General features: G+C 45.2%; 4 protein-coding genes across 6 annotated transcripts in view; 2 read left to right on the top strand and 2 right to left on the bottom strand.

Moving 5' to 3' along the window:
- Nucleotides 1-32638: 32638 nt before the first annotated feature.
- LOC1281410 (golgin subfamily A member 1) lies at nucleotides 32639-38248 on the top strand. Its single transcript, XM_061644323.1, has 7 exons — nucleotides 32639-34652; nucleotides 34749-34847; nucleotides 35609-35772; nucleotides 36003-36152; nucleotides 36248-36338; nucleotides 36414-36746; nucleotides 36830-38248. Exons 1-7 carry the CDS (start codon nucleotides 33717-33719, stop codon nucleotides 36974-36976), a joined length of 1920 nt encoding a protein of 639 aa, XP_061500307.1. The 5' UTR covers nucleotides 32639-33716; the 3' UTR covers nucleotides 36977-38248.
- LOC1281411 (pancreatic triacylglycerol lipase) lies at nucleotides 38239-39514 on the bottom strand. Its single transcript, XM_321319.6, has 2 exons — nucleotides 39396-39514; nucleotides 38239-39324 (listed from the first exon to the last, which is right to left on the bottom strand). Exons 1-2 carry the CDS (start codon nucleotides 39445-39447, stop codon nucleotides 38354-38356), a joined length of 1023 nt encoding a protein of 340 aa, XP_321319.6. The 5' UTR covers nucleotides 39448-39514; the 3' UTR covers nucleotides 38239-38353.
- A 562-nt stretch (nucleotides 39515-40076) lies between these two features.
- LOC1281412 (long-chain fatty acid transport protein 4) lies at nucleotides 40077-53376 on the bottom strand. Of its 3 annotated transcripts, none has more exons than XM_061644338.1 (8): nucleotides 53000-53376; nucleotides 52483-52908; nucleotides 45129-45502; nucleotides 43328-43478; nucleotides 42579-43051; nucleotides 42304-42505; nucleotides 41295-41487; nucleotides 40077-41228 (listed from the first exon to the last, which is right to left on the bottom strand). In XM_061644338.1, the coding sequence occupies exons 2-8, from the start codon at nucleotides 52504-52506 to the stop codon at nucleotides 40474-40476; spliced, it is 2172 nt and encodes a 723-aa protein (XP_061500322.1). In that variant the 5' UTR covers nucleotides 52507-52908; nucleotides 53000-53376; the 3' UTR covers nucleotides 40077-40473. The 3 variants fall into 3 exon arrangements, with proteins under 3 accessions (XP_061500322.1, XP_061500324.1, XP_321320.6); XM_061644340.1 differs by having other exon boundaries at nucleotides 45129-45499; nucleotides 53011-53376; XM_321320.6 differs by lacking the exons at nucleotides 52483-52908; nucleotides 53000-53376 and adding an exon at nucleotides 46915-47591 and having other exon boundaries at nucleotides 45129-45499.
- Nucleotides 53377-58469: 5093 nt separating this feature from the next.
- LOC1281413 (ceramide synthase 6) overlaps nucleotides 58470-71630 on the top strand; it is a 16209-nt gene continuing 3048 nt past the window's right edge. The window contains exons 1-4 of the mRNA XM_321321.6: nucleotides 58470-59312; nucleotides 64444-64564; nucleotides 70994-71437; nucleotides 71532-71630. The exon at nucleotides 71532-71630 is cut by the window's right edge and continues 162 nt beyond it. Coding sequence (XP_321321.6) covers nucleotides 59128-59312; nucleotides 64444-64564; nucleotides 70994-71437; nucleotides 71532-71630 — 849 coding nt within the window. The 5' untranslated portion in view covers nucleotides 58470-59127. The remainder of the gene's footprint in view (nucleotides 59313-64443; nucleotides 64565-70993; nucleotides 71438-71531) is intronic.

Here is a 71630-nt window from a genome sequence, read left to right as displayed (position 1 = left end):
TGCTCCGCTTTATACTAAAGATTTAGTACAATGCATTATCATTCCTTCTAGAATTAAAAAAAAACGGGGTTAGCTTGTTTATCATCCCTTCGCAGCTGAAACAATATTCACCCCGAAATTTGAAACTTGAAACACGATATTGAATTCGATATCAATTACTTGTTCGTTTGTCTGAAGCCTTATATGTGAGCTTCCTTGTAGCTGAGCCGTAAATCCTACGTAATGTGTGAATAAACAAACGGTGTAATCGACGATCAAGGGGGATTTGTGGAATTTATGTTGAATGAAGTTCCTCTATTTGGCAGAGCGCTACTGTAAAGCCTTAAGGGTGAGGGCTTAAGGAAGCTTAAACGATCAAGGCAAAATGGTACTCGCTTGATTCGTAGCATAAGTTTAGAAAAATAGCTTAACATTTCAAAATCATTCAATGGTTAAACGCAGAGGACGTATCATTTATCCAAGCAGGTTGCATTTTAACAACCCTTTCTGTATTATTTAGAAGATTGTTTACCATAAAGAAAAGTATAAATCAGTACCTTTGGAGTAATTTATTTGAAGTATTGACACCTACACCACGTTTGAGAAACAGTTTAGAAATAAAATAAAATCCTTTCACCCAATGGTTCATTACACTTTCCGATACGATTGACTGCGTTTCATATCACAACCCTCGCCACAATTTGTTTCATCCCAGTATCGACACAATCACGAACAAAGGTTCGCATCGGTTCAACACCGAGGATACGCATCTATTGTCGAATGATTCAAACACGTGATGAACAAAGAAGAGATCTGTTACTTTGAAGTATCTTGATGACAAGGCACGCAATCTTTCACCGTTGCGATATAGAGTACGTGCCTATCGCGAAACTACAAGGCACGTAAACGATAGCAGCAGAGAAAGTCAATAAAACGCAATCATGTGCTAAATCGATGATATACTACAACACCTACCTTTAGCACACTTTCCATTTGGGTTATGCTGGGGTGTGTGAAAGCCACCGAAATGCAACCCCCTACGACCATCTACATATGCGAAGCGTTCGACAATTCGCAATCGAGTAAGTAGATTGTTGGTGTGTTTTTTGAAAAAATGAATGGGAAAAATGCTGGAGGATAAACTGTGCTAGCGCTACTGTATACAATGTCTCTTAAATCAATGTATGCCAATGTATTATTATACATGTAGCATCACGTATTAACAAACACACTCTATACATGTTTTCCGTGCATTTTTCATATTTGCACTCATCCCTGCAAACCAACTTTGACAATGCAACGATCATCTATTACCAAAAACACACACACAAATGGCATCTATTCATGGCTATATCCATAACCCCGTAGGCAAAACACATTCACCACTTCCATTTCAATGGCCACCTCACATTGGGCGTAAACAAACTTTACACGATCTGTTGTGGTCACCCTAGATCGGAATCTAGCTTTGGCACTGCTCGCAAACCGATGCCACTAATGCCCCTCGGTATTGCGCTAGCTGCAACTGCAACTGCACGGACGCGTAAACATCATTAGGTGTTCAGCTCTCGGGAGCCACTTTGCTGATGGCATAATCTCTGCGGTTGACCACCGCATTGACTTGCTGTCATTTGACGTGATGTGTCCGTGTTGGATGTGCTCGGAATATTACCTGCCGGTTTAACGGCCAACCAAATACCGGTCGGCAATTTTCCAATGCGATAAATAAAACGGATTTCCAACCCACTTCGGTCGCACATTTGTGGGTGTGGGTGCGATAAACAGGTTATTTTGAAACGTATTGTAATGCTAGGTTACGTTTAATCTACGTGAATTGAAGCAAATTTAAGAAAGTTGCCAGTTATATGTAGCTCTTGGAAAATAATTTACAACAAAACGGTTTATCTTTAGAACAGTTACATTGCATCATTTTACTCTTCTTTCTCGACTTCGTAAGCGCACGAGTAGATCAGATCAGAACGAAAAAGATCAATGGTATTTTACGACTCCACCGTACGTATGTTTCCAGATGCTAATGGACTACTCATTTTATACTTGCCTCTAGTAAGCCTCCTGGCAAGCATATCTAATGGTACCGACATATCGCAGAAGCTTTGTTATTTCTCTGGTAATTGGCTGCTGGTACCGGCTAAATAAAAGTCAACAAAAAACGTTTGAAAATTGTATCATTAACATGTATTACATTCAAATGTTAAATGTATGAACTTTTTAAAAACCGATACACTTTTATCAATTTAGAGCATTATTTGACAATGCGTAGTGTACATAGATTCATCTCTAGCTGTACAACATATTTAAAAATAGTTTCGTTAAACTTACAATCGTCTAAACAAGCTACACAAATTTACATCACTCACCTCACAACATAAAAATTCAAAAACCCTATCCCATGATAAATCCTCAGAACTTTATCCCTCACTCAACTAGAACCAGTATCTTACGTAAGCCAAGTGTAACATCGGATTATCCTCGGATTCCTCGTAGCACAGCTCAAGCGCCCAGCCATACTCATCCACCCTCATACCCTTAAATATTCGCTTCGTTTAGCAAAGCAATGCGTAACTAAGCAACTGGTCGACAAAGAAAGTGGGAAAGCGAATGGGAGGGCTGAGAAAGAAAAAAAAGCTTTACAAATCGACCAAGGGATCAAATGCTACGCGCTATGAAGCGGAACTTCTTGTCTTAACAGTCTATGAAATAAAGCTCCAAAAGGTTAAGCAGGGAAGTCTAGCTGCACAAACACTGTACTGTGTAGTCGCGTAAAGTAATCTCTCCTTGAAGGATCCCGCTTCGTTAGCAGAACAACGTAATCTACCTCCTGCATTGTAATGGGATAAAACGACAATAACAATCTTAATCAAATCAATGTTTGCTTGAAGGAAAAATGTGGCTTTTCCAATGCAATGCTCGTATTTGAGCAAAACATTAATCCAAAATAATCAGCCATAAAAGTAAAAATAAACTAATAAAACTAGCATATGCTTCCTATTTGAAATGTAAAGTTAGTTGAATTCATTTTATGAACAAACTACTTTACTATTTCGCTCGTACGTGTGCTGCACCTTCAAAGGCAGCTTCTGTTAAATATTACCCTTAAAATGGTGAACAACGAAATGGTAAGAATACTACATCTACCACAGCACAGCACAAACACACTCTTTGTGTGCACTAGCGTACCGTCCACAGGTAAGGAAGTTCAACCTGTACGCCAAAATTGTTACTTTTCTTTTTTTTTGCCTTTGCAGATTTTGCTTATTCTAGTGGCTTCCTATTTAATTTCTCTAATTAGTGCCTGCCGGCACTGTTACTGCACCGGCCGTGTGTATGCAGTTATCGGCTCCGTACACGTTTGCTTCTTATTGTTTGCTTCACGTTTGCTTCTACAACGAGGGGTTGATCGCAACCCCTGCCATGTGTTGGCCAATTGTTTCGAGCTGCAGACATGGTTCTTTCGCGTGGGCTGATAAAATGTTCTAGTAGCTGCTTTAAAATGAAACGAAAATGTCGTAAATGCAGAGCGGTCCTACCAACGAGCTATATTAATTTTATGCCGGATTTTGCTCTTTCTGTAAGCACTTCATAAGAGCGAATTTTCGTATGCAGGCGCGAAGTACAGCTAGGAGCACAGTTTTTAATTAAATTTCCCAACAACAAACGTCGCCTGCTGCACCGTGTGCTTCGCGAATGTGGCGTGAAGATGTTGTTTTAAGCACAAAAAATCCTTTTCTCTTGCTTTCTTTTTATCAAATTAATTCAATGCAGCGCAAATGTAAACTTTAAGAATGGTTATAGAAAGGCGTATTATTAATTTTCATTCAACACTTACTAGCAAAGCACAGCATGTGTTTATTGAAGCATGTTGTAAGCAATAAATGAGCCCATAAACATTACTAACATTTTGAACATGAGCACAAATGTGTCAGCCGAAAAAAACCCGTTGTTGTTTAATAGCTTTTACCTGCCCAAAATAACATGCCCAGGTACAGGTACATCTTCTCTTTACTCCGAAATGTAAAGGCCCTTCTTGCAAAACAAAACTCGTTACAGAAAATAATACGAAAAAAACCTGCATAAAAAACGAACGTTTTTAAGGCAACAAATAGCACATTTTAATTAACGGAGCACCTGCATGGTGTTAGCTTAAAATTGGCTTGTTCCTTAGCTTGATGTTGGTCGATTGCTCTAGACCCAACTAAAAAAGCATCGGAAAAACTGTACTTAACTTTGTTGCATCCATATTTACTCGCTTTTTTATCATCGAGAAGTTCTACAGAACAAGCATAATAATACGTTTATCATTCGCTTAAGTGAACCTAACAGTAGTCCGTAGTTTTATAAATCAGATAAACTTTTCATTTAAAACTTTTTATTTTTCTACCCCAGAGCAAAAATGAAGTAAAACGAAAAGTGTATTTATTCACAAATTATCGTGACTTCACTACTTGATTCTAGCAATGAACATGAGGACCGATTTTTTGAATTTGCTCTTTTTATATTTAAAAGAAAACTGAGGAATATAGGAATTATATTTATCATCCGGGCTGCATCCATGCGACAATTATTTTACGCCAAATTTAAAATCATCATTTGTGTACAGACAAACATGTATTTTAAAATCGTTTTAATTTCTTTTCTTTTTTCTGGGTTATAGAAACTTGGGAAATGGGTTGTAGTACTTTTAATACATTTAAAAATATCGAATCAAACAGTTTTTTAACCTTTCCTGACTAATTATGTTTGCTTCAACAACAAAAAATCAATCGATCATGAGCTAAACTAATCGAACCTGCAACGATTTAGCGTTAGTTGATTTTTTGTTTTTTGCAGGCTGAAATAATCGAGGCTAAAAATCTGAGGCTGATTTCGTGTGTGGTTTTGTATGGAGTATTGACATGATTTCAGCCGCCAACTGGCAAACTCAATATAAAAAAGCTGTCAAGAATCTTAAAACCCCCTCATGTGCGGAACAATACCTAAAATCTTTTAAAATAATTGAAAGTCACTCACCTCTAACACATAATCTAAATGGCTTTAGATCTACTTGAACCTGAAACAATTACTGGCACAAAATACTGCAGAACATTCAAATCTTAAACAGCAGTATGGTGCGGTAATCTTTCATTCATTTAATCGACACTTAATCGGCATTAAATTAAATACCAATCATTTTAATTTTGCTAATGGACAACTGCAGCACGGCCTATCCTAGCCCACACTATTTGTGCCGCATCGGAAGTAATGCATTTTGTGCTCCACCTCCTGGCATGGTAGTAATTGGACGCTTATAGATGGCTTAATTTGATAAACTTTGCTTTTAAAAAGGGACAAAAAATCTAAAATAGATATTTTTCCATCGAAAAACTTCCTTCCCCTCAATAGCGAAGCGGTTCCATCCTGAGGCTTAAGTTTTGTGTCTAGTACCTTTTTTTTGTTTTCCCGCTAGCAACTCTCGGTAAGATCCATCCATCTCCCTGGGCCCAGAATATTGAATCGAGTGACAACGCATTGCAACTAACTTTCGAAACCCCCAGTCAGTGCAACCCCCAAAAATGCACCCCATCTCATTCCAGCCGGACCAGTTTGCCGACAATTTTGTCTGCTCCATCTCCATCTGCCGGGTACTGGGGTGCTGGAAAACTTTTCCAACTGGCTGCACCATCACCCCCGAATCATTCCAACTTGGCGGCTGTGCTGTGATAGAAGTGCTGCAACATCTCAAACCATCCACGCAGCAGTGGACCGAGACGGTATGCAGAAAAGGCAAGCAAGAAGAAATTTTAGTTTCACATTAACATTTTGTCATTAAAAATTCCGTTTAGTGTAATAACTTTTCTTTTCCGTGAGCGCTCGCCTTTTCCATCAAAACTTTGCAATTTTCCGCCAGCTGCACCGCTGCGCACCATCGCCGGGTCGCGAGGGTCTGTTATTTCAGCCGACTCGAGTCAGCCCACTCAACCTCGCCCAGTTTCTTCCGGCTTGGCAACGCACGCGCGCACGCATGCCCCACCCGCGCGCATGCAATAACGATCGTCATTTGTTCGGGTACGATGCAAAACCGCAACCGCGGTCTTATGATAGAATGAAAACTTTAATCGTCATGTCACGCTTCATCAGACCGCTGCGGCTCGTTTAATGAATTGGTTTGAAGAATGACTGATAATTTGTTAAAAAGGGGCTCACTCAAGGGGGGAGAACACATCCACTAACGCACACGCCCACTCGCATCTTTGAACTGTTTAATCAACATAATTTCTCTCGCGAGAAGACCCCAAACGACCCGTTGCAGAAAAGTTTTCTGCCACGCAAACTAGCTAACTGTATGCCGACGGGGAAGGCGGGTCGAAGAAAAAGTGCATCAACATCCGCGTGCGTCATCTTTTCAAAGACCGCAAGTCTTTTGTGTGGAAAAGTTACCCTAACAGCTGCCGAGGGACCGCGATGTCACGAAAAGCGAGAACTTTCCTGCCACGTATACATAATAAAACGAGTGTAGCAGGTAGTTTGAGCCTGCTTGTTGAATAAATCCTGTGATTTTTCCCCTTACCTTATGGCTTTTAATTTTGTTTAAAAAAAATGTTTCATTAACTTATTTACTTGCAAAGTTTTAAACCCAAACAAGTGCTTCAACCAATCGAATGGCCAGTCGTTCAGTTACCACGAGTATTTAAAGACAAAGAGTGTTGCTGACATTCATTTCGTTACTGATTTGCTGCCTTCTCGCTTACTGCTCATTAGGAATAAACCGATTTAATTGGCGAACCTGGTCATGCACATCGTATACTGCATCCACAACTGTTACATTGCGCCATGAACTAATGCCGGATGATACAAACAACGTGCGGTAGCATAGGATATGGAAACGCGTGAGCGTGAGTTGTTTTTCCAATCACTGACGACATGCTTGACCGTATCGCTTGCTCTGTAACTGTTCAACCATCACGGACGGACTCCAGAGCGCTCGTTACGAGTTTGCAAAGGGTTTAGAGATTACATTACGTAACATAACAAAGCGACTGCACTAATCATCCCCAGTCTGGAACGTCTGCATTACGAATTGTGTGTTTTTTTTAATATTATTATTATTTTGATTCCATTTGTTCTACTGTGTCATCGATATCAATCATTTCCTCTTTGGTTAATCCTTTGCCTTTATTATTGTGCAGTTTTTAAAGCAATATGTTGCATCTTTTCCAGGTACAAGTACGTCCATATAGTGTAAGATTCTAATTATCTCATCGTTTTTAAAAACATGGATTAAAAGTAAGAACTTACAACACATAGCAGCAGGACGCACATCCCACCGAACGCTACCCCCATTGCGATCCATGATTGTTTTTCCTTCCACGCTTTCTGCTCCATCTGCTTCTGCCCTGGCAGGGCAGCCGTGTACTGAAAGCTAAGCTGGATGCGGAAATGGCAGGCACAGCGTTTCGCGAACCCTAGCTGAGTAGTACGGATGAGATCTGCTTGCACCACCGAACCGGGCTCCCTGTTCACGGTGATCCATCCTTGGGCGAACGAATTTTTCTCACACACGTACAGTTCAAACGCTTTGGTGCCGTCCGGTGCATGGGTGAAGTTATGCGTTATGTACGCGCTGGAGGAGTAAATTTTGCTAGTGAATGACTTTACGATGCGCCCGTTCAGACACTCGATGGTTACGTTCAGTTCCCGCTCGTTGTAGGTGACGTTCGTTTGCAGGCAGCGTCCAAGTGAATAATCAAACTCGGGAACGTTCAGCTTGGTAAGGGTGTTTACCCGAAAGAAGGTGAGCGTTCCGTTGCTTAGTTCAAACTTTTCTTGCGGTGTACTTTGCACCGACCGATTTGGGCAGCGCAAGCCTTCGAGAGCCCGCAACAGTGCGCACAGTGCGAGCAAAGCAAACGTTGCTCGAAGAGCCATCGCTCAATCGTTACTGAAAGGGGGCAGTTAGTGCAGCACCCCAGCTTCGATCGCCGTATGACAAGGGTTACACGTTTGCAACACAATCGAAAACACTTCTCAATGCTACTTCATTTACTAACTTTTTCTTTTCCCTTTCAATGTAGCTTCCGTAAGTGTTGGTCGTGCTGGTGAAGGATGAATAATGAGCAGGAGAAGGGCGAAGCTATCAGAGAGCGAGAATACATTTGCTTCTGAACTTGCAATTATTATTTCCCCATTTCAAGTTTGGTGTTTTCCAACAGCTCGAAAAGGATAGTACACATTACGAATCAAACGTACTTATTACGAGTTCGGCGTAACAAAGGCAATAGCACACAGTGTGACACAATTTCATTTACTTCCATCACCCACCACGTCCATGACAGACAACACCATCACCATCATCATCATCGTCATCATCATCGCCACCGCCATTATCTTGTTTCGGCTGAAGAAAAGATCCTAATTTTGGCAGCTCTTTCAAACCCGTTGCAGACACATGCTTTTCGCTGCTGCAGTGCACAATAGAGCGTTGCAAACAAAAAATTTACCGTAGAAACACACTCTGCAGTATATGACACGATGCGAAGCAGGGCTGAATCTATGAAGACAGTCAACTTTTCCGGTACATTCTAGAGCGTTACAAAGTGTGAGTTGCTGGTGTCTCGCGAGAAAGCAAGCACGGAGACACATGAACTCATCAACGCCCGATTCTTTAGCGGCGTTGGCGTATTTCTTTTTGTTGGCTCCTCTTATCGCGATATTACACAATATCGAGGGGAAAAAAGTAAACAGCAAACATCATACATGTAATGATAAAGAAGCTCATGGGGAACGTTACATTTCATCATTCTTCTCGCAACGCTTTATTTATCTATCTTATTGTTTCGCACTCCTCCCATGCGTTACTTTTTATTTAGTTTTACTCTTGAAAAACTCATGGTTCCTCTCCATACTTTCAAGAACTGCTTGAGCTTGTTGGGAGTTTTTTGCTAAACTTTCTGCTAACACTTTTTTGGAGCAGTTTTCTCCTTATGAAGGTTGTTTTTTCATACCGTCTGCTTTGAATTCTTACTACCCACAGCTAAATGGCCTGAGTGTGGTTAAGAACACTACACACTTTTGTGACAGCCTTCGCTTTTTAGCCGCTTTTGCACAGTGACAAGTACCGCTAAGGTATGGTACATCAGAAAATAAAGAGAAAGCTCGCGAACCAAACGAGTAAGGAGTAATTAAAGTACCCACTCATGGCCGGCATGATAAGATAAACATCACGAGTCATTTTTCTTTTTTTCTGTCATTTTTTTTTCTTGCTGTCTTTGTGTTTGTGTGTCCACTTCACACTCATACACGAGCGCTAAAAGATTGCCCATTTTCCGCCCATTTATGTTTGGCTCGTCCAAACAAAGCTTTTCCGTTGGCGTTTGCTCTTTCCTTGTTGCGCTACACTTGCATGACGTTGCAGCCGCGTTGATGCACTCTGATGCTTCTGAACAACGGCAACAACAAAAAAAACGGTGCGCTCATGCCCCGTTACCGAACCGGGCAGAAAAGTGAAGCAAATTTTTAAGAGTTTCTCCAGCGGCGCCGCCCTTCAAAGCAAATCCTGCCGCCACACATCTTACGAGTTGAGCACAGGAGCGTGAAGTGGAGCGGAAATTTTTCAATTTCCACCAGCGGAAATCATACGTATAGTCGTCGCATGAGAACGCAAAACTTTAACGGAACGGGCAAAAAACATTAGTTTTTGCTGGCAAGTTCACTAACGTTTCCGCCAGCATCCCAGTGCTCGGTGGATGCCCCACTATCTTCGCTACTACTTACCGGGTACCTTTTGAGGCATTAAATTTGCCGAGCATGATCTCCCAGCCGAGGGTTGCGCCTCGTTCTGCTTCCGCCTCGGTTGGGGAACGCTGCCAGTGCGGTAAGCTTTTCTCCTATTTCTCATTGGCCTGAGAAGGAAGAACCGATTCGTCTGAAATGAATGGTGCGAGTGGTTTCGCTAACGCACCATAGTGTTCCGGTTGTTCATCTACACTGTCATGCGAGACAAATCTTTCCGGACGGTTGGTGTAAGAGCATTTGGTTGGTGGTACGAGCGAGCGCTACACCGTGTAATGGTTGCCACTGCCGCCGCCGTGCCGTGTTTATGGAGACGAATGAAAAAGGCACAAGTGCGTGACTGTTTTAATTTGTAATGATGTGTGACTTGTAGCAACTTGTCTATCGAGCCGCGGCAACCTCGTACGCGAACCGGCTGCACACAGTTGGCGTGGGAAACTGTTTACGCTTGAGTGGAAGCGTTTTCAAACAAAATGAAGGACACGTGTGCTACACTCGAATGCTGGAGAAATATACGGGGAAGTACGTTTGAAAATTACTAATTCAGCTTCGCTGCCAGTCGTATTTGAAGAAGTTTCAGATGGTAGCAAAAGAGAAGCAGCTTTGCTACAATGTTACATATGCTCTTTTGAATCATTACAACAAATTACAATGACTCGTTTGCCTCAAAACCCAATTCAAACAATAAACGAAAGAAACGAAAGCTTGATGGTTGATTTTTTAGCATATTATCGTATTGTAAATACATAAACAATGAAAATAACGGTAATATGGTGCATTATACATATCAATTTATACATCTGGTAGACGTATTAGAAGCCAAAAGGCAAACATCTAGTTAACACATCAAACAATAATATCCATTTATCTGTAATGAATAATTCAAGATCAATCATGAATAACAGAAGGATTACATATTCTAAATGTTCTTTTTTTCTAAATGAGATGCTTGCTTATCTGTCCTTCATTCTAGCCTAAGTTGTTATATATCCTTTTCGGGGTCTAAGATGTGATGCAACATATTCACCAGTTTGCTTGAAGGCGAAACATCAAAGCACAAAATAAAATTAGAAAATTCTTGATAAAGAAAGCCCATTTTCTCGGTTGCTCTTTTTGGAAAGACAGGCTTCATTACTACAATGGATTCATTGATTTTCGTGTTCTTTTGATCTTCTGTATTTGTATTTGTATATTTGTTGATTTGTTCAGAAGGAATGCTTAAGAATGCAGTTATCAAATCCGCTATCAGTTGTAATACGAATCTTGACTATTATTTTTTTTAAATATAATACGTTTTAGAAACACAATATGTTACTATTTTAACGCTGTTTTTGAATCACTTGATACCGTTAAATACTACCTCGTTCAATACTAACGCATTTAGAGTGTTTTTCTTACCAAACAATACCATTTCAACGATACACCGGTTCTCAATCAAGCTCAACTGCAACTGAATAATGTATAACAAGAAACAAAGATATAAATACTGCTTCCACACGAGATGAAAATCAAGATTGACAGTCTGATAATTCAATCCCACTTCCGTCGATTTGTTCCCAACCCAACCCCCTCCAATCCAATGACTTTTCCCCCGACACCTTCGCAAACCAAACGGATTCACGAAAATTCGTTCGAATCCCTTGCGTTCCCCGCGGTCGGATGTTCGGTGAATGCGGCTGTGATAAAAGATAAAAATCTATACGACCAAAACAAAAAAGGCCATGCTGTGCACACAGCAAGCACATTCGCTCGATTCACCAGGGTTGGGCCGTCACGCATTAGCAATCTTCAAAATCATCACGCTTCGAAACTAATGATGTCTGTAATTGTTTCGTGAGCTGGTTGAATAATCCACCGAGCTCGGGTCCCCGTTGTTTGTTGTCTGCTCAGGGATAAAATAATGGGATTTTCCTCTTGGGGAAAATAAATCACTCATCCTAGATTATGGTACCACACGTCAGATCGGGGATGGGCCCTTTCGGGGGAATTAAACCTATGTGTGCAGGATTGATATATTCGAAGCTAACGCATGCTTGGGGAATTACTTTTCATTTCGCTAACTGGCTAATGAAATAAAGCCCGGTTTGCTGATGGGAAAATCCTGCAAATAGAGAAGTATACCAACTGATCGGGCACAACGCACCCACTCGCATCTCACGAGCGATCCTGTTCGCTTTACTGTTGATGTCCTATTACGTTCATTAACAGGTGACAGTTTAAGTGTTGATGTCTGCACAAACAAAAAAAAGGTCACTTTTTCTGATCTGATTTTCACAACACTCTTCATAATGCTATCCACTGGTAACATATGATTTGGACACATATCAACATATCACCAAACGCGCACCATTCAACAATCACATCGTTAGTTGTGTTTGATTTACTATACTTGACATAAAAATACGTCGACTTTGCTAACGATACCGGGGCAACACACATCCAAGATCCACATAACATCCCTAGTCCGCCAGACCGTTTCATGTGCATCGTATTTCTGTTGGCCCTTGACAGAGATTTATGAAAATTATGATCTATCGTATAATTACCGACCCCCCCTTTCGGCGAACCTCGTACAACCGAGGGGGGTAAAATCCAAGACATATGCTGCGCTTTTTTCCGTAACAAATACAAACAACGTCCCTAACGTTCGATACTGCTGCGAGTATTATTAAGAGCGATTTATAGCGAAATTATCATTTCTTCTCCACGTGCTGTTTGGTACCCCCATTCATCATTAAAGTCAGCCATAAGGTTTTTTGTTGTGTTGATGCTGGAATGGTGTGACCCTTACCGTGCTTACACTGTTTTCCATCTTGCCATTTGTCTTTCTGCGACAGTTATGGCATAATTTACCGATGGCAGAAAAAATATGAAGCTAATGAAATTCGATGCCCAATCGCGCATGTTGCGGGCAAATCGTAGGCAAATAAATTTACTCCACAGGTGAACCCCGATAGCACTTTGGCAAAATTTAGTGCCCATTGAGCAACAATTCGGCAAACGGTCAAATAAAGCATGATGGTCCGGTAAAAGAGAGTGTTGGAGCATTGCATTCAATCATGCTAATTATAATATATGTAAGGCCATAACCAAACTATCTACTGTTGTGGTGAATTCTGTAGATATTGTGAGAGTTTAATGAAATTCTTGAAGAAAAGACGAATATTTAATATTACGCTACAAATTTAAAAAAAAAATAAAAAATGGTTAAAAATGGCTAGAAGAAACGTTCAAATTCTAAATGCATGTATCCGAAAACTCATATATACAATGATGACAAACTTTCGCACCTTCATTGACGACATTCCAAACGACAGAAGGACAACGAAATATGTTTTATTTTTGCTTTAGATAAAAGTTTGCTTCCTGCCGTCGCTGAGTTTCAAATCTTTTACAGCCCTGTAGCACTTTGGATACTTTGGGCCAAAGTTTCACGATACAATTCAATAAAACAGCCCAAAGCCATTGAAAATCCTGTCACTGAGACGCAGATGCAGAGCAGCGAATAGGAAAAGAAGTAAACGAACAGCGGATGACAGTTTTGATGTTTCCCGCGCAGGGCAGGCAAACGGAACGTAAAGAAACTTGGACGAATTTAACGAGGTGGATGAGATGGAAAAAAGTGTCATTCCTAACGCGAAAAGTTTTTAAATCACATTTATTTTAAAGAGCGGCGGTGATGCGCTGGGAGGGGCGTGATTGTGGCTTTTGCGCTTGACTTGATTTCTTTTTATTTACTCTTTCTTCTTATTTGTTTACGGAAATGGAAGGAGAATTGTGGACCGGTCCCATTATGGCGATAATGTTTATTTTGTTGAGATCGACAAATCTGTTCGATGATGTGCTAAATGCACCTCAAATTTGTGTGTTGATTAACAATATTTATGAATTCGGCCATTTGTCGATTTGCAGACAATATACACATAAATGTTACAAACAACAAAGAATAAGATTATCTGTATGTAATACACCAAAGTTATTCTAAATATTGATCACGAATTAGAGCCAGTTTGTCTTCTAAACATGATTCAAACCAAGTTATGTTAACTTCCATGAATATTTACACCTATTACTTAATACTTTACTTCTATCAGGCCCAATTGTGATCCATTCTCGTACGACTGGTCTTCGATAGCCCAGTAACCACGACACCTACTGGCAAATCGCAACAGCTAGACTATTAACAGTATACATTCACACACGCCAGGCACACCAGCACAGACCGATGCAGTTTCGTTACCGGCGGCGCACACAACCATGCGGTGAGCTGAGGCCAATATAAGTGCCATTTTGAATTTGTAATCCTGTAGCGCCCGGCAGCGGAAGAACGCATCTTGAGCGACCCCTCGGTAGTGAAAGGAAAATCCCACAGTTCCACAGATCCGACTCGCAGGTGGACCGATGCATTAGCGTTGCACCGACTGTACCACCTGCTTACTGTTGCCAGAGGCAATATTCGTTCGCTTTCAGCCTCGCTGCTCGCTGTCCATTTGCAGCGAGCCCCACTTCACAATCACACGTCGAGTGCGGTAAGACAAAACATGTGCCAGAATGCCAGAGAGTGTCTGCGTTTCCGAGCAGCCCATTGGCATGAATGCGTTACGATGCAATTTATTCAGACGAAAGCTAGCAGCGATGTGTGTGCGATTTCCGTCGCGTAACGAACGCATTTTCCGGTTCGGCGTTCCGATCCGGCAGGGAAGGTGCATTTTATTGTGTGCAGGAGCGTCATCGCGCACCGGCTGAGGCACTTGTGTGCCAATTTCAGTTCAGTCGTCCCGGCTTCAATTCCCTGTCCAATAATATTTCCTTTAGATGTCCTCCGGTTTATTACGATACCTGCATTGCCGGAGGAGTGAATTGAATAAATTACATGAACAGCTATAAACCATTGTCTTGCGAGTGGGTTATATGGTTTTGGGGCGTGAGTAGGGACTATTTTTGTAAAGACGATACACATTCGTAACTGTGCAGTGTATCGTAAGAAGGCTCAATGCAAACGGTAAAGCGCAATCTATACGAAGCAATCAAGGGCAATATCTTCGAACATTAAGACGCTTAAAACAGAACAAAGCTAACGTGGCGTATGTATTTAAATATCCCTCGTTACTTTGCTGGCTCAAATTGCAAACTGAACGTAACCGAACTGAACTTGAACGAGGTTAAAATGTGCTAATGGCATTACCCTCCATCTTTGTGACGGTTTTGAGTGCACACACGCATAACAAACGAAGCCGTAGAGTGGGGAAATCAATGAACAATGACAGAGAATTGTTTAAATGGTCGAAGGCATTTAGTTTCGTCCAGTTAGCGCCAAATAAGAGGATGAACTATACTTTATTAACAACTGGTAAAGTTTTGTCTGATTTAGAAGTTGAGAAAAGTTTCTTGATTTAATTCCGATATCGTGTGCTTCCTTTAGAGCTGTCTTAGCTGCAGTTGAAAAGATTACCATTGTAACACCAACTTGTTTGGAAAAGGTGCTTGAAACAACCATTGAATCTGCGAGCATTGCATTGTTGGGAGTAATGATACGTTCAGGCAACAACTTTTCATTTACTAGTCGCAATGTGCTCTAGTAATGATTGATCATACGTTCCCATAAACGCCACCACCAGCCATACATCAAAAAGTACGATGCAGTGGAAGCATTTTGCAAACAAACTTTCGCCTGCAATGCCTGTTTGTTTCTTCGAACCTTAAAGGCAGGCAGCTAGCGTAAGCCTTCATCTTCAAACTTTTAACAACCTCACTCACATTCGTACCCAAGCATGGTATGGATCGTGTATTTGTCTTAGTTAAAGATAAGTCGAACGTTTCAATCCTCTTGAAGCTGCTGTAGTGGTAGTTGATGGAACAGAATACACATCACTCACAATAAGTGCTTCCTGAAGCGGCCAACACGCAATCGAGCACAATGTGCGGCGGAAAATGAAGAATAATCGCCAACGGGATATTGTACTGTAAATACGATCCCTACCGTGCTGTGCAATGCAAAAGGAAACACCACAGCATTGGCACGGTAGAACGTGATTTCAAGTGCAGAGAGACCAGTGTTTGCCTCACGCCACACAATCCAATTACTCAACCAAGACGTTGAGCAAATTTAGACAGCTTCGAATACAATTTTCCCGGAGAAGCACACCAAAAGGGAAGACGAGAACAAACGGCAATGACTCGAAGCGAGCCAGCGTAAGCTTGAGCACCTCAATCTTTAACCTCACGGTCGTGGCCAGATCGTTTAGTAGGCTCCCTTCACGCTGGTGGCTCACTCGCACGCGTTCTGCTGAGGTAAGAAGCCCTATTGGCTACGCTAAGAGGCTCAAGAGGAAGTAAGCAACACCGGAATCGGCGCACCGCCCTCCGTGGGGAAATCCTTTTTGGTTGTGTTGGTGGCGGCAGGTGAAGGAGAGCGATACGCAGCTGGGCTCCGTCTGACCCCATGCAGGTAATATTTTGTCTGACCTTCTGATCTCTTCCGAAATCGTACAAAATCCGTGCGAGAGCTGAGCGTAATCTGTAGCAAAAGCGTTTGATGATTGTACAAATCCCTGGTGTGTTGCAATCAAATCATTTATTCACTTTCGCCTTGTTGCCTCCATGCATCTATTTGTGTTTTGGAGGAAGTCTTGGTTTGGGTATAAATATGTCATTCGTTATTGCACTAAATATTGATGGCCACGAAAGTTGAGCATTTTGCAGTTGAAAAAATGAAACGCTACTCTGAAAATTTCAGTAAAATGTAAGAATCAGTATTTAGTTTAGCTCAATTTAATGATATAGTTTTGTTCTGTTTGTTGATATATTTGAAAGTGTGCCAGCTAGTGAGTAAAATATTAATTTATCCGAAACATACATCTTTAATGCTATACTTTACATTCCATCTAATCTATTTGTCACTATTTCTGTGTGCTATCACAGTTCAAGGGCATCGTACGTATATGACATCGGTGTCATTTTTCGGTGCTAAACCCAAACGACCCTGATCCTGCCAGGAGCTTATTTTATATGATAACGCCACTTATTAGGCCTTCGTTTGCCGACGAGGCATTTATTATCCGTAGTGCACCCTATCATTTCAGGCAGCTTCCATCCAGAGCCTTCCGAAAAGTGAATTCCGGTGCACACGTTCAACTCCAAAAACCGATTTGGTCACTTCCTGACATTCTCGTTTTACATTTTTCAAACACTTTGTGGATGTCAACCTTACATCACCAGCCGCCGCTACGCTTTACTATGGAACGACTGTACTGCGAGTGAATTCCACCCGACGATGCAATTTCATGAAAACGACATGCATCCTGCTGGAAAATTTCATCTTTGGGACACACTAATGATGAAGCGACCGTATCCGACCAACAACATGAAACGAACGAACTATGATGATGAACCATCCTTGTGAAAGTGTTCAACCTATGACACAGCCCGAATACATGAGAACATTATTTTTTTATTTAATATTTTTTATTTTCCATTGAATGCAACGTTGTAGAATTAAGTGGTTTTTCGTAGAAATATTCCAGATATATTTTAATATGTTAGTAACGATTCAAAAATCTAAATTCGAAAACTCTGAATCAAACGAAATTATTCGAGCACTTTGAACAATAAGCTTGGCAGAATGTTTTATATTTAGAATCAGCATTAATGAGCGTTTTAGGTGGTTCCTCCGGTCTATGCATATCAAAAGTATGTCACCAGAAAATAATCACTGCAAAAGATTTAATCATAATCCTTCAGCTAATGATGCGGGTCAAACTAATCGGATTATTCTGGCATTGGAAGACTTTATATTGTTCATTAAACTGTTAATGGCTGTAATAGTACAGTTCAACAGACTTTTTTTTACAAAATTTACAGTATTTGATAAGCCGTAATGTGCTAACATTGATCAGTTTGCTGTTAACAGTACTCAATAATATTCATACAAATATTCGGATTCTAAGACCGCATTCTTCTCGCTGTAAATTACAACCTTCTAATGGATCAAACGATTTGCAAGGGAATCGACGATTACCGCACATTCCCTTTCTAGTTCAATTGATTGTTACCATTCGTCATAGGATAAGAAAATGATTTGAATATCGAAAGACATGAACTTCCTTTAATCAAGAGCTCAAATTTACAACCAACCATCGTTTCTTGCACTTGTTCGAATGCTATGACTGGCATTGTAATGATGAAGCCAATTTTTTCTTCACATTTTCGACATTGCTAACACGTTCTTCTGTTGCTCAGCTTGGTTCACTCGCTCCAAGCGAAGCGTAGGAGCAAATGAAAACGAATAGGAATATAAATTGACTCGCATTATCAGCAAAGCCAACAATCGATCGCATTTTGAGCTTATCAATCTTCATTTAAACGATGATTGCGAATTGAAAATTTGTGTGGTTTGTGACTTTGTGTAGTTTTTTTGTGTGTGCAATCATTTATACTGTTTTCAATTACCAGCTCCTCTCTTTTGCTTCTCTGAGGATGCTTGTAATGAGCCACTCAGTGAAGTGAATATTGGAATTATCTTCATCTCTTTTATTATTTAGATTATGCCTTCATCATTACGTTGTCCGCAAATGGAGAGGTTTAGCGGACGAATACTTATTTTTGTGTATTTGAGGATTTCGTTTCATTGAAATGTCGTGCATTTACTGAATGTGGCTGTAATTAGGCTATTGCGTTTATTTTTTAAATAAATTCTGTTTACTTTTCAATCACAAAATAGATTTAAAAGAAATATTTCTTTTTTGGTGTAGTTCGTTACTAAACAAAAACATGAATAACAAAATCATCTAGTCAACAGAATCCCAACAAAACTATAACAAGAATCATGGCACTGACCACACATTCGAGCACCTTACTTGTTATCGCAACAAGCTTGAAGATACATATTCAATGACTGCTCCACTAATTGGCAAGGTGGAACGATAACCACTTACCGAAAAGAGGCTCAATCGGGCAAATCGCCCTCTCTGGTCGTGGTCTATTCTGCCTATCTAATTCACACGACGCCTTATTGTTTGATCGCTTTCGATTGGACCGAGTAAAGTAGTGGCTCAGAGCCCTCTCCAGTAAATCGTCACCCTTCTTGATGTTGTCACACAAGTGGTTCTCAGCATAGAACAAGGACCTGACCGACCTTCCAGCACCACAAACAATCTCTCACACCTTGGTTTACGTGTTGTCAGGAGATATTGAATATCTAGGAATAGGGAACTGGTTGTTGGGAGAATATCTTTGCTTGGATGTAATGAGTAAATTATATTACTTTACAATTAAGCAATTTTTTTTGTATTCAGTTGGAAAATTCCTCCATATGACATATGTTTGAATAACACTTAATATACTTAACAGTCTCTCTTTAAGCTAGCAATTCAGCGAAAGATACCAACTACTGAGCAGCTACCTCAAATGGAACTTCGTTAAAACGTGTGTGAAACAAGCTGTGAAAGCAAAAATCACGTCCAAAGTCTTCTCCTTCCCTGTTTCCAAATGAAATGAAATTAGCAACAGTCACGATTGCAGGACGGAAGAAACTTTGCCTATGATTGTCATTCCGCAATTTCACTCCAACACGAGTGTAGTACCACAGAGGCACATGGCTCGATCCGAATTGTGCACGAAAGTAGATAAACAAAGATACGCCAAAGTTGGCACGTGCTTCCATGCAAAGGAAGTGAACTGTCGGTCACATGGAACACCAGCTGGGATGGGTGAGTAACCAACCGGATGAGTGGCTCGATTTATCCGATCTAGTCGATATCATCCTCAGCATGTCTGGAAGGACCATGTCCAACGAGGAAAAAAAGTGGAGAACAGTGATTTGTTTAGCACTAATTAACACCGATCAGTCTAATTAAGTGTAACAAGTTGAGATTATCTCAAAAGAACGAAAGAGAAACTTATTATTCCGTCAGGCATTGCTTCGTGCGTAGGTTTAGTTTTAGGATGAAAGATCTTACCTTTTTTTGACAAAGACAATTGTTCTGTTGATAGTGTAAACGTTAGTTGAAGCTTTGCTCGTCACTGAAAGCCAGGTTACAGATCTCCTATCAATGTTCTTATCGTATTGGTGCAGCATAAAACAATGGTCGATGAAAATAATAAGCTTCCCATAGAAGGGCCTAAAAGTCGACGTGGCTCTTCTTATCTACCGTATCAAAGCCGAACCATGAATTAGAAACCAGTGGTAATGAAACGTTTCATTATTCAAATTACCTGGAACCTTTTTCCCTCGCAACAAACACAGCCTGGTGGCTCCTGCGGCAAGATGGCCCAAGGTTCGTTTAATATTCGCTTTTATCCTCGGCGGTTTGATTTGTATCTTTAGATGCTTGCATTTTTTTCAAACGATGTTGCCATGCCATACAGCAAACGAATGCTAGCTAGGGCGACCCAACCACCCTAGAAACGCTCTTTAAAACGTACGCTAAGTGTGGTGGTCGTGCAGCAAATTAAGGACTTTAGGTGTGCTTTACTGCAAAGAAAGAATTCCGACCCGACTTGGGGAACCGCGACTCGACGCCTGGTAACGATTTGTCCTTACCACATCCTGAAGCTTAAACTTTAAGGCGAAAGGTATCATTACGCGAACGAACACCTACAGTCACTCCAGGTGTTAACATCGCACCGCCAACAAATGTAGGATGGAATCCAACGGAAATTCGGTGGAAAAAGTTTGTAAGTTCTGGTGGAAGCGAAAGAATCGTGAGTATGCGGTATGCTTTTCCGGTTTCACAGAAGTCTAAGTCCTAGTCTGTCCTGCTTATTTTGCCCTTTCATTGTTTTCAACAAGCCGTAAAAGAAGAACAGGTTCCCTAACGTAGCTCTATTAACGATCCGATATTCCAGCCCATGCCAGGTTCTAGTCAATGCAGACTTTTTTCTTTTTCCTTCCCGCAAGGCGCGCATTACATTTCGACTTATTTTTAATCGTGATAGTGAACCACCAGAACAGCCCAGTATCATGCGGGCATACGAATTCATCGTGCTGTACGAATCGTTAGCGCAGCGCGGGTAAGGTTCTCCCACCGTGGCATAAACGAGGTCACCTTAAGCTTATGTAAATTGGTCGTCCATTATTGGTGCGAGTCATTTTCTTGGGTTTGAATTTTTCGACCACACGGTGAAAACGTACATGAGGCGAAATATATCTCAGTGGTGTGATTTTTTTGGGACTGGTAGATTCTTCAACCTGTACACCTTCCTCTTCATGCTGGGCATATTTGCTAAGGTCATTTGCATGTTAAGCGTGGGGTAGGGAGAACGGAACATATACGAGTGTCTTGACACCTTTCCCATACGAGATAGCGAGAAAGGTGCCGGTACCCATGCAGGCAGGGACGGCATTTGCATGTGTCTATCGCAAAGACAAATAGCTTATCTTAATTGAGCCGTTGCCGTTGCCATTCGTTCTATCCGGGTCGCGGTTAGGGCACACTCATTTCTAGCATTAACCACACTCGGACCAGCAGTGCTGCGGTTTGTCTGAAATGAAATCTCACCAAACGGTTGGTGCACGTGATTGAACAATATTCCACGCTTTTGACATTCTTTGGGGTTTTCTTTGCTGTTTGTGCAACTACACCACATTTGCATGCCCAGATTTGTTCGTATTTAGTATTCATCGTAGGCTTTTCGCTTTTATGAGCATTATCTGCAAAGATGCAAGTCTTGCGTCTCATCGTGTAATGGAACAATCTATCCTCAGGTTAGGATTCTTACTTAAAAACAACCCGCTAAATTGACAGGAGTGTGATTTGAGCTTTACGTCATTGTGAAAATTGACATCAATCTTACGTTGTTCATTTAATTATTAGTTGGATGTTTTGAAGTATTTTGTTTGCTAGTTTAATCCATGTTTTGTAACCTTTATTCAAATTATAATCCGTCAATAATTACCAATCGTTCAGTTCAATTCAGCGCCGGCCCGATTACGCTAGCAAATTTACTAATTGCACTGGTCGAATCTCGGTTCATCATTGAAGCATTCCAAACACACTACACCAACAACCAAAACGGAACCTCATTATCTCAACCGACTCGCTCGAAATACACGCCAACCAACAGCACCGAGCACTCACGGTGCTTGGGGAAAGTTTTTCAATTAGAAATTCTGTTAATGCTTATTACGCACGACAGCCTCCCGTGGTACGTGCCGGGGTGTCCAGGAATCATAACAAGCTAATGGAAATCAAAACTTGTACCGCGCCACGGCGATCGACTACGGATCGGATTCTGAAGCAAAGCGTGTGATCCATACTGTGCAGTTGGGGGATGTTGGGTCGGCTGCACTACGGCATGACATCGCCCGCAGTGTTCGGCGAGTGCATTTATGTTTTTATTTCTCACAGTTCCGGGTGGCCTGTTTCGTTGTTAAGGTGGCGGTTCTCTCGGTGTATTTTTTATGCTTGCCTCTGTTTTTGTTGTTGTTTTACTGCAACCAAACCAGGGAACAAGTTTCCCGTTTGCTGCCACTCTGCAAAGAGGTCGGTTTGGGACACAAAAAAGCAGCGTGGTGAAAAATCGCGAAACTTTACCCAACACAGCCAGCCGCAGCAACACGCTTTGGATCGCACATTGGAGCATCTTCGCCAGTGTTCCGTTCCGCGTATGGCAGACACCGGCACCAGGCTCGGCGGCAGAGTGGATAGTGAAAGTTAATAAACTAATTTAAACTAAGGGAAAACTTGCCTCACCCAATGCCCGCGCCCTGTCACTTCTTTCTTACCACCAAGCAAGCGTCACACGCTTTAGTTTTTGGTTTCACTTCAGCCGTAAAGGAGGAAGAATTAGTTCGCCCAGTTGGTGGTGTAAGAAGTATGGCGAAATTCAACTATTCCCCGTGACATTGTGGTGATAATTTATGAGTGCAGTTTGTTCATTCGTTCGGGGTTTTTGTGTGTGTTTATATGGAGTATCTGTGTAGGGAACGTTAGACAGCCACAACCAACCAAGTAAGCAAGCAAGCGACATAATTTTTGGTCACCTTTTGTCGGCAAAACTAGCAGCAATTTAACACATTCACCGAGCACTACCACTTCAAACATGTGCTCGGTGACAGGTTCACATTAGCTCGGTGAGAGAAAACTGTTCCGGAATGATATCCAGGATTTTAAAAGGATTTAGAACACAGCTAAAGAAAAACTTTGACATTTCCAAGTAAATTTAGTTTGACATCGTGCAGACTATTTTTGATATACCGTTGATGATGCAGATAAATAAAGTCCTGGGAGGATTGCAATCATGTCTTGACGTGTCTTCGATCTGCCATCGTATGATTGACATAAATTGGTCAGTTGATGGATATATTCATAGGACCTGCTTTTCAATAGTTTTCCGTCTTTGGACATCCCATCACACGATTGAAAGTGCAAAAAATATCTGTCCATTCTTTATCTTTGCACAAAAACCCGCATTGTCAACCATACTGGTCGATTTGTTCCATACACAACGATTTTTCATAGCAAGAAAAGGTTGATAAAAAAACGGCAAAGGAAAGGATTTCTCTAACCTGTCATTCTTGAACATGTAGCTTCTGGCAAACATATCGTTGATTTCTCTTGGTTTTATTCAGTTTCATCGCTTGTCGGTCAGACCGTTGCCAAGATTATTGCTTCACAAACTGCCCACATAAGTGACCATGGTAGCAACAGCAATGCAGTGAACTTAAGCTGCTGAATAGATCCGTTGCATAGAAATAGTTGTTACACGTGAATGGATGAGGGTAACATCGTCTTTGCAAGTCTTTCCATTCAAGGCTCAATTGTAAAAGATGCACGCAAAGATGAACTGAGAAAGACGGGAGGATGTAATGGAGAAGCGAATAAGCGGTGAGTGGATTGGTATGCATTTATTCTACCATACATCAACGTCATCAAGGAAATGGGTATATGCTGGGGCATACAGAGGGCTGCAACAGATTTACGAACTGCACAATCTCTTTTATTTAATACTTTATTCCATGCGATTTGATATTACTTTGCATAAATTGCTCTTCTGAACGTACGACTTATGTCGTTTACAAAAGACTTTGAGGACTGTCCAGTGGAACTATAATGCTTGGGGCAAACTTTGAATTATTGTATCCACCTTTGCGGGTATTCAAAGTTATTCATGCATGCCCGTATCATAGCAGTACCACTGTAGCTGAGATTATTTGTGCGTTTGGCAGAAACTTAAACATTGCTTGATTTGACCATACAGTAGTAACTGGTTCATGGAGTGATCAGCGAGCTAGTTTCATATTCTGTAAAGCTTGATTTGCATTAAAGTTCTGGAAGAAATATAAAGAAACAAGTATAACAAGAGTCGCAAACCGTCGGTTGCTGGCCTCAAGCTCTGGCATAACCATACTGTTCCAAGAAATTGTATGATTATGTCAGCATTTTGCTTTTAATATCCTGATTACCTTCTCCATCGCTACTCTTTGCATGACATTTTCTTATATATTATAGTCACATTCTAATATAGCCACATTTTTGTAGTCGCTTTTGTGTCCGCTTGTTATCCTTTCATTTCACTTCACGTCCCGAGCACCCCGCAACACACATCAGTCATCCAGCTTCTACCTCACCCAGTTAATCCTTTGCTTCGTCTCCATTCCCTGTACGAAGTATCGCAAGCGAGTTTAAACTGGCAAGATGCCCTAAAGTGAGCTATTCTTGCTTTCGGTAGCTTTCTTAAGCCAAGATATGGTATCAAATGGAGCACACATTATTCTCAGAGAAAACGCTCGTACGGTGCTGCCCCGAACCACACACAAACACTTAATTGCTGATGGCGCGATAACATTCAGCCCGTATTAATTGCTTATTTATCGCCCGCTAAGCATCTTGTGTCATCCGCTGATAAACGGCAACATTAAAAAGTCTGATGGCGGCTGACTTGCGGGCACAACCGAGCGCGTCGGATCACACCTCGCGAAGCAAAAGAAAACAATTTCGAGTTTCGAGACTTTTTCACACAAGTTGGGCCCAAACGCAAACAAGAACTTTTCAGAAAGCGGCTCGCATTTACACGCTGCGCATTCATGGAGAGGCTTTGCATTTTCTTTTTCTACGAAGACAGTTTAAATCAAACAGAGGCTTTTCTTTACTTTTGGATTTTAGCGTAATGTGTTTTTTTTGTAGCTCGTATGTTGCCACATAGATTTTATTAATTGCTAGTATTAGGATATTCAAAAAAGACTTTCCTTTTTTTTGGCCTACAAGCTAATGAATATGAAATGTACTAACACACTGGTTTCTAGGGGTTTTGTTGCCATGAATAGTTGCTAAGAAATAACTGGAAGCAATTTCATTGATTTAAAAAAAGAAACAGACATATGCTTCAACGAAATGTAAATCATTGTTCACGCGCTCTCTGTCTAACGCTGCGTCAATTGTGTTCGAATTAAATGTATTCAATGTATTTTACAGCCTACGGGATACAAACAACCCCAATAACGGCCAATGGCATTAACCAACCTAAACTGGATGCAATGCAATGAAACAATCCACAGCACCACGCATAAAAGCGCCCCCTTGAAAATGTAATGTTCCTTTAATGATGGTTCAATTCTTCCCATATTTAGCTATAAAACATGTTCCAACGTTCTCCTCCCAGCACCGGCGCGCGGTCTGGGTCCGGTTCGGTGCGTGGAATTTGGGTATGATGCGTAAGCCAGAAGCCTCAAGCACAAACTATAAAACATCCGGCCCCGTAAGGCATTCAGTTTCACTTTTGTTTGCCTTTCGGTTGCGGGCAGCATCAGCGCCAGGCACAGGCATCATCAACCGACCACAGACAGGCAAATGTGACGTTTGCCCAAACCGGTACCCCGGATGGTGTTCGTACGTACGGCTCGTGTGCACGTAAAAACCACCGACCTTCCGCCTTTCGGCGCCACCATGACCCAGCAGGCACCATGATTGCTCTCGGGTAAACCCCCTCCCTACCTACCCTTCCATTCCCCTTCCGCTCCCCAACGACCACGGGTATGTCACATTTGCAAATACCCATGTCCCAGACACTTTTCGTTGGCGTATTTTTGTTGTTTTTTTTCCAGCTCCCTTTACATTTTACCTCTTCGCCCGCCGCCCGCGAAGGGAAGGTTCAACATAATTCAATCAAAAACCAAGCCCATAAAACACCAAAAACTCGCAATTAATTGACACCGCAACATCTGTGCCGGTTGGAAATCAAATTACGGTATAAATCAAATAAACGGTTGAATTAAACCCTGGCACCATGCGGATACGGATACACCTGTGTGTGTTTGTGTGTGTGTGCTAGCTGTCATGCCAGACAGAGGTGGACAGATTTCCCCGGCTCTCGCCGAAAGTATTTGCGGAGAGGCAGCAGCAGCAGCAGCGGCAGGGATGGAGTTTTGTCCGGGTGGAGCTGAATTGTCTGCATTAAAATCAAGCCGCAAGTATCATATTCCACCATTTCGCGATTGTTCGTGGAAAGCTCAAGGGCCACGCGTGCCAGCAAGCAGCAGCTACTACACCAAGCTGCCCCAACAGCGAAGCCAATCAAACAAACAGGCGTTAATTTACATGGCCACTGTGTGCTGCAATGGTTGTGCGATTGTAACGGGAAGCGAACCGCAAACAATATGCGCTAATAGCACCGAACGCTGCTTGACGAGTGGCGATAGATTTTTTCTACGATCCCCCTCCCCCGACACGGTCCCAGTATCTCTGCTACAAACGAGTGTCAATTATCTTCGAAAGAGTTCGACGGTAAGATACTTAATTAAATAAATCATAACGAGCCCGGCGGAGCCTGCGCAGCCCCCCCGAAATCGTCCCAACTCCGCAACTCCGCGTTGAAACGTGAGTGATCCTGGTGACCGCAAATCGGCACAAGGTGGCGCTAGCATGCTAATGAACGCCAACTGCCATTTGCACGTTCCACTGTTCCTTCCACGCGTTCCTTCACGGCAGGCGGGGCGGGGCAGGCGGGCAAAACTTTCACCACAACAATGTCACGAAATCCGCTTGCGGTACAAGCCATTCCCATTTTCTCGACGACTCGACACTCGTACACTCACTTACTGCAGCAACGTGCTTTATTGACATACATCGTTCACATTTCCGCTTGTCTGGAAGCAGCCAGGGATGCTGCACCATTACCCCCTACCCCATCCCAGACGCTGCCGTTTACTTACAGCGACCGCAAATAACACATGCAACCATACCGGGGCCAGAACCGGGCCCGGGCGGTGCCGGAGCAGGGCAGTGAAAACAGTGCTCCATTATCCGGATGATGCATTCAAAATGTAGCTTAAACGCCATTTTGTCAATTTATTATTCATACCGATACCGTTCGTGCTGAAATATACGTATTCATATGCATGTAACGGATGGTGAACGGTGTGCCGCCCGTCGGTCGGATGCCGGAAGCTGCGTTCTCTGCCTCCCGTGGCAGAAGCACGTTTTCTCGGTCGTCCCTCTGTACCGAGATCGGCAGGGGGGGACTAGTAGGGAGAGAGTGCTGGTGGCTGCTTGGGTATTATGTTCACCGTGTTGCAGAACGACACTGCTGCTGCTGCCGATATTATTCTGACATGGTTGTGGGATAACATATCCAACCGGCGGGGCACCGGTGTGGTGACGAGGGCACCGATGGTGGAAGGATTTGCGATCGAGACTTCTCGTCGGGTTTGTGTGTGTGTGTGTGTGTGCAGATTCGGAAATAGATAGATCGATTTTCTTCACCCGCATCCGATGATACAGAAGCGCCATTTGGGGGAGAGGGAGTAAATCGGGGAAGTAAAATTAAATGATGCTGTGCCGTGTTACAGCGGAGCTGTGAGATGTTATTTTGTTTTAATTGAGTCACTCGCTCGCTGGCAACTGGTGCACGAGGTATCTGCTTCGAGCGGTAAGGTCCATCAATCATTTTAACACATTGATTAGTACATTTCTTTGGACAGATGATTAAATTTACCCATTGCACGCAGGGAGATCGGTGTGGCCGGCGTCAGTGTGTTTGCAACTAAACGCTCAGCAGCAGTACACATGGTACCGGCATTGAAGCTCGATGTAGCTTCATAAAACATGAGCTTGGGAAAGGTTTTGATTGACAGCTTTTTTTTGATTATCAACACAATCGTAGAATGTTAAGTTTTGCTGTGTATTTAGAGTTTAGTAAATGTGCCATGTATTCAAACATTTTTAAATTATTCATTTTGTCTCATTCTTTTTTTAACAATTTATTTTGACTTTCGTATTTATATAATAAAGTCATCTGGCTTCAAGGAACCAACATAACCATACTAATTCCTTATTCCTAACCTATCAGACACTAGTTGATGATGCTCAAAAGGTACTACGCAAAATAATATTCAATTCTTCTCAGTTAATATTAAAATCTACCCTATTGCCGAAAGCGTTATACGATCTGTTATACGTGCTAGACAGTGGGTCCCTTGAGCCTAACACCGTGGAAGAGAAGCCAGCCACTAATCACGGTCTTGATCTAAGTCATGAAAATCATAGAAGGGAGCAGAGACGGTATGTAAGAAAAAAAATTGATGAGCTTCACGTTTTTGTTTTAAACATTCTAAACCAAACAGCAAATGGCTAGATTTAGTAACAAATTATAAACGTTTCATGATATCCTAAAAATGTGGTACACCATTTACAATTTTTATTTGTTTTTTGTTTTTGTCTTTTATTCTATAGTTTTGTTTTTAATTGAAATATTCTATAGATATTGTTTAGATTGAAATATTGTTGCAGCACGGTTAAATCAGTTCAAAGCGTTCTAAATACAAACTAAATGCAATCAAGGATACATAGCAATATTTTATATAAACTCTGTACATAGCGAATCCAAATGATTTAAAATACAGTATTAGTTTTTCGCATAACGAGCAATATCATTTCTGTTGCTGCTATATTTTTCGGTACAATAGTATTTGAAATAAAGATCGGTTAGAATTGAGCATTTCTTTAATTTTGATTTTTGCTCAGACAAAAGAGAGTATCATTTAGTATAAAACTATTGTCAGAAGGAAAAGTAAGGAATGCAAAAGTGTGTGGACCAGAGTTTCTAAGAGCATATTGAACGAGAGTTTCTAGCGCACTTTTCTGGAACTACCTGTTCATGAACTACAGATGTGGTGTGCAAGTGGTGTTGATTTGCGGGGTTTTACTGTACTAATATTTTTTCAAAGGTACTTTTTAAAATATAATTAATAAAAAACTACTCATTTAATTCTGATTAAAATTAAAAATAAAGATTAAAATGAAGCTATACAAAATTCCAAACAAATCCTAAGCATTGTCCCGGTAAAAGAAATGGAGCAGAAAAACAATTAGAAAGAAAAAAACTGGATGAAGTACATAACAAACATTTTAACAAAATAGCATAAGTTCTGACCTTCCTCAACAAAACCAAATCATACGTGCGTAGTATAAAAAAAACACACAAATTCACACAAAACATCAAACCTCAAAGTGCCGAAAAAACGCATCGTTTTTTTTTTTGTTTGCTAATAGCGACTTTCAAAAAGGCACACAGCCCACTCAAACGCGACGGCTAAATGATGAAGCAATCATAATGTGTTTTATCAAAATCTCCTCATTTGCCAGGGCGATGAATTCATCAGAAAGCTTTCTGCAACGGCCAACAACAACCACAACAACAACAAAAAACCACCCAGATGATCCTTTCAGTGAGAACCACTTCATCTGCCCATTAAGGTCTTCCCATCAACATCCGCATCAACAGCACGGCAACGCCACACGGGCTAGGAACAAAAACTTGCACGAAAAACAAAAACCCTAACCCGACCCGGGTCCGCACTGGACTACTGCTGCTGCTGCTCCTGCCAAAGTCCAAAGAAAAGGAAAGCGATGCAAAGGACGAACAAACACACACACACAAGCCACACGCGCAAACAAACAGAAAACCCCGTAGCAGCAGCAGCAGCAGCAGCACCTTAAATCTTCGCCAAACTTCACCAAGTCTACTCGCACAGCCGACCGCAAATGTGAAGCGATTCGAAACGGAAACTGCAACTAACCGAAGGCAAAACTTCAAACCCAAAAAACTTCCCACCGGGGTAACAACAACAACAACAACAACAACAAGCGAAATGGTACGCCCGCCAGCTTCCGGGACGTGTTCTTCCTACCAGTCCCCCCGAGATACGAAGTGCCTCGTCCTCCTCGACGGTACACTGCACATGGGAGTAAATTTAAGGATTGTTTAAAATCCCCCCTTCGCCAAAATGAGTAATCGTTTTTGTGCTCTTCGTTGGCTGGGATGGTTGCAACAAGAACAACAAAGAAGGTAAGGAAAAAACAAGCCCAAAACAAGGGCGCACCCTCACATCCCAACCAGCCAAAGGGCCAGGGGGTTGAAATAATGAAGCAATCAGCGAACGCAAAATCCCCCTTCCGTTTGGGCGATGGTCATGGCAAATGCATCGATAGAAAGGTTGGGAAACAAAAAGGCAGGGAGCAGTGGGAATAAAAGCAACAAAAAACATGGCTTACCAAATGGGAAAAGATCTCCAAATGAACTTTTTTGTTTTGTTTTTCGAGACAGCAGCACTACAACACATACACACACACACACACACAGAAAAGAAAGTGAAAAGAACCTTCCAGTCTCTCTAAACAAAGCGAGGCGTGAAAAAGCTGACTAAAAGCCGAGTAATTAGCGGTTTTTCGGGCCGGAATAATAGACACAATATTTACACGCCTCAAGTGCCGTCTTCGGTCCGGCTCCGGTTGTAGCAGTGCCAATGTTGGTTCGCCTTTGTTGTGTTTCCATCCTTGCTTCTTTGCACTCACCTAGACTTTGGTGGTTGGCAGTTGAGACTGATCCTTGACAACTTGATGACAACGGTTTCGGTTTGATCATGCCATCGTGCGCCATCGTTTCCCTAGCGACGCCTCTGTGCGCTTAAGTAGCGCGGACCTCTCCATGGACTACTTAGAGTGGTGCTTCAGTAGTTGCGGTGCTGTTGGCGCGTGTCGCGCCTTCTCTCTCTCTCTCTCTCTCTCTCTCTCTCTCTCTCTCTCTCTCTCTCTCTCTCTCCGCGTTGTCGGTTGTGTTTATGTTAAATTTAATTACGTATTTATTAACTTGTTCGGCGTTGGCGTTCGTTGTTGCGTGGCAAGAGTGTATCCTTAGTGGGTGGCACCGGGCCAGCACGACAACCGACGGGCTAGCTAGTCAGTAAACAAACTCGTGTACGAAAGCATCTTCCCACGGTCCACTTTTCCCACAGCGATTAGAATTGCAAAGTGATTGTTTTTATTCGATTCCCCATCGGCAGTCATTGCACGCACCTGCGCTTACTCTTCCAGCTTCCCTGCAGGATGAACACGCTCGCCTTGCGTCGGTCTTGCGCGCAAGCTTGCGGTGTTATACGTACCGGTACCGTCTGGCTACAAACTCGTAACATTGGTGTGTTTTTTTTTTTGTTTTTTTTTTCTTGCTGCTCCCCATCCCACCGTTGGGAAGGCTTTCGCCGATCCGGTGTCCTGACTTTAGCGCTGCAAGTGATCAACAGCCGCAAGCGAAAACTTCCACCCCGCCACTGGTGCCGCCGCACGGAACCGTTTATCGCGTATCGTGGACGATTGGAAAACGGTTTGGGAATTGAAATTGGGCAACAGTGACGCGCTTCTCTTTTTTTTCCTGCCTTACCTCACCCTCTCCACCAATGCAAGCACGAAACCAGCACCAAGCAGCATAATAATCCTTCGCAGCAGTTGGGACGCGGAGCTTTATAAAAAATGTAAATAAATACACACAGCCGGCGTTTATGTCTCGTTTTGGATAACAGACCATGGCCATGGCGCGGGCAGCATCGGGCGGCTGCTGGAGGTGGTTTATTGAAAGCGCATAATTGACTCAATGGGATTCTGTGCATTTTTTTCTATAGGGCCTCCACATGGATTCTGTGAACGCAGAAGGGGTAATCGGTTATTATGGAAGCTTTTTGGGTTTAATGCGTACAGGACGTCTGGGAAGAGAATGCTTTTAAAACGTACATCCGGTTGCCTGCTTCTTCTGATGGTTTGTGGGTTGTAAGTTCGCCTACCGAAAATACAAGCTAGCAATCGATTCAATATGCACTTCATGGTATGGTTCAATAATTTATTCATAACAAAATATCTTAGTATAAATATCAAATAAAAAAGTAAAAATATTCCTTTGCTTGGTTCCTTTCTTCTTCAATGTGTGATATTAACATCGCACTCATAATCTCTGTACATCTTGATATTACTTGATGATACACCATGGGATAATAAGATTATGAATCTGATGAAGTAGAGAACCGTGGACGCGTTGGGGGCGGTCCTGTGGTACAATCAACTCGAACGGCTCAATAACATGCCCGCCTTGAGTTCAAGTCTAGAATGGACCGTCCCCCCGTAGCAACGATTGACTATCCGGCTGCGTAGTAATGAATTAAGTCCCGAAAGCCTGCATAGGCCGGCATGTCCGCGTAGAAAGTTACGCCAAATAGAAAAAGAAAAAGCCCCGTGGCCGATGGACGTTGTGGCCCCGTGACACACAAACTCTGAGCACCACAGCTTTGCCAATTTGCAAACCTTTTTGAGCCTTCTTTAACTGAAATTTCCTTTTGGATTTTCAAATCGAGCAAGTCTGTGAAACCTTTCATGAAGTATTTCACGTTTGGATATTTCCTCCGACAACCCCGTAATATTCCGACAATGAAGAAGTTTTCAGCACATGACGTTTTGGAGATTGAGCGGCTACCTAATAAAAGCTAAAACCATTTTTTCATTCTTCAATGGCAAAATTTCTCATGTATTCAGCCGATTGTAGCCACATTAAAGATCTAGCTCTCTATAAAGTCGTAACTTTTTCAATTCTAATGTTTTCGTCTGCGTTTCACTGTCACCCCGCCGTTGTGTCAAGAAAGCAACCAATGATCTAACCTCTCCCTGCTGTACCGCCGATTTCCAAATATTATGGAAAATGTAGTGTTTTTGTCCTTTTTGCGACGGTCACAAGTTCGGCACTCGGACACGGGCTGGTGGGGGGTTGCATTTTCGGTGGGTGGCGTGTTGGCCAGACGTTCAATTGTGAAGTGTGAACCCCGATTCGTGACCATTGCACAACCACAGCAAGAACGAGGGGCCATCGCCTCCAGAACGTACGCGTTTTGTGATAACACAGTCTAGTCCAGAAGAGAGGGGAAAAAATAGAAGTCTGCATCCCGTGTAACCACCCCTCACCACTGCACCACTACTGAAAATTGCTGTTTCACCAAGCCGCGAAAGAAATAAAGCGAAACGGCGACAAATGGATTCCAGTTTCCCACCACCGTTGTGCCATTAGTTTGCGAAAACCCGTGGAAAACGTTGCGACTGATAAGAAAGAACCCGTGCAGGCAGGCAGCAGTAGTGTTGTTGCTCGTGGTGAAGCGAATATCGGACCAGCGAAGCGCGGCAACCCTTCCCACCCTTCCCAGGCGCGCAAGGCACACCACAGGTGCATAGTGCCGAGCTGGTAGAAGAAACAACCTTCAGCTCAAAGCGAAGGTGCCGAGTAAAATAGTAACAACATTCATACAGGGCCTGTTTGTGCCTCATAACCCCCCCCCCCCTCCCCCCCCCCCCGGTGGAGAAAAAGGGTCGGTGCGGGCTTATCACCAACCCTCCCCCGGCACACCCCATTTACAATCGAGTCGATTGTATACGGTGAAGCGTAAAGCAAAACTTTAAATTATTCCCGTTCGCTGGCCTGTGTCGCCGACTGTACACCACAAGAGCCAGCCTGTAGTCATCCAGTGCGACAATGCAGCGACAGTGAAACGACGAACACGATCGCGTATAGTGTCGTAACATCCCACCTTACCGCGCGTAGCTGTGTGTAAACCGCCATCGGTCGACGCCGCCTGACAGGCAGACAGGCCAAGGCAAGGCAAGGCAAGTGTAAAGAGGCAAGCGCGCAACGTCCGTCGCGGTCACACCATGTTTGCCTCGCTCAAGAACAAAATCCGCGAAGAAACTGGCAACGATGTGGCGCCGCTGTCCGTGTCGCGCACGCGACGCAGCCGGCCCGAATCGCTCACCAGCGCCAGCTCGATCGACGAGCTGAGCGTGCTCGAGCAGAAGGAGGCCGAGCTGAACGCAACCCGGCTGGAGCTGCAGGAGCTCACCGGCCACCTGAGCAGCTTCCGGGAGCAGGCCCGTCTGCTCGAGGAGGAAGCTGGCCGCCTGAAGCAGTCCAACAGCGCGCTGGAGGAGAAGCTGCAGGCGACCCAGCTGCAGCGGGAGCTGCAGCGCGAAGAGCAGGACAAGATACAGAACTGCCAGCAGCAGGAAATATCGAAGCTCAAGAGCATGCTGCTGTTCCGCGAGCAGGAAGCGATCGATCGGATAGCGCACCAGAAGAACGCCGAACAGCAGGCGGAAAGCCTGCGGCAGGAGGTGAACCGGCTGCGGGAGCTGGAACCGATGCTGGAAAACGCCCAGGACGAGCTGGAAAGCTTGCGCCACTCGTCACAGTGCGAGCGGAACAGCCTGACGTCGAAGCTGGCCGCGATGGAGGAGGCGAACCGGCATCTGCAAAGCCGCGTCCAGGTGCTGGAGGATACGCGCGTCTCGCTCGGCCCGAGCAGCGGCGGCAGCGCGGACGAGAAGGTGCAGTGCTTGCTGCAGGAGCGCGACCTGCTCGAGCAGCGGCTCGAGGCGGCCCATCTGCACCTGTCCGACATCAAGACGAGCTGGAGCATCCAGAACATGACGCTCGAGACGCAGGTAAGCCGGCTGTCGCGCCAGGTCGCGGAAGAAACCACCGAGAAGCGGAACGCGCTCAAGGCGAAGGACGAGCTGACCGAGAAGCTGAAGCAGCTGGAGTTCGAGTTCGAGAAGCTGCGCTCGGAAATAACGCAACGCGACAATAAGGTACGTGCGTTGGCCGGGCACGCCAAGGCCTTTGGTTGCTTGATGTGCCTGATGTGTGTCATCTCATCGTCCTACATTTGCCTCCTGTCCTTCCAGATCAAACTGATGAACGAAGAGATCGATGAGCTACATTCCGCCCTCCGGGAGGCACGTGAGCAGCACGAAGAGGAGGTCACGTTCATGAGCAGCAAAGTAGTAAGTAGCTCGAGCGCGGGCGCAAAGCCGCAACCAGCCACTTCCGCCAAACGCGCATCCTTCAGATGAGTGGGGGCTCACTCCTCCGGGAAAGTGTACCCTTGGGTTAAAGTTAGGCCCTCGGGTACCGCGCGCCCCCTGAGATATCCCATTCCATTGCTTTGGTGTTGCGCGTTTCGGTTTTAGTAGCTTATCAGTCAAGTGGGGCAGTGTTAGAATGCGCGATAAGCACCGAGCTAAACCGTGACCGAACGAAAAGCACCAAAAACAACTGAACCGAATTTGAGTGCCGGGTGCTTTATTGCATTCCCATAACTTTTATCGATTAAAGTTCCTTAGGATTCGATCCCTCTCCCCCACACACCCTGCGCTACTCGGGATAGCGTTCGCCTTATTTTAAACACTCCTTTACAATAAAGTACAATGTGACGCCATCGTATGTTTTTGTTATGATTTATTTATTGGTTCTCGCTTCTTTAAACCCGCACACGTTTTGCAGCATTAGAAGTGTGCTCTTGACAGCACACGCTTTTTCTCTTATCGCTGTGCGCTTATCGTGCGCTGTGTGCGTGTGTGTGTGTGCTTGAACATCGAACCCATTTCTCAACAGCTCGGGGATAACAGCATGGCGTACCTTGAAATGCACCGTAAAGGTTTGGCGCCATATTTATGCCGCCATGAACGGTGCTTATACTTATCGATCTAAACAATTTTCGTACTTAATTCATTCGTTTCCCTATTTTCTTTCCTCCTCCTAATAGGAACAACTACAAAGCGAATGCACCGACCTGCGTACGAACCTGGCCGACTCGGAGCAGCGACTGTTGGAGTGCTTGGAGAGTGCGGACCGCTCCACCGGCGCTTATCAGGGCCAGGTGGCCGAGCTCGAGAACACCGTGCGCGAGTTAAACCGTCAACTGGCCGGGTGAGCAAACCATCGGGCATCGATTTTTGGGGGAGGGCATTTTTTGACACAATTATTATCATTTTGTCATACCTTCTTATCATTACGAAGTTTGTGAGCATAGTCGGTCCCTTTTTGTTTGCCCATTCAAAATGAGCGTTGGCCTCCCGGCGTGTATTCGTTGATGGCTTTCGCTCAGTTTGCGTGTTATTGAAGCTATGCCTAAAATGATAAATAATTTCTCTTCACAGCGAAACGCAGGAAAAAATGGCAGTGCTGATGAAGAATGCGGAAATGTCGCAGCAGGAAGAAATTTTACGCCAAGAGCTGCGCCACGAAAAAGATGAATCGATCGAGCTGCATGACCGCGCGATGATGCTACAGCACGAGCTGGACAAACGGTAACTATCGCTTCCGGGCACTGACCCGCGAGCAAATGCTGTTCCTCCATCATCAACATCATTTTTATGCCCACTTCCGGTAACCTCTCCCACAGCCTAAACACCGTCAATGAGCTAAGAAAGCAGGTCGATGAACTCATGACTACGAATCTCAATCTGAATGCCGATCTTGTGGACAAGAACAAGGTTCGTACACGGTGTACATCGATTAAATTCGCATGCGCGGCTTGCACACAACCATACCTTACTTACTGCTTTTAGATCATCAAAACACTGAACCAGCGGCTGGTAGACATGAAGAAAACGCTGCAGGAAGAGCTGAAGGGTCAGCAGAACGGTAACAGCAACAATAATAATAATAATAATAATGCAATAGTGAGCTACATCACTGGCAGCCAGTCGGCAACGGCACCACCGGCCCACGATCGATCGCTGGAACGATCGAAAAGCTTCGAGGGCAAGGCGCTGGCGAAGGAGAACGGAACGCTGAAGCAAAACGGTACCAACGGTGGTGCTAGCGGCCCGGTAGTGATGGATGAAGTGAACTTCCGCTATCTTAAGCATGTGATAATCAAATTTCTTACTAGTCGAGAGGTTAGTAAAGCGCTGTTTCCGTCGCGAGAGGATGCAATCTTGGTCGGCCAGTCTACGTTAACCGTGCTTTCCGTCCCCCGTAGGTTGAAGCGAGACACTTGATAAAAGCCGTTTCTACGCTGCTGCAGCTTAGCTACGAGGAGGAGAAGCTGCTGCAGGACACACTGAACTGGAAGATGAGCTGGTTCGGCGGCAGCCGGCCGGGACAGGTTACGCTACCCACCAGCTAAAGCTCTGCCGCCCGCTACCCCGTGCGCAGGTGCACGTGCGGCAATACGTTCGCGCAGATGCTTCACGCAATACAGCCTCCATGCAGCATATCTCCTATATACAATTTGCACCTACTTATCGGAATCTTCCAAGCGACAATTCAGCAGCAGCAGCAGCAGCACCGGAAACTCAACCAACCAACCAAAGCGTAATCTCTAGAAAAGGGTGTGTGTGTGTGTCGGTGAAGAGTGTATTAAGGCGGGATAGTGCAAAGCGACGATACATAATCAAAGGGTTAAGGCAATTGATGCGCCAGAAATTAAGTGAACGATTTCATATGAGTTTAAAGTGAATGCACAACAAACGCTGCTTAAATCTCGTACAGAAAACGATCTCCACATTTGATTCGATGGATGGGGCAGCTGTGTGGCTGTTTTTCCATCATTAATATTACGTACATCTGTTGAATGCATTTTTATTGCATTAATTATGCCAGCAAACATTCCTGTGGTTGAAACAACACCGAGCGAGTGAACGCTTGTTGAATGATTATTCATAGATTCCTTATATGTTTACAGGGTTTACCAGGGGTTCTCATAGTTGTGGAACACTTCCTTGACTCTTTCCTATCGGAAGTGAACTTCATATGTTGGAAATTGGACCCTTTTTTGGCCAGGCTCGTTGAATATTCCTACTAGATTTGTCCAACAATCGTGCTATAGAGTCCAATTCGCATTACAATAAGTTCATTTCCCGTAAGAAAGAGTCAATAAAGTGTCCCACAGCAATGAGCACTTCTGGAAAACCCTTATATATGCCCTTAGTATGTGATTTGCTTCCTTTTTTACCCCCAAAAGGTAATAAGTATTTACAATGCCATAGTATTATAAAGCGGCAGCAGCTTTCTCGTGTGATTTTATGAGTGATTTTTATTATTTTTGTTGGCCAGTTTTTTTTTGTCTGTTTACATATATATTAGCTTTTATATATATTTTTATACATTATTATATACTGCTTGTTTTATCACCCGGAAGCGAGATGCGGACAAGTTGCACACGAAGGTATTCGCTAGTCCTGGCACCATGCAGCGATTGTTGAAGGATAGAAAAGGTGCAAACATTTGCGCTAAAGGAGAAAGGGGATACGTTTATCCGTGGTCTATCGAAAGGAGCGTTTTGATTGAGGAAGGCTTCATACAGGTTCATTGTTCATGTGTGTCTCCCACACAGCCATTATTCATGTTTATACGAATTCCAGTAAACCAATAAAAGCGCTAGGTAAATTAAAGCAAATCTCCCACCCAATATGGGCAGCTTGTAACGTGTATTTATCAGCAAAACCGTGTAGCGTGAGTATGTCAGCGTCCTTTCGTATTCTCGCATTCCATCCCCACCACGTTATCCCCGTGCAAACGGTGACGCAGCGTTTGTCTCCAGATAGTAAACGCCCTGCACGCCGCGCCCAAAGTTGGACGGCTGGCCGCCCATGTTAGCGTCCGGTCCGGACGAGGTACAGCTGCCCGCCAGTATCTGCCCATGGTCGGCGCAGCGCATCGCACGGAACGGCGTGCCGGCGCGGACCGACTCGGCGTAGAACGTGGGCGCACGATCGTGAGCACAGCTGCCCCCGAGGTCCGTACCGCAGCCCGGCTGCGTGCGGCCACCGTTCGGGTAGAAGTTGGCCTGGCCAAGCGGCGTATTGATACCGTTCAGGCCGGCGTTCGTCATGATGGTTTCCACGTACCGGCCATCCGCCGGCGACACGGCATCGGCCTGTCCGAACGCAAACAGCGGCCCGGCCGGATCCAGCGCAATGATCGTGTTGATGCGCCCGTTCTGTGCCTTGCCCGCGTTAGCGGCCGCGTGCGCCCCCAGGCTGTAGCCGATGATGTAGATGTTGTCCGGGTTGGCGCCGGCGGTCGCGATCAGCTGATCGATCAGCAGCGAGACGGTGTTGCCCACCGGTCCGACCAAGTTGCGGGACGCGATGTAGTTCGGGTTGATCGCACCCACGCCCCAGTCGACGGTGATCACGTTAAAGTCGCCCCGCTCGAAGAACGCATCCCGGATCAGCGGGTTCATGAAGTGCGACCCGTCGTTGTTCCAGCCGTGAATGGTGAAGCGCGTCGGGTGGGCCGGGTTGAAGTTCGAGCCGGTAATGGAGGCGGCATTGTTGAGCTGCAGTATCTGCGGTTGCGTCGGATTGGCCCGCGTGAACAGACGGAAAATCATGTCCTGCTGGGGCACGAACCGTGGTGCGGCGGTGCCGGCGTCCGTTTCCGGCAGATCGTATGGGTTGGTGTTGACAAGATGCAGCCTACCGTTGCCATCGGGAACCAGGTGCCAGTTGCGATCGTCAATGGCAGTGGCTGGACATGGGTGAGTTAAAGTTTACGTCATTCAATGTCAATGGAATATTGTTTAACCCTATCAAGCTTACCACTGGCAATCAGTCCCACCACAAAGAGGGAAACTACGGCGCACAGTTGCATGGTACGGTCGGCTGAAAGGACTCGGTCAAGATCCGAACTGAAAATCACACCACAGCCCAAATGACCTTCCTCTTTTATGGACCGCAAAACGACCGCACACCACACCCCCAAAAGTTCTGGGTTTATCCAGATGATTAAATTATCGCGCCCTGCTTATCACGAGCCACCCCACCAACTTTATCCCGGCTAGATGGCAAGTGTATCTGAATGATCAGCTAATCACATCACGTTGATGGTTAAGGTAAAAGTCCAATAGTAGCGTCATGCCCTCGCTAGATTAAGTTCACTGGCAAATTCAAACCTATCATGCCGCACGTCAATGCCGCTTGCTGGGGGGTGGTGGCTCTGAGCACGCGGACCAGTATCTGTGGCGTGATAGGGGCGCTGGAACGCAATGTGTTGAACCATGAACGGATCAGATGTTGTACGTTAATCTTGCAAGCTCACCAGTCCGCGTCGTGCTTGGGATTGTTCCATTTGAACGGAAACGAGGACAGTTGTTTCATTGCTATACGCCTTAATGTATGCAACGCGCATGGCAAACTGTGCTAAATCTGTACTAAAACGGTTGCAAACTTGGTTTTATAAGGGTAAGTAAATTGGTAGTGTTAATGAAAACTCATGCTGAGTAAATTTTCAAAGTATTCTTTTCCCATTAGGTACTGTATTTATTATCATCGTCATTGTGTTTCGTACAACGTTTACAACTATGTTTTGTCTTGGAACCTCACGCGACGCACAGTCAGCCCACGGAAACGGTTTACAGCTAAATCCTTTTAAAATAAATGTTCTGCATGTATTCTCAGTCACCACGTTAAGAAATAGATCTATCAGAAATAGTATCTGCTGCCCTGTTCAATTGACTTCTTCGCCTTCTTTCCACCCTCCACTTCTGTAGCCATTGTTTGTTAACTTGTAGAAGAGCACAGAAACCCCGAAGTGAGTGCCACGGTGCATAAATTCTTAGCAATCAGCAGTAAAAGTAAACAGCCTTCAAAGTACAAAATAGTAACAGCAACAAACACTCTACAGCCGCACCTCGCCCCGCACGATCTGCTCGTAGATGGCGGGCGTCAGCAGCTCGTACTGGCCCTTGGGCGTCAGGTAGTAGACCGAGTCCTCGATACCGCTCGGATCGAACCCTTCCAGCTGCAGGTCGAGCTTTTTCAGCTTGAACGTACCGGTCATGTCGACCTTCGACAGCAGCCGCACGAACTGGGGCCGTGCGTACGACGGCAGCGTGTCCTTGAGCGTGCGGGCCAGCTGCTCCAGGTCGACCTGCCGCTCCGGATCGAGGATGGCGGCCATGCCGGCACGGCCCTCCAGGTTCGGTACCTCCACGCCGTACACTACCGTGTCCCGGTAGCCGCACGCATTGCTCACCTCCGCCTCCACCTCGCTCGTCGACACGTTCTCGCCCTTCCAGCGGTACGTGTCGCCGGTCCGATCCTTGAAGAACAGGCTGCCCCGCTCGTCGGCGACGAGCAGATCGCCCGACAGGAAGGCCGCATCGCCCTTGCGGAAGATGTCGCGCACGATCTTCTTCTCCGTCGCACCCTTGTCGACGTACCCGAGGAACGCCCGGGACGGATTGTTCGGGATGATCTTGCCGATGAACAGGCCGGGCTCGTTCGGTTTGCACAGCTGGCAGAGGCCGTCCTTGCCGCGCAGCGGCTCACTGTACCCGGTGGCCGGGTCGGCCCGGATGATCGAGATCGGATAGACGACGGGTATGATGCGCGACACGAACCCGATCGCACCGACCGTGTTGTCGATGTTCACTAGAGAGAGGGAAGGGCAAACAATACGGTTCAGTTGAGGCAGACAGAGCAGAGGCAGCCACTTACCGATGTTGGCGTTGCCCTCCGTGGCACCATAAAACTCAGCCACCCGTGGAATGTTGAACCGCTCGACGAACTGGGGCCAAATCTGGGGACGCAGCCCGTTGCCGAAAATCAACCGTACCTTGTGCGCTTTGTCGACGGGCGAGACCGGCGTGGCCAGGATGTAGCGACACATTTCACCAATGTATTGGGCAATCTGAAAAAATCGAACGGTGGCAATTAGTGCAGACAGGGGCGATGGACAAAGATGACATAAATTCGGAGTCGACTCCGATGCGACTCTAACAATTTTGGAACCGGCTCTGGAAGGTATGTCCGCCTAGCATTATCCGGAGTCGTCCGGAGTCACCCGGAGTCGTCCTTAATCGCCCGGAGTCACCTGGAATCGCCCGGAGTTGAACTAAAGACAAAGAAAAGAAATCCCCGATCACCAGCACATTGACTCTGGGCGATTCCGGTTGACTCCGAACGACTCCCGAAAACATCGAACGACTCCGGGAGACTCTGGACGACTCCAGACGACTCTGGACGTCTCCGGACGACTCCAGCCGACTCCAGAAGACTGCGGATAACTCTGACTCCGGGCGATTCCGGATGTCTCCGGCCTACTCCGGCCGACCCTGACTCCGGGAGACTCCAGACGACTTCGGACGTCTCCGGATGATTCCAGACGACTCCGGATGACTCCAGACGACTTTCCACTCCGCGAGACTTATTAGGACTTCAAAAGACTCCGGAAGACTAGAACTTCGGGGGGAACTTCTTCTTCTTCTTTGCACAACAACCGTTTTCGGTCAAGGTCAGCCTATACCCACTAGTGAGCTTGGCTTTCAGTAACTTATTGATTACCCATTGCAGGATAGACAGTCCTACGCAGGGGGAATTAGTGGTTCCTACTTTGCCAGAGTCGGAATTCAACTAACAATAGTTGGAGTCGGATCGGGGTGCGCTCGAGAGAGCACATTACTAGTACAGACGCTTTAAAATGTAGTGGCATTCAACTCGAGCTTACCGTGCAGTTGTACTTCTGACAGTCGGCAAAGAACTGCGACGCGGAAAACTTCTTCCTCGTGACCACCGTTGCGCCGAACAGCAGGGCCTGCCCGATGCTCATCATACCACCGGCGGTGTGGTACAGCGGCAACGGGGTGTAGAACGTATCGTCCGCACGGAATCCAGCCACCAGGGAGATTGCAGCCGCAATAAAAATGTACCTGCAAATGGAATTGATGTGTGTAAGAAGTGGTACATTCGCCTGTATGTACCACACGCCACCGCCAAACCAACCTGGAGTGCGTGATGACGGCCGCCTTCGGTAGCCCGGTCGTGCCGGACGTGTAGATGTAGATCAGCTTATCGTGATGGTTCGGCTTCTTCACCCCGTTCACCGGCAGCTCCTTCGACGCGGACTGCATCAGCGTGGTGAGGTCTTTCGCGTTCGCGAGCACCGGCTGCTGCGTGGCCTCGTTCACCTGGTACAGTGCTACCGCCGACGGCAGCTGGTCGGCAATTTCGGCCACCGCATCGGCCAACGCTTCGCCATAGATCAGTGCGTTACAGTTCGCCACCGTCACGCTGTGCATGAGCGCGTTCTTGCGCAGATTGTGGTTGATCAGTGGCACGATCACGCCCAGCTTCGACAGGCCCAGCCAGGTGGCGACAAACTCGGGCCGGTTCTCCTGCAGCAGTCCGACCACGTCGCCATGCTTGTAGCCGTGCGAGTGGAACACGTTCGCCAGCCGATTGGAATAGTCGTTCACCTACGGTGCGAGGGTCGCAGAGAGGGCACAATTAATACAATAAATATACACACACACAAACAAACAGCCCAAAAAAACCGAGGAGGGAAGGGCCAACAATTGCTTCGGTAGCCGCTAAGTCGCTTATTTGGCAGTTTTTTAAAGTGTGAGTTGATGGGAGGCAACTACACACACAAAAAAACACTCAATATGCGCAGTTTGACGTCAGCGATCGCGACTGCTTAAGAAGCAATTATCCACCCCACACGCCCTGACGGCTCGGCTCGGCTCACGTACCTCACGGAACGTCCAGGTGCGTCCTTCGAAGATGAGGCATGCCTTTTCCGGCTGCTTCGACACAAACTCCGCAAAGATGTCGCCGATCGTGGCATTGTTCTTCGCGTGCTTCCGCACCAACCCGAGCAGCTTGATGTACCGCGTCAGAGCTCTGGAAGAGATTGGAAAAGGGATGGAAGATGGCAGGGTGTTAGCTAAGCAAAGAAACAAACCGTTTTTTGTTACCAGAATCCGTGTTGATAAGATAATCATACAAACAAACCCATTTGCGGGTTGTGTACAGAGCACCACTTCACTACTTTTGTCTGGACCTTGACCAACAAGGCGAAGAGGAATGTGAGTGATCGAGTGCAAAACAAGAAAAAGACCTCCGCTTTTAGATGGTGTACTGTTCGGTGGCAAAAATCATAAAAAAACCCCGATTTATGACTAATCCCCCACATGGAGCTCTTATCGGTTATGATGCGATAAGAAGACGACGCCCTGTGCGATAAAGATGCGTTTAATTTCTAACCCATGACATTGCATGTTCCGAATGGGGAGGGACTAAATGCTAGTAGCACTAACACTTTGTTTGGTATGTGAACAGTTGCAACTAATGTGGCGTGCGGCGCACACTTCAACTCCATCCAGCATCCAGCACATTGTACGTCACATTTAATGTCCACCTGGTTGTAATGATCATGCCGCCGTTCGCCTCAACCATTGCCTACCATCATAAACGATCATCTCCCACGAGCATCTTACACTGGCAAAAGGCCGCAAATATTTGATGAAACTTTGCGTTGCGTGTGCGAATTTTCTATTTTTCGTTGATTCAACCGACACGCTTCGATAACACTGATGTGATGCACTCAATGTTCCTCTACATCCCTTACATAACGCTTCCACTGTTTGCAAGGGCTTGTGTTTCTTACAGACGTACAGGTTTGTAGATCGTAAGAAACCATCCAAACAAACCGGTTTTGGACCGGCCAGCGGCTGCACCGATTCACTCATTCAGCCATTGTGTGTACCTCGTCGTAGTTCTCGATCGCCCAGATCCACACTAGCTTGGTACCAGGGGGTACATAACGGCGTAGCGCGGTTCATAGACGGCCCCCTTCCCAAAGCTTCATTCCACACACCGCACACCGCTTTCTCAAAAGCAAGGGACGACCTTCGAAGCGGGTGGCGGACGCATTTCAACACCACGCGGCGGCGGTGGGGCGTTTGGTTGCGCACGATCGTTGACGTTGCGTTAATGGTGCGCAGAGGGAAAAGCTCGCTTTGGCGGTCGTAAACGGTGGATGAAGCGTTTGTCCTTCTCTACGCTTTGCTGGCGCAACAAAGCACACTGTCCAAGATGCTTTGTTGTTGTGGAGAGGTAGTACGATTTAGTTCCACCCTACAATTCGATACTAGCTTTCACAGCTTCGAGATCGTTCGGTACACAGTTCGGTGGAATTCCGATAGTAAAGATGCAATGCCCTACACACACGCACAGATCACTGGAGCATATTTGGTTCCATTTTTGGTCGCATACACACTCAAGTGGATTTCAAACACGTCACGTCACCAGGCGTGTTCGTGGCATGCCTCAGCACAGTTCACCGAGCGTACCAGGTTGAACGGAACTTTTTCGGGACCGCCAACAAACTGTCTGCAAATTACGTCTGCACCTTCCGCAAAGGGCCATAACCTTCGGCGTGTGTGTGATCAGCTTCTCGCTCGTCACCTACCCTCGACTGCTGCACATTATTACCATTGCAAATCGCTCGATTTGCGTTCGTTTGGTCGCCTTCCTTTCGCACACACTCACTTGATATCGCGGGGCGCCGTCACGAACGCAATGTACCACCATCGCCACCAGCCGCTGGCGATGAACACCGCGGCCAAGGTGATCAGCAGCGCCGGCAATCCAAACTCCCAACCCATGTAGACCCAGATGAGTACAACGGCCGCGATCGAGGCACCGACGCTGGTAAACTGAAGCACGTACAGTAGCACTAGTCTGAACCGGTCGCCGCTTGCGCTCCTACTGCCGGGCTGGTCGTCGCCGCTCGGTTCCGACGCGAACGGCTCGAGTGCCGACGGTGGCCGTAACCGCGAGCCCGCGACCTGCTGCTGCTGCTGTTGCTGTCTTGCGTGCTCATGCTCCGGCTGCCCCTTCTCCACGTCCACTATCGAGGGCTGCTTCGGGTGTTACGACGGCGTTGTGTTACGTTCCGGAGAGCGATCGCGAGAACCGGCGAGCGAAGGTGAGATAAGAAAGAGAAAGAGAGAGAGAGAGCATGAAGAGATCGATTGAGACGCTGATGATAAGCGGCGATGGTGGTGAGAGGGAACAACATGCTTAACTTAAGTTGAGCGTTGTAGGAGAGTCAGGTGTGTTCGTCTGTGTACGTTAGAGCAAGAAGCAGCTTAAGCCTCGTAACTGTTCAGTGTAGTGATGGAAGCTCGGAAGCGGATCTACCCGGTTCCGGTTCCGTGTTCGGAATCAATTCTGGATCCGATTCCGATTCTAAAATCGATTCCTTTTCTACCTGATTTCGGAATCGGCTCCTCAATCGGAATTGACCCGTGTATCGCAATCTGCGCTGGAATCGGAATCAGAATTGGAATCTGGAATCAGTGTCATTTCTACAATTGAAATAAGAAGTTTTAGAAACGACATCAGCCCCGGAATTTCCATGAGAATGGATCATTTACAAGTAAATTGTAGGTTCTTGGCGGCTATCGATACAATCGTAGCTGCATACGACCCAAACGCCTATTCTCATGGAGATACCGAAATCGAATTGGATTCCGGAGCCGATTCTGATTTCCGAGGTTTTTCTGATTGCGGGCCTACTATTCGGATTCGATTTTACAAAAATTCGGAGCTAGTCGGAATCGATTCAAACCAAAACTGCATTGTTCCCATCACTAGCTCAGTGCTTCTCAACCTACGTTTTTCTCCTGATCAAAGCATTTGCACACCCCGACATCCCCTAAACCTTTCCGCGAGAGCTTTTCTCTCTTTCTTTTTTATTTTTGGTTTGCTGAGCTTACGAGCGAGCTTTTGCTCTCTCTCTCTCTTTCTGGTGTTGCTCTCCTAAGCTGGTTGAGTTGGAATCACTGATTGAGATCGCACACGGGGCCCTCCTACCTTGACCATGAAAAAGAGGAAAATTCCCACTGGTTTGATTTACATACTGAATTCGATCGACCAGTTTGGGATAATGCGTTGGAGAGCATGGTTTTGTGGTCTTTTTTTAAGCTGAATCATAGCAACGTCTTACGTAAAATGGTAAAGCTGGCGAGCTAACATAATGAGGACAACGCATTTGAAATTCTATTATGTAAAGCGTTGGGGAAAAAATTGATGCAGCGCTTAAACCAAAACTGGAACGAATTTGTATAAAGAAACACAAAATCTAATAATACGGAGCATTGCCCCAAAGACAACATTGCCAACCACACATCCCAACGACTACCATCTAAATTATTCACCATACCATATTGCGTCAGTGCTGCGACAGATTATGTACGTGATTGTACGTGCCATGCAAAATGGGGGATGTAAACTCTGGCTTTTCCCTCGATTCCGTTTGGGTTCATATTACCTTCCTGTACGATCCGAGGCGCCGCCCGGTACGTGCACGGGCAAAGTTTTTCACCGACCGGAGCGTGCGTCAGGAAACGTACTTGCTTTTCACGTTCAGCTGATGCGTGAAGAAAAGAAAGTTGCGGAAAATCATTCTACCGGCCTGTGGGGCAGCCGGATCACAGCAGCCTGAGAGCTAATGCGCCTCTGAAACGCGAACCACAGCAAATTCGCTCGACGATCTCGACGGGGTACGGGAGGGATCACTGTTTGATTACTTCCTTTTCTTCGCGGTGTGTTTGTGTGCAGCTCCCTCTAATCGCGGCGTATCTGCATCCGACAATGCAATTTGTTCACTTTCCGTTTCAATTGCCAGCTAATGCACCGCAACGATCATCAATGGGCACCGTTGCGGACTCACTTGGGTCGGGCGCAAAGCTTGACGATTTAATGCAACTTTCCAACCATAAGTTCCTCAAACAAATCACACACAATCACAAAACAGAGCTGCTTGGTTCGTGGATCCTGCGTTTTCACTTTTGCTTTTTTACGTTGGTTTGGGTGTTATTTGTTGCCCCAAAAGGTATCTCACTTAAGCTGGAAGGGTGAACATTTGCGCCCAGCTCACTGTCAAGCTCTCCAGCTTCCCTGACTGACCTCGAGTGAACTCGAAGCGACCCATCCACACAGTAAAAAGGCAACAATTCGCCACCGTCAACCGAGCTGGGCCTTTGTTTTGATGCGCAGAACCGCTCCAAAGGTGTCCTCCTTTTGCGCATCCAGGGTTGCGTTCGCAGGCAACCGAACAGCCCATTAGCGTGCAGAGCGACAGCCACAGTGATTTAAATGGAACGTTTTAGCGTGCCTCATATATAACACGCCACACTGTTCCTCACCTTAAACGTATTTCGAAAGCACGTGTGTGTGTGTGTGTGTGGGTGAGGTTAGAACACTTTTGTTTGGCGCTCTCTTTGAAGGGCGAGCGAATTCTTCTGCTTGGCTGCAAGGGTGCGTTCTTGCGAACGTTTTGCGCAATGGTGTTAACGCAATGGTAACGCACGTGCCGCGTAGCGGTGCAAAGGAAATTGCGAACCTTCTGTTGGAGAAGAAAAAAATCGGAAGGAAGCTTTTAAGCCGTGCCCTTAGCCGTCAATCAGCCGTTTTGCTTCCCACGCAATGCTGTTCACGCCGGCCAGAGCTAGGTGCGGTGCATTCGAGACCCTGCACAACTGCACGCGGGGAAACGCTGGAGTCTTCATTGGGTTCAGGGACAAAAATGGACTAGGTATTTTTAATTTAGCTAATTGTTGCTGTTTTTTTTATAATTTTCAAGTTAGAAAATCATGAAAAAAAATTTTTAGGAATAGTCACCGATTAAAACTGCTAGTTATGCAAGGTTCTAATTGGATTGTTTACGTCACCCAACAAACACTGGCCGACCAACAGTTTTATGTTCTTCACGAAAGAATTGATTGCGAAAGCATTTGATTCTATTTTTATAATTATGTTCCTTTACATATAAATGTATTTTAGAAATACTTAAATAAATCCATGTCACAACACATTTTATGCATATAGGATTTATAGAAAGTTGCTAAAAAAGCTTGATCATTGATTCGAATTGGTTCTCATGTTTCCAATAGTTTGCCGTTCGATTCGTATCGTATTCTGTTCCATTGATACTACCGTTCGAGTGCCGTGATCAGGCGGATAATGTTGCCAGAAAATCAGAGACTTTTCGTTTCGTATGTGGTTTTTTTATGGAGTATTGACGCGATTTCAGCCACCAACTGTCAAACTCCATGTAAAAAAACTGGCTAGTATCGTAAAAATCCCTATTATTCCATGTGTTTTCCCTTCCTTGCATACAATGTCTTTCTGTCTTTAAAAATCAAAATCACTCCTATTATTGCGTTTTTCCAGCTTTCCCGAAATAATAAATTAATGAAAATTGCTATTTTAATGAATAATAACAATCATGCCACCATAGAAAACACTTTCAGTGCCATTGTTTCTAAAACTTTCCCCTTTTCCAGGCACGCCCTTGCCGTTAACGCCGTGGATTTGAAACGAAAAGCGTACGCCTTTTGCTGCAAGCATAGCCCAGCCCAGCATAGCCACTTTCATGACCTTAACGTGGCGGGCAACCCCCCTTATTTTCGGAGATGCTTTCTGCATAGTTCTGCGGCGATGGCTCAACCTGCCGGCATGTTGCGTCGCGTCATTTTCTTAGCAGCGTTCGAGCTGCCGCGACCCAAAAGCCCAACCGGCGGTGCGGTGCAGGTGTGCTCTCAGCAAGAGGCGAGAAAGATCACATCGCGATTGAAAGGCCTGCGTGAAAGTAACGTGCTTTGCAAACAATGCTTGAGCTTTGTAGCCTTCGGGGTGAGATTTCCTCACCCCGGCGGCCGGTTGCCACCTTTGCAACCTTCAACGTGGCCCACGTTAATTTGCCTGCAGTGGAGTGGTGCAGCTACTTGGCACAGTATGAGAAGAAAAAAACACCTTCTCCAGCGAACAGTTCAACGATCTTTCCACCCCGCCCCTCGGTGTGTACCAGATTTTCTCCACTGGTCGGTAATTTTCTTTCACGGACACGTTGCTACATTGATGCTGAATTGTATTCGTTTTTGCGAGCCTCATCTTAATGATGCTAGCGTCTCTACACAAGGGGTTTCGTGCCTGCCGCCATTGTATCCCACGGCCACCCATTTGCATTCTCCACAAAGTCCTCCCCTTTACACACTGCATAGTGCATTGAGGGGGGAGGGGGATACTTCACTTTGCCACTTTGCCTCAACTACTTTCAGCTGGAATGAGCGGATATTGGCAGTGAGAGAAAAAAGGACGGAGCATTTTATGATTTCTGTTTCAATACTAATCAAATTCGATGAAACTATTGGGGAAGGGACCTGGAAGCTCAATGGGTGGCTGCACTGGGATGAAGCAAATATTGGTTTACCGTTGCTATTAGCGTTCAATTGTCACCGCAACGGAAAACATTCGCCGCTCCTTAAAACACATTGCGAGCATCAAAAGCCCCGTAGCGCATGGATGCCCACAGCAACGCCCTTTCAATATTTGAGCGGAATAAATTCCAGCCTCCCCTATGGTGGTTACCCTGGCCTGATGAGCTGATCGCATGAGCGGCGGCAGCTGCGCCGGACGATAGCGAACCCCGTCCCAGTGCCAGGAGGCTTGACATGCCAATGTCTATTTGGTTTGGCAAAACAGTAGCACGGTAGGTGTTAATGGGATTTGTTTGATAATAACCGGTTTGCTTTTGGTTTTCTTTTCTTTTCCAATCAAAAAGGTCTTGCGCTGATCGTCGAGCGATCGTGTGCCAAAGCTCTATTGCCACATTTTTCGTACCTTTGCTGAGGGGAGTGGGAGGATTTTGGGCCACAATTCCCTTTTGAAACAACACACATTAGCATTTTAATCGGTTTCTTCACAGTTCACTGCACAGTAAAGTCTCAACCCGCAGACTCAAACTACGATCACAAGGGCTACGAACCTCACTCACCGGGTCTCACCAGATCGGTTCGTTCGAAGACAAAGCATGTAAGATGCCAGTAAACTGGTTCAACATCGACGGCTGATACAACTGCATGCTCTTTGGCCTTTTAGCTTTATGGCTGCTTATCGTCACGATCTGCAGACCAAAACGTCCCTACGCACAATAACATGGCAGGTCTGCTTCGTAGCATCGTTGTTTGAAGAAGCAACTGAACTTTAGGGAGATGTAAAGTATGCACGTAAACAGTACGGAATTCTGAAGCCACTGCCACACCACTGTAAGGCCACAATGGCGTCCTTCAAGATCGCTTCTAAAAAGTCCCACCATCGATTGGAGGCAGTCAGTTTGACAGCTCGTAATGCCTCCAATTCGCATTAACCACACATCACCTACTGGGTACTGAAGGTCACCCCTCCCGGTCACAGCACTGGACCTTAAACAACAACAACAGGTTTGGGTTTTTTTGTTTTTTGGTTCGTTTGCTGAGTAAAAGTAAATGGTCCAATGATGGGCTTCGGGTTGTGTATGTGTGTGAGTCTTTTTTAGTGGTCTTTAATGCTCGGTTGTCGTCTCTGCCAGCAGTATAAGGTGGGATAGGATTTTTCTTGATCTTAGACCCGCACACACCGCAGGCTCGTATGTTGGATGTTGGCGCGTACATAAGATGAAGGTTTTTATGTACATTTTTGTACCATCTACCTCAACCACAATACCATCAGAATTAACCAACCCCACACACACACACGTTAATGGTATGCCTTTTGTCGTGTTGTTGAGGTTGCCTGACAGTAGACTTCAAGCCTGCAGCAGCCTATGCCATCCATAGCGACGACCTTTAGTGACGCACAGCAGCTCCTTTTTAAGGTGTCACAGTCGGTTGAATAGTTTTGTGTATATTGTGTACATATATCATCTATTTGCCTTTTTCATACCATTTCTTACCCGGCTATAGTAAGTGTTCTGTTTGGTCAGCCGTATCTTGGGAAATTAAATAAGCAACCGGCCCCCCACATTAACACTCTCAACATCAGGTAGTGGAATATTAAATCCTAGCCGGAATGGATTTATGAGTGGAACATCCATTTTTACGATGAGTGAAAAACACATCCACCTACATCCGCCGGCTTCGTGCAAACATTTCTTGCCCCAAGGGCAAGGTTGCGAAAAAACCCATGTCGATGAAGTTTGGCACGTGTTTTGCAGCCGTTTTGCACCCCTGTCTGCGACTCCGCGACTCCGTGTGCCGGCACAACGGATCTACCAAAATCCTGATCTCGTTTGTTGTACAATCGGTGGTCCTCTGTCGCAAACGATCGATCGATTGAACATTGTAACATTAAGCTCTCGGCCCACAGAGCTGAGCGTATGAGAAAGCAGAAACGTATGTAATTTGTTGCCTGTTTGTTGTAACGAACACTTTGGAGCTGCCAGTCATTATAATGCGATTAAAATGGTTACCCAAATTTGACAGTCATCGTTTGTGTGTTTGTGATTCGTATCATTTGGTGAAGTTCAAACTTGACTGAAGCAGCTTTTTTTTCGTTTGTAGCGTGACTAAACGATCTTTTCATCCCCTTTAAACCCTAACCCCCGCCCGTGTGCAATCCTCGATGATCATTCGATCACTTGTTTTACGCAACAATACGCAACTGTAACCGTTTAATTACGTACATTTTGGTTAAAGGAAGCGATTTCTAGTACAAGTATTTAAGCGATCTTTTGCTCCTATATGCTACACATCACACAGCAGTGCACACAGCCGATCGTCCGATCGGTTTGAAAGCCGTCGTCTAGATAGCGCACCTCAACACGGCTGTCCCCAAATGGTTCCCCCCCAAAAAGGTGTGACCTCATTCACAAAACTGACTTGTCCTGACCGAGTTCGGCACCCGGGCACACCCGTCGCTTTCTTCACGCGCCCCAAACACCGCGAACTTCCCCGCTGATACGGACCTAGCGAAAATAGTGACTTTTTTGCATACCAAGTACTACTTGCATAAGCGCGGTGCCTACACCTTTCGGTGCCGGCATTTCCCAACTCCCCGCGATTAGCTGTATCGAACTTACCTTCCTCTCGTCATTGTTATTCATCGTGAATATTGATAATTAATCCATACAAAAGGCAATCGACCGGCGTTCGCTAACGCGTCACTTCCCACCGCTGGGCGGGGAGGGCTTATAGTAGGGATCGTAATGCCGTTGGAATCGATACGCGTGGAGTTCCTGGCGGGAACTACAGTTTGCTGCGAGCGCTTCGTGCGCGGCGTGTCACAATCCGGGAGGTTTTTGTATGCGTTTTTTTGCTTTTCTCTCTCTCTCTCTCTTTGCACAACTTTTAAGCTTGTGCCATTCAATCAAATCCGGCACACCTTTGGAGGGGAACGTTTAGGAATCACTTTCATGAAGCACTTGTTTTAATAGCACACGACTGAATCACACGACACGCTTACAATAAATCCGGTGCGGCAAACGATTGTTGCCCGATCGAGCATCCTGTTGATGAAATATGCATTAGAAGCTAGCTTTGGATCCGAAGGGGATCTACTACTAGCGCAAATCGACACACTAGTGAAGCACTTTTCACCTCACACTCACATTTAGCTTGTATGCTTTAAATTTGAGCACTAACAATGCACCCGGCTCACTTGCAGCAAGCTTGCGAACGTGTTTGATGAACCCGCGAAGCTTTCTTTCCTCCTAAAGACCAGCTTCCACTTTGCACTGGAACGCTAACTTCTAGAATGATCGCTGGGGGACGTTGGGGACACAAACCCAAAAATAAAACACTCACAAACACGCACACACACGCGCTCACACATCACACAAAACACGAAAACTGGAAATTCTTCCCGCTTTTCTGCAATCCCGCGTACGCGTCGCCGAACGGATTAGCGCAGCACGTTTTGTATCGCGCACAACGCAGCAGCCCCAGTGCGCGCCCGGTTCAACGGTTCAGCACGAAATGCGCCAGCGTGCTGTGGCGGAACGCGCAAGAAGCACGCGCGCGTGTAAGGGCAACCGCTGCGGTCGACTACCGATCCACGGAAACACGCCACACGTCTCCCACACACTCTCACCAGCTGATTCGTCGCCTGGTTGGACGGGTGGTATTTCGGGGGGTGCTTCACTTCAGTTCGGGGGTGACTTTTCTCGCACGTTACCGCGGTAAGCAAATCGACAAAGTTAATGGATGAAATTATTGTTTTAAAAACAATATTACGCATACACAGGAGGGTGACGTTAAGCTTCGAAGCAGACGATGGAATTACTTTAAACATACCGATTAATACAAACGAACTCCAGACTAAGGACAACGGGTTGAAGCAGTTGCTGCTTGTGGTAATGGCTCTAGTTTTTGCTTTCATCTGAATTTTAAGTTGCAGGCCCCAAAATATCAAACCGGCGAATAAAGGAGGAACACAACACAACACAACCCCCCTTTACTAAGGCTACCGCGTGGACACGGTTGCTTTATCGGCTAGTGCGTATCTGCGATGTATAAATCCGGTTTTAAAAATATGGTGAAATAATTTTTTTTGCAGTATCCTTGAGCCTGTTGGTTCGATGCTTTGAGTCACATGCTGATAGTGGTAGTGTTCCGCCTGGTGTAGGCTGATTATTTTAAACATAAATCAGAAATATTATCATGTTCCATGTAGCAGCGATTTTGCGTTTGCGATTCCGAAGGAAGTTAGATTGATTTGTTTTTGTTTTGTTGTTTACTATAAAATGTTTGAAACACATTTACTTCAGAAAGTGTTTTGTATTGCATTTTATTATACATTATTTTCGTGTAAATCGTAAAATTTTATGATCGACATTGCATGTGAAACGGATTTGCACTAACCAAAAACACGCCATTGATCGACAATTCGTTCAAGGCTGACTGCGATCGGTGAAAGCGATTGAATTGCGATCGTCAAATGTTTTGGCATTCGAGCTACTTGATTCAATGATCGAAAAGGGACACGTTCCACGCTTCAAATATCTTCCAACTAAACTTCAAACTTTTTTGTTTGTTTTTGCTACACCAATTATAAACACATTTCAATGCCCTCCATTATCGACAGGTTAAGCACGTCGACGTCAACCGATTGTTACTCCCCCGACTTAAGTCGCCCCCTGTGGGGGAGGGCTGGGTATTGCAGTTATCGGGCGACCGCATCATGAAAAGATTATGTCATATCTTTGGCGTACAATATAAATCGATCCGGGAGCGATACGAAACAGGCTAAAACGCCGTTTTGTATTTGCTCGTATGAACTTTTAACTTTACACCCGTTTAAATGGTTCGTTTTTTTATTTGTTCAGGCATACAGTTTGACACAACATTGATTGTTAATCCAGTAGGCTTGGCAGTACAGTACACACGTACGGTACACACACACACACGATAAGCATTGATTTACAATGGAACAATAAACCGATGGTAAGGGTAAACAACCTTTTTTTTATAAAGCGAGATGGGCGTGATTGTACGGTTTGTTGCGGAAAGCAAGCAAAACCTCACGGAGAGGCAGGTGCAATGAAGATTTTTAAATGCATTTGGAAGATCGACCAAATCGACGCAGCGTTTATGCGCCTACTAAGGTGCAGAAAACATTACGCAAACGACGCAATTTCGACCACGTGCACTTGCGCGTCCCGGCGAGCAGTTGTACGAAAGCGAACGTGTAAATTACACTCACAGGTCAACCTCTGACACCTGCGGTGACACTCGTTAGATCATCTGTATTTTTATTGGCTGATATGGCTGGAAACGCGTTTTAACGACGAACTGCTATTGACGTTGCACCGCGAGGAATGTGAGCCATAGCGAAGCGCAAACAAAGCGCAGTTAGATTTAAAACACTCATTTTAACACAGGATTCCCATCCGAACGCCAGGCTGGTCAAATATCGTACACGAATCTCACATCTCACTCTTGTGGCCATGGGCCAAACAGCACCATCTAACAGCGCTGTGTGCTTTCGGCCGGTCAAACATGGCCCACGGTCAAGTATCATCCAATCGGGCACAACACGTGTGAAGCTGTGCTGTAAAAGCACACACAACATCATGGGCACGTGCCCGGAAAAACAACGCCCGTGCGTTGTATTGCAAACAAATAGTGCCAAAAATAAAATGACAACAACTTTTACCAGCTTGAGGGAAAATAAAAATATCGTTTTCACGCATGAATGGAGCTGTAGAGCGTATGATGCGGCGAGGAAATAGCTTGCGTCTTTGTAGTGGTGCTGGTGCGTTATCTCTCGTGTTTGGTGTGGATGTTTCACGCACGCTTGTGACAGTTGGATGTGTGGTGTGAATTTAGGCAGGAGGTGAATTTCAATGATCACCGTCAATATTGGACGAGCTATACAAACACAATTGTACGTAAATGATGCCATATGGAGCAGATCAGTGCTTCTTTGCTGCATAAGCTTAAGTGTAATGTAAAAAAATAGTAGAAGGGCAATTTGTGCCATAACAGGTAGTGGACCATTGAGTGTGATTTTATGAACCTAATTTGTGAAGCTATTTTTAGACTTTGAATGAAAAAGCAGCACATCAAACTTCCTAAGAAGACATGACATCAGCTACCTTTTTTATGTTACAACAATACAATTTTACTTACAGTAAAAAGTGATTGTTTGAAATTCGAAACTTTCTGCAACATTGCATTTTTATTTAACTACTGGCGTTGCTTTCATCATTTCAACCTTAAGAGGAAACTTATCTTTCGTTCACATACTATGCTTCGCCGAAAAACTTCTGCCTTATTCTCGATTAGTAATGCCATATTCTACGATGTTAATTAAATCACAGCGAGTCGTTTTTCTTTGGATCACAGTGGATTTGCGTCAGTGGATTTTGAGACCATGAGTTTTAGAATCCAGAATTGTGCAACCAAGGCCTTTGCTACCAATTCGACCAAGAAATTTACGATCAAGGATTTGGCGACCAAGGATTTAGCGACCAAGAATTTAGCGACCAAGATTTTTTTGAACAAGATTCAAGCGATGCATAACTTCAATGGGAAACCGTACTAAAGTACAGAGGGAAGGAGAAAGCTCACAAAGCAAATAAAGCTACACTTTTTAGCTATTCCACCAATAGATGTCACACCAATAGGTGCCACAATTTTTGTTTTGCTATTTTTAAAAATCATCAGTCGATTATCATCTGCGAAACGAATTTTTTTTAGAATTCTTTAAGGGTTAGAACTTGTGACGTTTAGAACCCGTTTAGTGGTCGTTTAGTGGATATGTGGCACTTGGGCATTCATACGTACTCCCAGATAAAAAAATGAACAAACGACGTCCAACTGTAATTTAATAACAGACATTTTGAACATTCATTGACAGAAATATTTCAACCCAAGTGCCACAAATCCACTAAACGACCACTAAACGGCTTCTAAACGACTCAAGTTCTCTACCTAAACGGAATATAGAAAGACTTCGTTTAGCAGACGGCAAACGACTCATGCATTCTAAAAATAGCGAAAAAGCTGGTGGCGCTCTCTGTTGGTGGGATACCCCAACCAGTTGAGCTTCATCGTTTGGAGGAGAGCTTTCTCATTTCCTCTGTACTGTTGTATGGTTTCGCATTGAAGTTATGCATCGCTAGAACTAGAACGGCGATACGATTGTTTAAATGCTAAACTCCAACGGAAACCACCAGCACTGAAGCAAGTGAGATTTGAGTAATGATCGTTGGTGTTGATACCCACGTATCTGACCACACGACCATTCATATAGATTTTTGCTCAGAAAGTTAGAAGGCTATATAGGTCATGATAAGATGAAACTTGTCGAAACACATTGCAAGAAAAGGATAGCAATATAATGATGAGTTGTAATACGCCATCTATTGATCAAACCAATGAAGCTGTGGAGCTTTCATTTTTTTCTATGGATATTCAAATTTCCCAGTCGTTTAAGCTTAATCTGTGGCGCTTGGGAAGGCACGTTTACTGGAACAAATTCAAAAATACTTATTACTTAGATTAATTATTTTAATAATGTTTTATTTTATCATAATCTCGATACTCGAGTTAACCGTAGAGTTGGCAACCAGATTTACACACGTAAGTTGGCAACCGGCATACCCGGGTATTCCACACGTTTTGATGCAAAAAATTAACGATTTTCATAGGTAAACAATGCTTTCTATATTTTAATGCTGTAAGCAAGTAATGCCGACCATATATTCTCTTTTATTTCATTTATTCATTAAGTTTTTTTCATTTTAATATAAAAATAACGGTCATATTGAAATTTGGAATCGCTTGAATTTGACTCGAAAATAAGCACAATACGAAAAGAGGAAGAAGAGAAACGTCATTCTCCATACAAAATGTATGGAATACCCGGGTATGCTGGTTGCCAACTTACGTGGTAAAGTTAAAAAAAATTCAAAATAAAATACTTACAGGATGTTTAAAATTACAACTTATGCACCAAAAAATCATAAATTAAAAGTTGGGAGGCTACGGCAAATTTCAGGTCAATAAAAGCAATGAATCAAAAGTTATGGCAGTTTAAAGTTGAAAAAAATACCCGGGTATCCGGTTGCCAACTTAAAGGTTAAGCGAATTCGAGCCACGTAAATTTTTATTTTTGACAGTTCAGATATCAAACCAGTACAATTTTCTTCATCAAATTGTCAAATGATTTTTTTAATTTTAAATCAACAAAAAGACATAAGTAATCGATTCTTTTAAACGAATTGCATAAAATAAGTTATAAATTACATAAATGAACTAAATTCTAGAAAAAAAAAACATTAAAATTAAAGTATAATTTGGCTGTAAAACGTGATATTCGACGTACGCGAAAATCCGAGCTACGCCAATGCCTCCCGAACGCATTATTCGCGTCACTCGGGGAAAGACTGTATTAGCTATTCTATAGCACTTTCGTAAAAAAAAAATACAATCATTTCAATAACCGTTGGTAATATTTCAAACTGCACTGAAAACTTTCAACCGGTCCCAAATGTTGTATGGGAATCCGAGCCAGCAGGTGAAAACGCCCCACTGTGCTAGCGATTTGACAGCTAGCAGCTCCAACCTGTTACTTGGGAACTGTCTAACTTCAAACGTGTAGCAGCTGCTTAATAAACATTGTTTTTTCGTCAGCCGACGAAGGTGGTACGACTGACACTTGTGCCTATTGATTTTGCTTTCTGCAGAATTAATTTTTAGAGAGTTTCCTCTACTCCCGTGTGTGTGCCCCCCAATTGCTGGCGCTAGAGTGTTTCCTTTACTTCCAAATTCCATCGACTCCGTGCAACCAGCCGTGTTGCAGTGCGTTGCCACCAGCGCTAGTGGCGTACGTTCCGAGCAGAAGGCGTGTAACGCGGCATGAATCAGTGGTGTTGAATGATGAAACGATGAGCCTGTAAATAGTGGTGTGACTCCCGGTAGTGTTAATCTTCCTTCTGCCGTTCCTAGTGCTAGCTCCGTTTCCAGTCTCGAATGGTGGTTTAGCATAGTGTGTATGTGTGTGTATAGCGCATAGTAGCCGTACCGTAGCCGTGCATAGCAGTAGCGCACCCGCTGCCGGGTGTGTATTGAAAAGAAAGGCGTTCACGACAGTGTGCACACAGTGACGACAAAGTTGGTGTCCCGCAGCACACATCGACCGCGTTTTTGTCTCATTCCGCGGGTGCGCTTTCAACCCCGGTCGCCGCAGTTACCATACCAGCAGCAGCAGCAGCACCAGCATGGAGATTGTGCGTGCCGTATCGGACACGTTCTGGTCGACGCGAGTGTGGCTGCCGCCGAACATCACCTGGGAAGACATACGGCCGGGTGTGCGAGCGGACGTGAACCATGCCGACTACCGGCACCTGATCTATCCGATACCGCTGGCCGCGGTCATTATCGTGCTGCGCTGGATTATTGAACGGTAGGTGGCGGTGCGGTGAAGAGAGGGAGTGGATGAAGGAGCAAAAAATTAAAACGCTCACGAAGGAGGGTGGAAGCAGGCCCGTGCGAGAGGGGTGCGGTTTTGGTGGCGATCGCGCGCACCCCGTACACATAACCTCAATCGCGCAAGAAAACCGTTTCTCTCTGTGTGTCCCGTTGTGCATGTGTGTGTGAGTGCGTGCATGTGCGAGTGTGTGTGTGTGTGTGGAAATATGGTGCGTTCAGTCAGCCTGCTGCGATGCCCCCTCGCTGTAGAAGCGCGAATTTTGGATCGATGTTTACACGCGGCGGTAGTGTAGCGGTCGATGGAAGGAGGAAGCTCTATCGTATCATTCCTGCTACGCGGTTACGCCCTTATAATTTCCGAAAATGGGAGAAATCAAAGAAAAGGGGGGAGGGGGGGGGGGAGAAACGAGGCAAACCCCACGCTCTCTCTCTCTCTCTCTCGTCGCGTCATCCCCCTTTCCCGTTGGGAGCAGCGCACTGCGAAGAATTGTCCATAATGCACCAAAGACGTGCGGCGGGACTGGAGTGTGTCAGAATGCATATGCTTGAGAAGGGGGAGAGTGTGTGCGAACACTGCACCCGCAATTGTATAGAATAGAAGAACAATTTGACAACCAAAATTTCGACCCGCAAACACTTGCCTTCGCGCTTAGTAAAGTGGCAAGTAATGTAAGAACAGCAACAACAACAACACACATAATCGATTCCCCCCCCCCCCCTGAGAGAGCATCTAGACATGAAGCAGGATGACGTTGAAATGCAAACACAAACATAAACCTTTCACACACTTCTAAATTTACGCATGAAATGAAGTAACAGAAGAAAAAACGAACGCGTACACTCACCAGAAGAAGGGGGCCTGAGAAAGGGTTGGTGGTGTGGTTCCGTTTAATTTTGTTTTTTTCCCCACTTCATTCGTTTCGAAACCGTTGTGCTTTCTCCGGGCCTCATTTCTACATTTCGCTCGCTCACAGTGTGTCTGTGTGTGTGCTCATTCTCTCTCTCTGCCTCTCTCGGCTGCTTTCAAGTGCATGGTTTATGTTTATGCCGGTTCGCCCTGACAATGCACCAAGCAGCAGCAGCAGCAGCATGCTTGGATCGATCGTACCGGCGTGACGATGATAGGGCGGCGGCATAAGGGATGCATGAATCGGTCGACTGTTAAAATCTTTCTGAGCTGGAAAGATCAATTGGTTGACCTCATTGATAATGGTATTCTCAGATAATACGATTATTTAATGGTGAACTTTGAACCATTAGGGACAAACTCATTCGGACATGTATGAGGACCAGTAAGGGCAAAATGTTTTTTTCTTAGCAATGCTCTTAATTTTATTTATTTTTATTATATTTTGTAGATTGTACTCGAAATGACGCTTCGACAATGTGGGCTGGCATACTCGCACATACACACACACACACACACAAACTAACTAGTGAACAATTCGGAGCAAACATATGCCGAGCATGGAATATGGAAACACGAAATTCGAACAGGAAAACAAAAAAAAACGCGCTTAAACCATGATCCATCACCACATGCGATGCGATAAGAATCGTTGACTTCGACCTCCAACGGTTCATTATCACCACCACCACCACTACCACCTCCTTTGCAAATCCGATCTTCAGTGGGTTTCCAACCCAACACCCCTGGTTCGTGTTCCACCCACTAGACATCCGACGAGACGTCGAGCTGTTTTCGCGTGTCTTTACCACCACCACCACTACCATTTACTAGCGTCATCTCATGCATAATACGCTTGCCCTCGCGCGTCCGCTTCTATCGCCGGCCGGAGTCTTAGTACGTACCTGATAATGGGTAATCTAATCATTCAAAAGTCGTGCCAAACGCTTGCAAAACGCTTCCCAACAAGTGTATGATCGTACAGCAGCAGCAGCAGCAGGCGACCGAGCGACCGGGCATGTCGTCAGAAGGCGACCGTACAGAACGTGTATGAAGCTTATTGATGATGGTAGAAACGTTACGCAATATGTGGATGATGGGGGGGGGGGGGGGAGGAGGAGGAGGTTGGCTGGTGCACGGTTACGCGTGTCATCGTCATTCAGTCATAAACTGAACCTTGATTGGCCGGAGGGATGGAGAGAGGAAAAATAGGAAAAAGGGGAAGCAAAACGGTATCAGTGTTGATCGCCCGAGTAAATCGTTGTGCGAATTGTTGTAAATGTATTTATTTGTTACTTTAGTTCGGCATGTTTATAAACAGGCCACTCGTGAATAGTCATAATCGGTGTCTCGGTGAGTCACACGATTCACACGAGGTTATCATTCGTCATCAATAACGCTTGGTTTACATTCCCCCCCCCCCCCCCCCTCCCCCATTGGGTCACGATGAGTAAGGTTCGTTGCCGAAGCGCACCCCACAAATGTGCTTCGTCACAAATGCAACCCAGTTCCAAGTATGTGGGGTTTTGTCTAGTGATGTCATCGATGGTTTGGGTTAAATCTACGGACAAAATCTACTACTAGCCGGAATGATTTTGTAGTACATTTGTATTTGGGGAAATGCTGAATATCAATCATGTTTTAGCAGCGAGTCATTCGATCTATAACAATGCTTTTATCAGCATGAGCAGTCAGCCTCTCCAAAATTTGCCCCTTTTATCGGCTTTGCTTATCGTTCGATCGATCCTTATCTTGCAGCTTTAAGGAGAGACGTAGAACGCCAACAGTGTAACAGCGACAATGCATTTTTGCTACGGTACTTCAACCCATTAGTCAACCGCCACCGAAGGACCGAACGTTTTTGGAAGCGTTTGCCAGTTTATACAAACTGTTTACTGTTTTTTGTTTGTGTATCAACACCCAGTACACTCATTTAAAAAGTACACATTGCCCTGCCGGATACAAACTTGCGCTGTGTCTGCATTGCGGTGAATATATTTATTCGCTTGCTTTCAAACAGCAACTGGTTTGTTTTGTTTTTGTATTGTAAATTACACAAAGCAGTTATTACAGGGTTTGCTAGGAGTTATCATAGCTGTGGGACACTTCTTTGACTATATCTTATTGGAAGTGAAACTTATACCGTTGGGCATTGGACTGTATGGCATCCTTGGAAATTCTTATTGGATTTGTCCAACAAAGGTGCTTTAGAGTCCAATTAACATGGCATAAAGTTCCTTTCCCGCAAGAAAGAGTTAATAAAGTGTCCCACAACAATGAGAACTCCTGGAAAACCCTGTAACATCAAACGATAAAAAACGAAAACAAATTTCTTTTCTAGATGTTCTAATAAGCTATGTGAAGGTAAAATCGTTCGTCCATCATCTTAAAATATCTCTTATAATACGATTCATAGCTACTGCGCTTCTTTTGGTGCTCAAATATTAGTTATTTCACTGACTACGACGGGGACAATATCAGCTTATAGCTATAGTGTCCTTCGCGGGCCCGCCCCATTATCTTGTAGCGCATATTTCAACGAGACTCGCATCTTATCAGCCAGGCGATAAATGCGCTTATGAACACCGAAGAACAATTTGTACAGAAGCCTCGTTGTATGTGGGTGTGTGTGTGTTCCAACCATACCTTGCGCACATCGTTTTCGGTTGCATCATGTGTAGTGCACGTTCAGCATTATCGTGCATTATTCTACGCTTTAGTGGCCTATAGCGAAGGAGGAAGAGTGTCCCCAGACACAAACACCAACCCCGTACGAATGGCGCTTTCTTATCGCTTTTCCACCATCGCTCATGCTTACTGATCATAAAATTCGGGTAAAAAGCAAGAATATTGTGTCCCCATTAGCTTTTGGATGGATAAGGCTTTACGTTTCTTTACGATCCAAATCGGCCCACCCGAAAGATAAGCGCGAGGTGGGCCGGCAGGTATGTTGAGGAAAGGTTTAGCCAGGAAAAAAGGGGGCCAACACACGTCAACACATCGTTTGGTGAGTCGCGGGTCGGTTCGGCACAGTCCGGAAGGGTGTTTTTGACGCATTCGCCAAGCAAAGGCTCGACCTCCAGCGGTACAGATGTGATCCGCTTTTGCCTGTTTTTTTTGTAGGCTGTTCACGCGTTTGCAGACATTGCACCCAGAGCTATCATGCGATAGGAATGTTGTGGATGGATACATGCACCGAATGGCGCGTACGCTTTTTAGGATTGGGGGTTGTCGTTACCAGGCCACGGCGCAACACCTGTAGGATGGCGTTGTGTTTTTTAATCACCAAAAAAACCTCAACTATGACGATCGGTTTAGCTCTCTCTCTCTCTCGCTCGTTTCGTGGAAGTTTATTGGTGGTAAGGAGGTTGTTTTTTTCGCACACCCATCCTACACTCAATGCGTTTCATACCAACTGAGTGTGATACGTTATCGGACGTAATAAAACCGTTTGGATGGGGATGGGGTTTTTTTTTTGAGAAACTTCTTCCTGTGCGTGATTGTTGTGACTGAATCATACCGTATCAGCACGAGGAGCCGAATTCGTTGGCCCCCCTACTATTCCCCACATGGAGACACCCGAGCACGTTGTATCAATATCAATCAAATGGTCTTAACCTTTATGCCAAGGTGTACTCCCCATGCTTTATTCCGGTTTGACCATAAGGGAGAGTAGCATATTATGGTCCCTCTGATATGCACAAGGGGGGCGACCATAGTTTTGGTAGTGTACTGCCTATTTAGACATAATGCAGGGTTTTCCAGGAGTTCTCATAGCTGTCGGACACATAATTGACTCTTTCATACGTGAAATGAACATAATGTAATGTGAATTGGACTCTATAACAGCATTGTTGAACAAATCCAATAGCAATTTCCTGGAAGCCTGTCCAAAAAGTGTGTCAGAGTCCAATTTCCAACAAGTGAAGTTCACTTCCAATAGGAAAGTTCAGTCCAGGAAGTGTCCGACAACTATGAGAACCCCTGGTAAACCCTGTAATCAAGAATTGGGAAATGTTTCAAACCCCGAAACCCCGATAAGGGCCTAAAACTGTGATGCATCTTGTATGCAGCAAATGATTTGGGTTCAATCGTTACAACCAATTAATGATTTTAAACCAATATGTATAAGAAATGTTTTTAAATATATTTAAACATCCCTAAGCTAAATCGTTTCCTATGCGTTGTGTCTTTGTAGATATTGGATTGCACCGGTCGGTAAGGCGCTCGGTATCAAGAGCACAGGACCAAAGCCACCGAAACCAAACAAAGTACTGGAGGCGGCATACAATGTCAACGCCCGGCTAAGCCACAAAACGGTAAGGATCATTGGGGGTCTTTCGATTGCAGCTGTGTGTGTGTGTGTGTTAAGATGGCCATGTAGCAGCAGCGGATGGCCCACAATGTTGCGACGGCAATGTATAGGTTACACCCTTGATGTTTGCACACATTTCGTAAAGCGGAAAGCATTTCTCAAGCGTAATGAATATTCATTGGTCCATACCCGTACCCAATGCCATGTGTGCTTTTGCCAAGCACAGGAGTGCGTGGTGACCACAAAACTCTGCCCTAACATCGAACAACAACGCTGTTTTTTTGGCAAAATGACGGCGACCTACGGCGTTTGTACCCGTGGGGCATATGAATTAAGCATAACAACACCGCGCAATGTGCCAGTCCCCACAAAAAACAGAACGGCTAAGGTTAAGAAAAGCCAAACGGACATGTTCTGAACTGAAAACAACCATATGATGGTGGTGGTGGTGGTGTGTATGTGTTCGATTACATTTCACTTCTATGTTTGTGTATGTGTGTGTGTGTCGGGTTTGAATCATGCTCGTGCCTCGTGTGCCTTCCGAGTGCCGAATCGAATGAATCAATTTCTGTAGCACACATCGTTCGACCGGAAGTGATAAGCTGCTTCATTGCACCGTTTCGTCGCTGGTGCTATCTGCTCATTTCCGGCGCTGTTGTAGAATCGCGCTTGAACCGGCTTGTAAACAGTATTTACTGGCAGGCAGTGAGTGGGAGATAGAGAGAGAGATTAAAGATTTGGAGCAAGAAATTGCTTCGGATGTCCGGATGTGTCCCACAAACACAAAAGGGTTTAGGAGAGGTGAAGAGGGAGGGAAAAGAACACCACGAGGTGTCGACGATTCGGTATTCGGCTCCCATCCACCCCCCTATACTGATGGGGCCACCCACGTGGTTAGTGTTGGATTGTTGATTGATAAAGAGTCTGGTGGTGGTGGTGGTGGGTGGTGCTTGGTACCTTGATGGCGGTGCGATAAACGGAACTGAACCGATTGGACGTTGTTGGGGTTTTTAGTTTTCCTAACGATCGATTAAAACCCTTTGAACATACAGAAAGAGAAGTAAATGCAACAGTAATTACACTCCGTCACGAAAGGGGGGATGCGAAACACAAACACAAACCCTCTTTTCAGTGTTGAGCGCGAGGTCATAATGCAACTTGCTGCTGGCACAATCTGTACAGTTTGCTACAAACTGTTGCAGTCGCACAACAGAAAAGAGTGCTTTATTTCGTGGTGATTTTAATGTTACCCCGTTGTAGTAGTTAGTTTCCCCTGTATAATAGCGTTAATGTGTCGTCGCATGGAGAACAGTACGCTGCGGTGTTTTCCCCCCTCCAGCTACGGACCAGCTAGCACTGTGGATCGATAAGAGCTGGTCCAGTTAATCACGCAAAAAGCCTGTTCAGAACTCGGCTTGGTGTTTTCGGTCACAACACCGTCTGTGGTGCCAGTCAGTCCAACCGGCCCCGCTTATCGTTGGATCGAAACGACAGCGCGCACTCCTAATGACGCCAGCGGTGTCCTTTTCTTTGTTGGCACACGAAACACGGTGCGAATGGATACGGCAACAGTAGATTTAATGGCTAGCTTCTTTTGGGGCGAAACGCGATTTTAGGAGAACGTACACCGAAATATGTTTTTGTTGTTATAATTACAAACCGTCTGCCACACCAAAGCGGACCACAACTCTCTCGATGTGCTTTTTGGGTGTTGTTGGGAAGCCTTACAATATTGGTACTGGCGTCGTTTTAGTTTGTCCCGAAACCTTAACACTGCCCCGAGTTATAGGGTCTTATTGATCAACTGGCTGCAACAACATGATACACCAAATTTCCTCGCTTGTTTTGCGCTCACCAATCCGAAAGTATTCGCCCTTTTTGCGTGTAATTTGAAATAGTTAGCTCATTTCGGCACGCTCTGTCGACTGATTCACAACGCAAAAGAACGCAAATTACGGCTAGATTAGTATTATACTTAGCGTATCCTCTGCAATTGATGTAAATTTATGCACACCAATCGTGGCTAGTGTGGAGGATGGAATAATTGATTGCAATTGCAAGTGTTCTAAATTGGAAGCTCTTCACAACCAAGCTAAACATAATCTTGGTGTTGGTGTGCGCATATGAATATGAATAAAGATGTAGATTGGATTCCTTTGGTTCTATTTAGGGCAAGGGGGGGGGGGGGGGAGTGTAAAGTAAATCAAAAACAGCAAAAGGCAAAACTCATTGTGGACGCACATTTTTGTTCTTCAAAATAGCTGCCCCATCAGCTGCTTGTTGGCATAAAAATTTGGAATAAAAATCCTTCATGGTGCGAGCCACGGGGGAAACTGCACTTGCGACGAAACAATGCTTCGCTTCTGCATACAGCAGCGTATAAGGTTGTGTGGAAGTAGACTAAAGGAAACAACGCAACTTGGGGGGAACCTGTCGTCTCCAAATCAAACAGCACCCCTTTCCACTGTTGTCCGCTGCGCTATGTCCAGCCACCAACACTGCCATTCCGGGAGCAACTTATTGGCCACCGTCGTCATAACGATATCACTGACGCTTACGACGCTAAACGACGCTCAACGACGGCGGCGGAAAACGTGGAATTTACGTCGATAGAATATTTAATCTGTGGTCTGTATGTCTGGCTCCGCTCCCTTATGTGCCTCTCTGTCGCGTGATGGAACAAAACACACAATCTCGCGACCGAGTGCCAATGTGCCAATAGATGGAAAAGAGAAGGTGCTTGGGTGTGTGTGTGTGTGTGTGTTGTTTCTCTGTGGTTTATAGCGCGGATAGTGGTCTCGTATCACCCTTCCCGCACACTTTACACTTCGTGTAGAGTAGGTGACGCGGATTGTTGGTGGAAGCGCAACAGTACAGCCCCGATATCCTCCGCACACATTAAAGCTGCCGTACGAACGAGCAAAAGCTCTAATGTCACTATCTTGCCCGGATATATCTTTCTCTCATTTGTTTTTATTTTTATTGCGACAATGAAATTGACGAGTGCTCTCGAACGCTTCTCCTCGTCACAACTCACACACTCTACCACACCACAACTGTGGCCGACAACATCTCGTGTAAATTGCGCGAAAACTGCACCGGAGATTGTCGTCGTGATCGCGCGATCTACTACGCTCATGATGGCATGATGGGGGTTTTTTTGTGTTTATTGTATGCTAGAACACACGAAGTGATTACGGCCCCTAGAGGATTATGTAAGCAGACGGACGGGGCCTTACTGGCACGCGCTCCCTGCTTGTTGGGTGAAACGATACTCGTTTGAGGTAGTGATGGGTAAAGTGGGCAAACATCTGGAGTCGACTCCGATCCGATTCCGAATGTTTCGGGACCAACTCTGGAAGGTAGGTCCGCTTACTATTATCCGGAGTCGTTCGGAATCGCCCATATTCGTCTGGAGTCGGAATTATCCGGTGTTTTCCAAAGTCATCCGGCATCATCCGGAGTCATCCAGAGTCGTCCGGAGTCGTCCGGAGTCGTGCAGAGGCATTCGTAGTCATCCAGAGTCATCTGGAGTCATCTGGAGCCATCTAGAATTGTTCGTGGTCTTCCGGAGTCGTCCGGAGTCGTCCTGAGTCATCTGGAACCATCCGGAGTAATCTGGAACCGCACGTAGTCTTCCGGAGTGTTCCGGAGTAGTTCGAAGTCATCCGGAGTCGTCCGGTATCGTTCGCAGTCATCCAGAGTCATCCGGAGTCATCTGGAATCGCCCGTAGTCTTCCGGAGTCATCCAGAGTCGTCCGGAGTCATCCGGAGTCGTCCGGAGTCATCCGAAGTCGTCCGGAGTCATTCGGAGTCGTCCGATGTCATCTGGAGTCGTCCGGAGTCATCCGCGGTCGTCCGGAGTTATCTGGAGTCATCCAGAGTCATTCACAGTTGTCCGGAAACGTCGTCCGGTTGTTGTTGTTGGAATAGTTTATAGAGGCTTTGGCTCCAACGGAGTTCTTTCGCCCTAAACGTCGTCCGGTGCAATGTTTTTATGGTCAGGCTTTTCATATCTGACGCACAAAGCGAAAGAGGGGAAAAGAAACCCGACTCCGGACGACTCCGGACAATTCTGGATCACCCCGACTCCGGGCGGAACTAGTGGACTCTGATTTTTACGGAGTCAGAATCGGACTAACAATAGCTAGAGTCGGATCTGAGTCGTGGGTGCGCTCCAGAGAGCACACCACTAGTTTAATAGTGCTCTAAGCTCAGCTGTATCGCGTGTCGCATTCAATGAGGCTCGATCAGAAATGATGCACTGAAGGATTTCCTATGTTGAATCATATGGTTTATAAGCTGAAGAGTTACAAATGTTTCTCATTCGTAGATATCCCAGAGAGACAAAGAACTAACATTGAAAACAAAATGTCTACCACAACTCTGATGGACGCGAGTTGTGAATGAACCGAGTTAAATCCAGAATAATACATATTTGATGTTTTTTTTTATTTCCTACCTACAAGAGACCTTGCTAAGCGCTCCAAGAACAACAGTCGTGAAATGGTCCAATAGCGCTTTGCTAATGAAATTATCATGCCTGCCCATGGAAAGGGCCAGTCCCCGACAGTGTATTCACTACTTTCACTTGATTTCTCCTCAGCCAACAAAAGCCAACCGTCAGAGGGCACCAGAAGGGTTAGCTGGACCGTCGCACACGTCACTAGGTCATCAATAAATACTGCTAATGACGGTTAAATTTAGGGCTCACCCATCCAAATGTCCTCAGTCGGGGGGACAGGTTAATTTTTGGTTTGCTCTCCCGAACTCGCTTGTTAGGGGGGTCGTTTGTCGGAGTTTTGTTTTCTATTTGACGTAGCAAAAATTGTATTGATTTTGGTCCGTTGGATGTGTATGGTGAATGTATGCTTTCACCTGGCTGGAAGTTTTATCACAAAAAAAACAACTCCAAACTGAACCACACTCCAAACGTGCGCAAAATACAGCTGCAAACGGTTGAAATTAATTAAAATCTTTATTACCCATTCTCTCCATTTACCCAGTCGCCGCCGTCGCCGCCGCTTTCACGTTGAAACTGTCCTCAACAAATTGCTTTGGTACTGCTGCTACCTACTGCTGCTCCAAGACATAGCCAATACCCTAAAGTAGTCTCTTTCTCGAAATACGAAGCACGCGCTGCTACCAACAACAAGAAAAACATGGAATACTTTCTTTCGCAACCGTTTTGCTGCAGCGTGCGACTTGAAGCCGTCATAATTCGAAGCGCCAAAAATACTCCCATTAATAAAGCATTTCCTAACGCACGCTCTCAACCAAAACTACAAACAAAGCGAAACAAATGCTGGGCAGCAAAAGAGCAACACCTACCTCCCCTCCCTACCCGATATTTATGGTACGAATGGCGATAATGTTCACATTCTACATATCATCAGCTCTTGTTGACCTCTGCACACGCTGCTCCTGTAAGCGCGCATCGGATTCTAGTTGATGGGAGGGACGGTGCTTGTGTTGTCTGCGTGCTGCGTATCTGTTTTTGTAGACGTGATCGTAAACGCGGAATTCAGTCCAGCAAAACCTAGCAGAGCGGGAAGGTGCGATGGCGGAATGTGCTACATTTCTGGAGCATGACGCGATTCTTGTCCACCGTCCACCGGTTGTGGAACCGGGCCCCCCGCGACTTGTGGCACCGAATAGAACGAAACAATTAACAGAGTGTTAGAAAGTCGCGCATGAGGGAATGATAAACAGATCAGGGAGAGAAAGAGATACGTATGTTGATTAATGTCTTGATTTACAAAACCATTCTCAAGCGTTCGTTTAAAACGATCGCATTTAGTGGGACTAGTGGTTTTGCCCCGTAGATCCATTGCCCTATTCCAAATTTAAAAATTATATAAAAGGATGGTTTTTATTGTTTTTCACTACTGCACACACCAAATTGTCGTTCGTATACGTGGATTTGCCTCCCCTTTTTAATCATGCTGCTGATGATCGAATGATCACAACCCGACTAGGCAGTGGGCAGCACACCACCTGGCGAGCGGGGCCATACACTACACAAACGTTTCCCTTTAGCTTTCACTGTTTATGGTTTCCTTGCGCAGCACCAAACGGCTGCGCTGGCTTCCTCCTACTGTTTATTATTCCAGCAACGGAATCCCTTGCCAGTAAATCGAAATGCCAACACAAAAACTCCAACTACCACGCACGCCGGGCGGGCTGGGGGTACTGTTTTGGGGTTTTTGTTGTTGTTGACTTCCGATTGGTTTTGTCCTCTGCAACCCTTTTGTTGTTGTTGTTGTTGTTGTTGTTGCAGCAGCGATGGATAAAACGTCTCCAATAGGAGGACAAACTCTCGCTTTTTTGCATGGCTTCGTTGTGATTTCAAAAGCTCCGAAGTTTCTCAATTGCTTCTCACGGTTGATTTGGCTTTCCTTTTCTTCTTTTTCTTTTTCGCATCCCCCCTCAGACCATGCGATTGATGAAGCAGGTGGATTTGAGCGAGCGACAGATCGAGTACTGGTGGAGACGCCGCCGGGCCCAGGACAAACCGACGACGCTGGTCAAGTTTTGCGAAACGTCGTGGCGATGCATCTACTACACGTACAGCTTCATCTTCGGCAGCATCGTGATGTGGGACAAGCCGTGGCTGTGGGACATCAAGCAGTGCTGGTACGGCTACCCGCACCAATCGGTCACGAACGACATCTGGTGGTACTACATGATCTCGATGGCGTTCTACTGGTCGCTGACCGCGTCCCAGTTCTACGACGTCAAGCGGAAAGATTTCTGGCAGATGTTTGCCCACCACATGATCACGATCCTGCTGATGGCGCTCAGCTGGGTGTGCAATCTGCACCGGGTCGGCTCGCTCGTGCTGCTGGTGCACGATTGTGCCGACATCTTCCTGGAGGTACTGGGGGGTTTTCCCCTTCCCGTTAAGGCCCGTTGTAAAAATGAACCACTTTTTAATAACCATTTGTTTCTTCACCCGTTTGTTCCCGCAGTCCGCTAAGCTGACGAAGTACGCACAGTATCAGAAGGTGTGCGACACCATCTTTGCCATCTTCACCGTCGTGTGGATCGTGACGCGGCTGATGCTGTAC

This window comes from Anopheles gambiae, chromosome 2 (genome assembly GCF_943734735.2).
Source record: "Anopheles gambiae chromosome 2, idAnoGambNW_F1_1, whole genome shotgun sequence".
Taxonomy (NCBI): Eukaryota; Metazoa; Arthropoda; class Insecta; order Diptera; family Culicidae; genus Anopheles; species Anopheles gambiae.
This window is presented reverse-complemented; position numbering and strand designations above follow the sequence as displayed.

Excerpts from the sequence above, each read along its gene's own strand:
- LOC1281411 (XM_321319.6), bottom strand. The coding sequence starts at position 39,447 with ATGCAACTGTGCGCCGTAGTTTCCCTCTTTGTGGTGGGACTGATTGCC. Across the intron at positions 39,325-39,395 it reads GGTGGGACTGATTGCCAGTG|CCACTGCCATTGACGATCGC; the intron begins GTAAGCTTGATA and ends ACCCATGTCCAG.
- LOC1281410 (XM_061644323.1), top strand. The coding sequence starts at position 33,717 with ATGTTTGCCTCGCTCAAGAACAAAATCCGCGAAGAAACTGGCAACGAT. Across the intron at positions 34,848-35,608 it reads CGTTCATGAGCAGCAAAGTA|GAACAACTACAAAGCGAATG; the intron begins GTAAGTAGCTCG and ends TCCTCCTAATAG. Across the intron at positions 36,747-36,829 it reads AATTTCTTACTAGTCGAGAG|GTTGAAGCGAGACACTTGAT; the intron begins GTTAGTAAAGCG and ends CGTCCCCCGTAG.
- LOC1281412 (XM_061644338.1), bottom strand. The coding sequence starts at position 52,506 with ATGAATAACAATGACGAGAGGAAG. Across the intron at positions 41,488-42,303 it reads GTCAGAAGTACAACTGCACG|ATTGCCCAATACATTGGTGA; the intron begins GTAAGCTCGAGT and ends CGATTTTTTCAG. Across the intron at positions 41,229-41,294 it reads GGAGGGCAACGCCAACATCG|TGAACATCGACAACACGGTC; the intron begins GTAAGTGGCTGC and ends CCCTCTCTCTAG.